General features: G+C 39.4%; 2 protein-coding genes across 2 annotated transcripts in view; one reads left to right on the forward strand and one right to left on the reverse strand.

The window, feature by feature from the left end:
* Nucleotides 1-10,779: 10,779 nt before the first annotated feature.
* On the reverse strand, nt 10,780-57,055 carry C7H10orf67 (chromosome 7 C10orf67 homolog). The gene is given in 15 exon segments (XM_068405616.1): nt 10,780-10,821; nt 13,029-13,109; nt 14,403-14,490; nt 19,253-19,283; nt 19,286-19,311; nt 19,406-19,496; nt 32,345-32,423; nt 37,051-37,109; nt 38,267-38,414; nt 44,018-44,146; nt 44,149-44,205; nt 53,370-53,444; nt 54,185-54,328; nt 56,648-56,743; nt 56,999-57,055. Coding segments are annotated over 15 exon segments (1,203 nt in total).
* A 12,766-nt stretch (nt 57,056-69,821) lies between these two features.
* Nucleotides 69,822-72,089, forward strand: part of OTUD1 (OTU deubiquitinase 1) — a 2,514-nt gene continuing 246 nt past the window's right edge. Inside the window, exon 1 of the mRNA XM_068404913.1 lies at nt 69,822-72,089. This exon is cut by the window's right edge and continues 246 nt beyond it. Coding sequence (XP_068261014.1) covers nt 69,893-71,197 — 1,305 coding nt within the window. The 5' untranslated portion in view covers nt 69,822-69,892 and the 3' untranslated portion in view covers nt 71,198-72,089.

Consider the following 72,089-nt stretch of genomic DNA (forward strand, 5'->3'; position numbering starts at 1 on the left):
TCATTTAAGTCTCTCTCTGAGATCATAAAAAATAGGATGCGATATCCTAAAAAGACTAATGACATTTCACAGGTAATGCAATTTAGAAAGAAACACTTCCATGTTTTCTTTTCCAACAATGTGTATTTTTGTAAACTGCTATAAATTGCAATTCAAAAGCCCTGATCTCGCCATCCCCAATCATTTTTTATACTGATCAAATGAATGCAGATACTCCCATTTGGGAGGGGCGACATGACATTTCACTTGGCAGTTCTAAACAGGTCACGGACCTTTCACAGACCCTAAGGCAGTGGGAGGGAGCTCTTTACGAAACCGTGTAACCAAATCAAACCAATGGTTACCCCTTTTCAATACCATTGGAATGGTTTGCACAATGCTATTCACATAGCAGCAGAGAAACTGAAAGGATGGTCATCCAATGGAAATTTCTTTTATTTTGTTTAAACTTGCAAAGCTCAAAAAAAATACTAGAAAACAATCACTTTTTGTATGACAAAAAGATAAACACTTCTACTTACAGCTGTACGTGTATACCACGGCCCTTGGCGTGCCTAGATGTTTATACACATATAGGCACACATCTGTGTGTGGGGATGTACATTTATTGGAGATGTTGCTTTGTTTGAAACCATAGGCACAAAGACACAACATGGCTGCCCTGGAGATGACCTATTGCTTTCAAGTTGCTTGAACACATCAGAATTTCTATTGTTGAGGTTGATTAATTGAAACTGATAAGTTACCATGAATAAAGATTGTTTTTCTGTTTAATGTGGTGGGCCTGATTTGGTAAATGCTTCATTCATGTAGCCTTGCAGTGCAGCATATGGGCAAGATTCATTCAGTATCACAAACATATACAATTTATTATGCTTGTATGGTCACAACCAAAAGGCCTTTCTATTTTAATGACAAAGTTTGAATGAAAAATTCCATTTAAAGAGTCACTAACATTAAACGCGGGTTTGTAATTTATTCGTGTTGCCGGCTGCCGGGGAATCGAGGGCCTTGCAAAAGCGGAGGCACCGCGGGCAGGAGCCCCGCAGCCACTCCTTGCAGGCCTTGGCCGGTCTACCAGGGGCGAGGACCCTCCGCTCCGCTGCCCCTGCCTGTCCCACGCCGCTGATGATAAGCTTATCACCAACGCGGCTCCTGCTTCCCCCGCTCTGTGCTGGACAGGGTGGACAAGGCTGATGGTGAACACCTGTCCCAGTCTCTAGGGCCTCCTCTCTGGCCATAAATCACCCATGGGCCCGCAAACACCTCTGCCTGTGACATGATGTGTCAAAACCGGCATGTCCTGCCCATGCCGCTGGCAGGGTCGCACCCTGAGGGCTGCGGTGCCTGGCCAGCCGCCCCTGCTGCACCCCGCCTGGGCTTGGGTGGCCAGAGCCATGGCACGGCATGTGTGGGCGGCCGGGGGGGCTCACCAGGGCCCTCCTGCAGCCCTGCAGAGCGCACCCCAGCCCCGGGTGGCGTCAGGGAGGGTGGTGGGAAGGCTCATTGGGTGCCTGCGGGCCCCCAGTGCCTCCCACCAGCTCTGCGGGCGCCGGGGGACAGATGTCCTCTCCTGCCCTGGGTGCCATCATGGGGGCGGTGGCACGTAAAGAGCGTGGGAGAAGCAAAAGGGTTCATCTTCCGTATATAGGCTCACATAGGTGTTTGCATCGATACTCAGGAGGGATGATAAGCACCACTGCGGCTAAGGGGATTCTTGCCTCAACATTTTAAACCCTTCTCCTCTTGGTGGGTAATCATTGTTTTAAAAGTTGTCGATATAGATGACTCTCCAACTTGACCTCACTTCTGCTTAAAAAGCCCATGTCGCTTTTTGCATCCTCCATGCTCAAGTAAAGCGGCTCAAAACAACAGCAAAGCCTCGCCCAGCAGGGAAACAAGATCAAACTTGAAATGAAGATGCGATGAAGACCTGTCAGGAACTGCTGTGTGGGGCAAATCACTACACTTCAGTCCACATGTAGGGGGGTTGATCCTGATCCTACCTATTTGAGAGGGTTCGTAAAACAAAATTTAACAAAATCAGTATCTTTGAAAGGCAAAATAGAGCTTATGCACCATCATAAATAAGTAATTAAGTATGGGGTTGAAATTTATGAAAAATCCCTTGAAAGAGACCTTTCAAGCATTTTTTAAAAATATGACCTCTTAACCTCTTCTTCCTGGATTGACAGAGTAATTTGAAACAGAAGCAATGTAATCTATCGAAATAAGTTGTGTTACTTCTGTGAATCAGATATTTGTGTTTGAGCTTTCTCTTACTGACAAGCTGTAAAGGCTCACTGTTATTGCAAGGTTTTATCTTTGAGATTCTTGTCTTTTGTGCTCATTAAGAGTCTGTTTACAGATTACAAAGTCAATAGATGCAAACACCGGACTGTGAGAAAACTCTCCCTGAGTACATAAAAATCAACAGCAGTGGATGCTATACAATGGAAAGCATAGATGTTTTTAGGTGTTCGTTTTTATCATCTTTAAACAAGGAAGAGAGTAAATACGGTGGCAAAACTTCACCTTCCAGTGCTGCACACTTTCTTTTGCCATTGCTAAAGGTAGATCTCTACGCATCACCGTTCCTGAATGGCAGATTGTAAGTTTAAGTGAAATACAGTTTTATAAGTGTGCTGAGTTTTCTTCACATCATTACAGTGCTAATTATCAGTCCAGCTACCATGTGGCGAACATGGACAGGATGACTTTACAGCTACTTTTATGGATTCTTCTGTAAAGGGATGACTGAACCCAGTGGAGTTTTCACTTCATTAAAAGACCCTGAAGGATCCTGGGCCCTGGACAGGTTCCTTCAGTTGCTGAGAGGTGCCTCTAGTGCAGATTTTCTGTATTTCCTGCCCTAATGCATCCAAATTGTTACATGCATATTTTGTTAATGCTGCAAATTGTACATTCCCAGTATTCCTCTGCACTCGCACATTAAAGAGGGTCCGAATTTAAAACTCAGACAAGACCCTCAGCTCCAACCCAGTCCCCAGGGGAGGGCACTTAGATGTGAGCAGGCTAAACTGCTCAGCTGGACGGATGTTGTGAAGCTTTTAAAAATAGAATATTGATTCGAGTAATACTTTTTAAAAAATATTTGCAAGCAGTATTTCGGACCATCTTTAAAGACTGGCAAAAAGTGAAAATATTTCCAAAACATTCCTGTGGATACCAGCAGATCTATGGTGGGGAACTACTCAAGGAATCTGACGTCTGCAGCAGCACTGCTGCTGTTGGTGCAAGGCCCGGTCATTAATGGCCACAGGGACTGGACATTCTCTCACACGCCCTTAAGGTCATGCACAGTCAAGAAGCTGCAAGCAAGGACCAGGCTTGGAAAAACCATTTAGCCAATCCTGTCTTACAAAATATGCCTGTTTATCAGCTACTTTTAAAAGGAAAAGATAGGTGAAATCATCTCCCACTGTCAAGAACTCAGGTGAGCTTTGCAGGATGCCATTCTGCCCTCAGGCAGAACAACGCCAGAATGGGGCAGAGCCCTCTCTGTGCCATGTCTCTGAGAGGCCAAAATGGCGCCTCCCAGAGCAGCTGCCATGCTGAGGCGGACGGTGGCCAGCTGGAGGGAAAGGACAGCAACACCCGGCCGTGGCTGCCCAGGCTAAACCTGAAGCCACCCTGAGGCCAGCGGCCCACTCGTGGCCAAGGGGATGGTGGGCCCCGGGGGTGCGGAGCGTGTCTGTGGTGCTGAAGGGCAGCGAGGGCAGCGTGAGGGACAGTGGCCATGGGCAGTGGCCTGAAGGAGGGACTGGAAACGGGGCTGAACGCGGGTTGAAGTTCACAGGTGCCTCTCTCCCCTCAAGGAGCTCGTGCTCGTTAACATGTCAGGAGCAATCGTTTTCAGAGAAAATGCCCAGATCACTCCAAACCATGCTTGTAATGATTCGCATAGATACGTTTTATGTTTACACTAACTCATAACTTCCTTATGGCCCAGTATGCATGGTAAAAGAGCAATTAAGCTTCAGACGTTAAGTGGAATTAACACATTCTTGGTTTGCCCCAGCAGCAGGGTAGACCTGGCATCCTCCCTGACGAGCCAGTTCACTTCTGAAGAGGAGGGAGGTAGGTAACTTTAGAACAGTCTGTGTAACTCTCTATGCCTGATGCTTTACAGCTGGTACCTCATTTAAGTCTCCTGAATTATCTCTCCCTGACTATGCTGTGTTTTATTGTCATTCGCTATCCACTCAGGTGCACAGGGCTTTTTCTCTTCATGCACAATACTAAAAAATCACTTCCCTGAAACCTGAAACAGCCTCCTCCTTCACAGAGCTTACATGGGTATGTGTGACCAGCAAGGCTGTACTTACAGCTTATACTTGTAACTGCTTTACAAAAGTAGTGGAGAATTCAAAAAATTTCAAATTCTATTTGAAAAAAGAAAAGGACATAGGTAAGGTGGGAGCAGGTGCATGAACTGGAACCTGTCTTGGATGAAGAAGTTTAATACGTCTCCTAAGCATTTACAAAATATTTTGGTTTGTGGGAGGTTAAACTAGAATATGATTTTCTCTTTTACCTTTAAAAAGGTTTAACATTAGCCATCATAAATTTTAAGTAAATATATCTTTGTATGGAAATAAAGAATCTATATTGAAGCTAATAAAGTGACAATCATTTTTACTATAAATCCTATTGTATTATCAAACTTGTATATGGAGGCAGACAATTAGGGGAAGTGATGCAGCATTTGAATCCCAAATTCAGGAACTTCAACAATAGGTAAAGGAAACAGTTCACTTCCTAAAATTTACTTGATTTAGATTATCATACATTTCTAAGCCCCTGTTTTTTCACATCTTTGCTTAAGTAATTATTTATTTCATTAAATGTCAGCAAACATATTCACAGAAAAAAACTATGCGTTAAAGCATTGTGTCATTTTCTTGTTTTAAGAACAATATCCCAAGCCAAAAAAGTTCCAGACAATGAACTCACCCGAGATTTAATGCAATTAATTCTACCTCAGTATACGCAATTCACTGGATTTATCCACGGGTATGTGGATGCAACCAAGACATGATTTCACTGGTGCTTTGATGTGGAGTGCTGAAACTATTCTCACTTCCATACTGTTTGCCAGTGTAATTGAAATGATGCATTTCACAATTTTAAAAAAGAAATTCACATTCATTCACATTCATTCCTGATTCCTGAGGTCTTCAATATCTTGAAAAGAAATTCTAGTTTGTTATTCTTGACAAAAAGCTGATATTTAAAAAAAATCAGTTACATTTGGATCATATAGACATCCCTTCTTGAACTGGGGTAGCAGTGTTCCAAGTATGTATTTCCTTGGAAAGCTTGAACATATGATTTTCAGTTTGGAACTCACCAGAGTTTTTCTCACTGAACATCTGATCAGATGATTTGAAGCAAATCAAGCAAATTTGTTCTGTTATTGGAAGAGTAAACTCTTGCCCAGTTTTAGACAGACTATCTACTCTGTTTAATACTTTAAAAATCTTATTTCAAGAACCTCTCTTTTCTGACTGGTACTTATTTATTGCTGCTGTTTGTTAAGGTGGGCTGTCCCTCCATTACTGTAGATATACAAACCCACTGTCTTGGTTTGGCCTAAACCAGGCCGATTTTCCTTTCAGTGATTTTTACTTTCAGCTAAGTCTCCTCTAAGTAACTGCACTTTCTGAAACTAACTACATGTTTTGCAGACAGTGTCTGCTTCCAGGACTGATAACGCTCGAAGTTTGTAGTTATCGCTGAGGCACCGGTAGGGATGTTGTGCAGTAAGGCTCTTGCTGTACTTTTTCTTAGAGAAACCAAGGTCACCGCTGAATTCCTCACTGCTTACAAGTGAAAAGCCGAAGGGGGGTCGCAGCTGCAGGGGGGAGCAGACAGGGCAGGTGACCCAAAATTGACCAACGAGGGTATTCCATCCCATACACGTCATTCTCGGTATAAAGCGGGGGGATCACGAGGGTCTCGCTCTTGCTCGCTCTTGCGCTTTCTGCTATGGCCGGTGTCCAAGGAGGACTCCGACTGTTTTCCTGCTGCCCCTGATCCCGATCCGTGCGTTCCTGAATCCAGCTCTCGACCGTCGCTAGGCCCAGCCTGGGCCTTCCCGGAGCCTGCCCTGCAGTGCCGGTGGTGACGTTGCCGACATCGGGGGAGCTCGATCTTGGTTTTGTATATATATTTGTATATATTTGATTATTCCAATATTATTATTATACTCTTTTTCATTATTATAGGTTTATTAAAACTGTTTTAACTTTCCAACCCGTAAGTCTCTCTCCCTTTTCCCTTTCCCTTTCCCTTCGGGTGGGGGGGGAGGGTTAACAGAGAGCGTCTGCTGCAGGTTTAATCGCCAGCCCAGCTTTAAACCGTGACACCCACGAACTCACGACTGGGAATGCAGGGAAGCCCTTTCCTCATCCTTGGCTCACACTTGCCATGAGCTCTGGGAAAGAACATTCTGCTTGGGTTTTTTTGTTTTTTTTTTTTTTTTTGAAAAGTCTTCGGAGGACTGAGAAGGTGAGGTAGGCAGGTAGGTTGGACCATAGAGACCTGCATATGCACATGAAAGTAATTAATCCAAAGACAAACAGTTACTGATACCTTTCTTCTTTTGGTGCATGCTTATATACACATTCATACTGTTTGTGACTCCAAGCAGTGCACATCATAAAATTCCATATACCCAGAGAAAGCTCATGCAATCTATATTGAATAAGGACTCCAGGACTATCTTCCCATATGCAGCGTCATGTATCAACACTTCAGCAATAACATAGGTGGAAATGAGACATTCTGCAAAGAAGCCACTTACACCACCTGAATTCTATCTGTGCACACTATGACAGCTGAATGTTCAAAATCTTCACAGAAAGCCTGTGGCAATAATCCCAGAGAGGAAAGGTAAAGTGTTTTGCAAGTGTGTCTTGCAATTAAAGCTAGGTAGGTCAGTACTTAAAATTGGGAAGAAGTGAGAGACAGGTTTTTTATTCTTTAAAAATTGCTAATTTTCTTAGTACCTTTTGTGTCCTGTTCATTTCACTAGCAGCAGTATCCATGATAAGAGGGAGTGTAGGGGTACAAAACAGAAAATCCGTGTGGCCAAATAGACAGGTAACCATTTAATAATGCACTTTGATATGGAAGCACAGAAAAGGTTGTTTACTGAAGTGTATTCAACACAAAGTTTATCAGTTATCAAGAAGAGATTTCACAGGGCAGAAGAGTTGTTGAAAATATCAAGTATTCCCTCAGAATATCCCATATCCTCTTTGAGGAGAACCTGTTGGGCAGACATCACCCAGTAGTATGGGTCTATAACTGGAATGACAGTATATAGCGCTGGTAATTAGAGCAAATATTTCTGTATAGCTTCAATTATGCATGCAGATGTTACACTCTACAATCTAATCAACTGTTCATGAGAAAGATATTAAGCTCTATGCAGAAAACAAAACATCACTATGTGATGATGGAGAAGTCTTTTATTGGTTCACAGTTTTCAATATAGTCTGCATAGCTGAACTGAAGAACTTATTCGAACTACTTTCCAATAATTTTTAAGTACCAGGGTTAGGATTGGTTTAAATGAAATTAATCAAGAACTTTGTTTATAATCATCTTCTCTAGTTCAGGGAATATTTTCCTTTCAGTAAAATTGATGCTGCAGTGAATATTCTTGTTTGGCTAACTAATGCCTTTTTTTTTCCCTCTCTTAAAAGTGCTGAAAACAAATCACAGTACAACATAAAAAAACCCCCAGGCCTTGGGGTGGCATGTAGAAACTCAAAGTTTCTCAGACATTAGAATTATTTTCCAGTGAAAGAATTGAGGTTACAGGAACATTTCCCACTGCGACTTAGTGAAAAATAGTTTGCTGCTTAAACTAAGAAGTCAGAGCAAGGCATACTAACATGTTATACTCTAGACTGCTCTGATGCCAGAGGTGGGTCCTGTGAACAGTGGGATTCAGTTCATCCTCTACCCTAGTTGGTCACCTTGTGTACTCCAACAAGTTCCAAAAGTAACTTGAACTCTTAGCTTTGAACCTTGGTACGTATGAGGTCTAAAATAGGTTAGAGCAGGCATTTCCAAAGTATTTATATATGCTATAAACAGCTTCATATAATATAAACATTGAGCATCATCAGAACCGAATGAGCAGTCAGGCTGATCTTGTTAAGGAAACAATTGCTGAAGTATTTCGGAAAGGAATATTCTCAATCACATTCTTTTCCTTTGTGCTCCACGTTGCCCCACTGAAGCTAGCAAGAATTCTTTCGAACCACCAACAAAACCTGATAACCTTGTTGCTGAAAGTGTGGTTTCTTTCTACTTCAACAGTCACAATCCAGCTGATCATCTTTCAGTATTTAAAAAAAAAAATCTGTATTTTTTTCTACATTCAGTCAATATTCAGTAAGAGTGACAGGACTGAGGAATTAGAACAAGTCCATATTACTGTTCTGCAAACTGAAACATGCCTCTGGCTTGTTAAAAGGGAATCGAGAAGGTTCTCCATGAGCTCTTGATCACATTGAAATGCAATTGAATTTATGTTTTGCTATGCTTTGTTTGAAACCCCATAGCTTCCCTCTTCCCCTGAGACTTTAGTAAGCGAAAGACTGTGAAGACTGCTAAATAGCATTTGGCACCTAGGTATAGGACGGAGTTGTAGATTGCACTTGGAAAACCAAAGAATCACAGGCTCTGTTATGCCTGGCTTTCCTCTGTTCATCATCTGTGAAAAACTCAGGTGGAAATTACTGTAGTAATGGTGGTAGAAAGAAGGTAATGGCCAGTCAAGAAACTCTCCAGATCAGTCTCAACAGACTAGCAGTTTGCTGTACATATTAGAGGTTGAAGAAAGGAGAAAAGGAAGGAAGACAGCTCAGAAGTCTTTTCACACAAGCTGTAATTTTTTTTTTTTTTAAGAGAAAAAATGATACAACGTTTGGCTCATATTCTCAGAAACATTGGCAATTACCAAGGAATGTTAGTAACAGTGCCTAGTTGGACAAATTCCTGCTTGGTAGGTATCTGAAAGGCTTCTCTTTGTAGAGTAAAGGAAACTAGTGTGAAATCTCCAGTCACTGAAGCAATCAGACTTTTATCTGCATATCAAGAACAGGAACCACCACATTTGCAAATAGAAGAGTCAGAAACACACAAACATCCCAAACATCCCTACTTACCTAGTCAAAATAAAATGTTCTTTTAGAGGCTGCCTCCAAGCCTTCTGATCCTGTGTCTTGAATAACAGAATTGTGTCTCTGAGACAACCATACTTGAAACTTAAAGTTTGGAAACAAAGAACTCTTTTCCCTGCTCCCGAAGAATCCTCCGCTTGAATTCTGTGTCAGATAAAATAGTCACTGTCCTGGTTTTGTGGGATAAAATTATAGAATCACTTTTCTGTTACATTTTGTTTCAGTTTGTGGCCAGCCATGGTGATCAAGGCCATTAGCAGTGAGAGCCAGGGCAGCTGACCCAGGCTGGCCCACAGGTGTGTTCTGTAACATTAACGTCAGGTTCACTATAAATGGGAAAGCTGGTGGGAGTTGGGCTCTTTGCTCTGTTTCTCTTCTCTCTCCTCAATGGTTGTGATCCCTGAAGGAACTTGCCACCACTCTATGGGCTGAGTATAACTTTGTCTTTTGTATAACTTTGTCTTTTGTATTAGCATTGATAATTGGTTTTCTTATTTTATTAAATCTGTTTAAATTTTAACCCATGAGTCCCCCTCCTTTTCCCAATTCCCTTTCTCAGCTGGGGAGGGGTCTTGGGTATTAGAACAACTGGTTATTGTTTAGCCCTGGGTGTGGGCTAAATGGAGACAGTCACTGACAACATAAATGCCACCAAATGTCATAGATCCAAGTCCTTTTGAATGTAAACATCTCTGTTCTCTTTAATACCATTACTTTCTTGGCCTTCTGCATGGGAAAAATTTAGAGACTGACACTGAAATTGTGCTCCAAACCATACTGAGCTAACTTAGCTCTTTGTACATAGCCTCAGCAAACAGCTAACTTGAAGAAGGAAGAAGATGGTTAATGAGAAAGGCATTGACTGTGGCATACAATGTGTTATCTCTTCCTTCATGGTTACCCTTATTGCTATTATTTATCAATCACAGCTAGCTAATGCTAGCTGAAAAACAGCAAAGATGACTAAATGTTTCCAGGATCAAGACTGTCCCAGGGACTGAGTCTGTCAGAACAACCACCATACCCATTCTCTCTCTCTAGCTCATTCAAAAATAAAAGTAGCTGTTACATACAGAATCAGAAAAAGGACTGGAGAAGAGCCAGTGAAACAGAACACAAGGGGCAGAGCAATGCCTAAGGTAAAAGCTTACATTGGTTAAAGCATATAACCAAAGAGAAATGTTTAAATGATATTCATGCATTTAGAGATACAAATGTGGAAAATGTAGCAATTCTCTACATTTATAAAGTCAGTGAGAAATACACATATGAAGAATTACTTACACCAAAACATTTAAGAGTGTATACTTGGTTTTAGCCATAAGAATAGACACTGGACTAAAAGAGTGCTATCCACATGCTTGATATTAAGCAGATGTTTTTAAACTTCTTGCCGGAGAAGGAATCATAAGGCTTGGGTAAAGAAACTGTGATGCTGTATATCAAAACAAAAAACCTGCTAACTAGCATTCTAAGATATGTAGTGAACAGTGTTGTGCTTAATGGTTATTACTCTTCATTTTTTAATAGCAGAGATATTGAAGAGAGATTAGTATTACAGTGTTGATGCATTATCGTTGAAGTATGGAGTTGATACCTACCCCATAACAAACAAAAGTAGGGGTTAAAAAAGTCCTCATAATGTTCTTCAAATACACAGTTTCATGGTGATATTAGAATTCAGTATTGAAATGGAATTAAGTTCACCTGTGATTTCTCATGGAAAGAGATGACAAGACATTAAACCCTTATAAAATCTTACAAGAAAGAGATCTGGAGAAATATGATCATGTTCAACTATATGCTAAGCAGAAATACTGAAATTGCAGAGTAGGTTACTATGCATCGCAAATTTCAGACTCACCATCTTCAAACACTGTCTATTTTTGTTGCATTTGGACAGCTAAGAAATTAATCTTTGTCTTCTTTCTGCTCTTCTGTACACTGGGAATATACTGGGGACTAGAGGAGAAATATTTTCTTATCAGTGTTGATTAGAAGCTGTTGGTTGACTAAACTACTAGAAAGCCAAGTTACAGTTAAGTTCATCTGAAAATCCAGGAAAAAGAAATAAAATTAAAACAGTTCTTAAAACAAAGAAACACTAAACCACTATAAAATACAGAAATGAGACTTATATAAACAATCCCCATGCTTAGCTTAGTAATGAGTTCTTGAAGAACCCCCCCCGAGAGATATTTCAGCTACCAGCATTTAAGCCAAACCTAATATGGCCTTAATTCTTGAGAGACTATTTTAGGGCCTGGCTCAATTTTAATTAAAATAAGCATAAATCTTTCCACTGGGTTTTGAGAACTGGAATTGTTTCACACATGCCCCTTTTTGCAGGATAGAACATAAGGAATTTAATATTTGCATGCATATTTACAGATATGTATATTTATTTATTCAGACAAATATATGCAGACAAGTCTGTATTTCCGTATGTATCTATATCTATATATATTTCTCTAAACAAATCTGGCCGGCAATTTGTTTTGACATGAATAAGGCACTTTTCTATCATCTTGCTGAAGAAACTAGTTATATTCAGTTCAATAATTTAAAGAAAGTCATGTAATCATGGATACAGTGAATTTGACTGCTGTTAGAAACAGATGCACTAGTATACTATGTAGACTATTAATACCCATAATTTTAAACACTTAAGCATCTAATAGTCTTTTTAAATAATGTAACTAAGATTACTTACTTTAAATAATGTAACTTAAGGTTACTTTAATTTTCGTGTTCTTTTCTGAGAGAAGCTTCTGAAAGTCAATTCATCCTTTGCTATTTGCAGAGACTTGTTTAGAGAATTGAAAAGAGATACTTTTCTTTTCACTGAAAATTGTTTTTTATTAACTTTCTGTGAATTGATGGTTAAAATGGACAGCTCATTATTTTTGCAACCTTGGTATCTTTTCTGTAATTACCAATAGCAATCTGAACAATATCTTATTCTTTACTAACCTTTATTTAAATGTAATTTTTTTTCCACTTGAATATCTTCTGGTGCTATGTTGGCCCCAGATCTTGTAATTTTCTGTCATAAATAATTGTATCATATAGGCCTTTATGTTCACAGTATATTAGATATCAGAATTTCAAAAAATAATCCCAGTTGAGTGACATATATTTCTCATAAAAGATTCTACTGTGCTCACAAATTGGTATAAAATTCTCCAGTCCCTGAAGTAATCTGATAATCTACCACCGAGGTTGAGATATTAGGCTTAAAAGGTAAGCAAGACATAACTTTAGAGTCCCACTAATTTCTCATTCAAGTCACTTGGGTCTTCCCATTTATTTTAGTACTGGATGAATCAAGCTTACACTGGCCTTGCTAACCACTGAGACATATTATTTCAGTTTATATGCAGGTGGTTACGACTGTAGCCAAATAATTATTTTTTTTTTAAATATATTGCAGCTAGCTTTAAAACTGAATCTGCATGCTGTTCACAGATACTTTTATTGTATGCATTTGAAAATGAAAACTCAGAAAATTTGAGGATGTTAAACTACTTCAAAAATAAACAATAATATAAAATGCATGTTAAATAATCATAATTCATATTGTAGAGAAATGAGAAATTCCATATAGGTCTGCAGCAAGGTCATTGTCTGACATTAAGAAAACTCCCCCATTGAAACAATCTGCCATTATGCAAATGATAAATGTTGACTCTTGGATATATAAAAGTCTATATCCTGTGCTTCACAAAATTGGTAAAAAATATTATCATTATTAAGTACAGAACATATTTAAACATTTATGTTTTTTGAAAAAAAAAATACTACCAAAGTTAAAGACAAATATAACCCAGCTCTGAATCCTTTCACATCCCTTGTGTCATTTTCAACACAAACAGGACAAGCCACCTGTTAAGTAACATGCTAATCACATCCTAAACACATTTCAAGAAAGTGTAGCTTAAGACGCATAAGTGATAAGTGAGAAATCAACGTTAATAAATGATTTTTAAAAGGATGTAACATTTTGTTGACTCTAATTGAATAAGGAATTTACATCACTGTATAATCATTCTTAAATCAGGGGAATGTTTTTAACTTGACCGTACCCGGAATTGTACATCAAAAAATCAATGGACAGTACTATTTTAATGCAACTTTGTGTTTGAACATTCATTATGCTAGTGATGGTAAACTCAAAATGTTTTCAATTCGACAAACTCCATCCTTGTTTCATTCTCCTGAAGTTCTTACCATGCCATCAGACACACAAAAAGGGGACAAAACAAATACAACCCTGTATGCAGGAAATAAAACAAATTCTTCTGTTTAAGGACCAACTGCCATGAAATAAATGAATTTGAAGCATTTGCACCTCCCAATTCTGTTCTGCCAAAATAATTTTCTTAAATTCCTCCAAGCATGGTGTATTGTATGTCTAATTTGCAAGAACACAACCTGACGTGAGGTTAAAGGACAATATGAAGTTGTACTAACCCAGGTCCATCAAAGGGGGTTTGACTGAAGACCTTTCTGAAATCTAGAGGATTTAAATTAAATCCCAAAGGACTCTGAGTTAGTATGGGGCCCTCCCTTCCTGATCTAGGAGTAAGTAGTTTGTGCTAGTCCTGCACCTGGACTAGAAGATATCTTCCCCTATTTAACTTCCCTGGAAAAAAGAAGGACCAAAATTTCACTCTCGCCTGCTGTGCCCACTTGCATAAGAGGAGGATAGGTGGCTTTTTTAAGGGCGGCTCTCCTTGCTGTGTTAGGACTTACAATGTGAGTAGCCCACAGAGCGAGTAATGTGCCAAACCTCATAGTTCCTGATCAATTTACCTTCTATCAGGTGGATATGAGGGGCAACCTACAGTATGAGTCTGAATTCACAAACTGACTGAAAAAGTTACCGTTATGGTTCATTCATACACGCCAGGTGGATTTTATGTTTGCCTAGTGATGTATGCTAGCGAAGGCACAATTTATGTGTTATTTGTACACACAAATTATGTGCACAAAATGGTACTGCATGCAGCTGAGCATATCCAGCTTTAACAATCTGCCTCTGTTGGACTTGCCATTTCATAATTTTCACTATCATATGGCATGAGCTGGCTTCTATGTCTTGCTGTATCAGAAAGATTTCTTTCAATAGAAATGAAGTGTTAAATAAAATAGACCAATTGCCTTGTCTTTACTTACTGTCTCACTGAGAGATGTACATTTAAGTGCTAGTAACTGGCGTTGCAGGGTTTGTCTAAGAAACATCTCATCCTTAATCACATGCAGACTAATTTAATTTGATTTAACCTACATTAGCCTTGTCGTTCTTTAGAATTACAATACATAATTAAAAACATACTGAAATTGAATTTCCAAAATGTCAAAATAACTGTAATGAAGCAGGCATTTGATTGATATTCACTCAAGAGTTGTAAATATGAGAGAGACTTAAATACAGATGGAGCATATTCGTTCCAGGTAGCCTCAACCTATCTCCTATGATCGTTAATCAGTTGAATTCAGAGCACTTACACCATCAGGGGCTAATCCTAGGAGATGCTTCCATTTAAAATAATATTGAAGACTGGTCAAAACCCACTGCAAATGAATTCCTCTTACTTAAAGAAATCAGTTAGTCTATGAATTACTACCCATTGCTCTGCCCAATTAATATTTGAAGCAATTAAAATTTTGAAAATTAGAAACTTACCTGATTTCATGAGTAATTAATGTGAGGTTTGACTTTTTCTCTCCTCACTAAATTCACTAATCTTTGCCTCTTCTTGGACATATTTTCTACAAACTCCTGTGTATTTCCTGTGTGTATAATTTCTACAGCGTATCAGGTATTAGGAATCTTCAGTTCTGTTCATTCTGCAGTGACTCCTTGTAGAGAGTCCCTTGATAGTTTATATTAAGGATGCAATGATAAAATGCATTTTAACAAACAACATCAAGTATGTTTGTGAATATGGCATCTCTTTTGATGTATGAATATATGTTACATTTTTTAGGAAAAAAAAGATACAGCTTAACAGAGCAAGAATTGACAAATACACTCCAGTTTTAATCTGATTCCATACTACTGAAAAGATTGTGATAAATACAAATAAAAATAGCAGAAAACAAAAATACAAGACCAGATTAAACCAGAAAAATATAAATAGATGTGTTGATAGTTTGTATTTCTTTAACATATATATACAGCTCTATCATAATAATAATTTTTAAAAAGTACCACAAACACCATGATACAGAAGGTTAAGATATAGCAATCAATACTGTCTAGCACAACTTTAAAATAACTGGTTACAAAAAATTTACTTTTTTGTACCCTTTTCAGGCCTCAGGGGAAATAATTAAGCAAACACTACTGATCAGCAAAATCAGAACAAATAACCAATAAGCGTTCAGCAATCCACAGGACACATATACATTAAAATGTCATTAATATATTACATTAAATATATTACCTCGATGTATGAATAAAGTAACAGACCTTATGTAGTGGAAAATCTGTGAGGAGCTGAATTTAAAATACCATCCTTTTTCTGCCTGTAAATTTACTATAACTTTAACTACAGAGTGCTGATTCTCTATCTAATCAATGAAAATTGCTACCTAATTTCTCAAGGTCCAGCTCATGAGAAAATTTGAACAGCTGTAAAATTTTTCCTCTTTCTTTACAAAGAAAGGTACTACACTACAGAAGCAGACCTTTTTAATGAAGCAAAAAACTTCAAAAAGGATGAAAATTATTGTATCAAATGTTAGAATTTTTCTTAAACAAGAATATGTAGGTTTGGATGGTTTGGATTATTTCCCCCTGAATTTGTGAGGAAAGAGTGATAAGTGGCAATGAAATATAGTCTCTTGTGCCCTAAAATCACCACAGAGTCAGCTCCAGTTCACTAATAACTAAAAGACAGCTCTGACTGATAGTCGTGTTTGGTCCTATATGACTCAAATCATTGATATGTATGAAGATCTTAAAGTAAAAAAGACTGTATCATAAAAAAGATCTCTACAAAAACCATTTTACATTAACTAGCACCTTTCATGGCAATTATACCAGAATGACAAAGTTATTAGAAATCTTGGAATTCTGTGCCCTGTTTGTGTCTGGTTACAAACCCAGAACTTCATGGGTATTTTAGCTACAAGCACCAAATTAAGAAAGATGTAACAGAAAACTAAACAGATTTAATGTGAAAAAAATGAAGGAGAACGGGCATTAGAAGTACTAGCTAAATAAATTACGTTCAATATTCTCTAGGTATTTTTCAGGCACTTCATTCACCAGGCCACACAGTCTTTTGATGATTTCATAAGATGCATAGAAGATATTTTGGCCACAAGAGGGCTCACATATTTTATAGGGTTTTTTTTTAAATATTAGTATATAAAATTACAAAAATATACAGGCTAAATTAAAGGTGAATATCTTGCTGCCCAGATAGTCACGCTGTCATGAAAAAAATAATTTGCGTGGTTCTTTAATAAACTATCAGAAAAAAATGAAGCAAAAATAAGGAATGTTCCTATAGTCTGTTTAGATCTCACCATTAATGGGCTTTTCATCAAAATGAATGTGTTTCTATGATGTTACAACGATTAGCTGTGTATGAAATGACAAATTCATCTCTTATTTAAGCAAGTAATTTTTAATGGTCTCTGTTGAAAAAAACCCTCCGGTACCTACCTACTCAGGTAACACAGTGTATACTCATTAAAGTAGACCTGATAAGAATATAGGACTTTATTTTTTCTACAGAGACTCGCATTATTACTAAAAACCCTGATAACACTGTCATTCTGTCATCAATGTAGGTCTATTCTCACCATTTTCAGATGAGAAGATAACTTGGGGCCTATTTCAATGAATATTGAACTTAACGAGAAACTGTCCATTGACCTTAGAGATACTGTATCAAACTAAACAAGCATGAAGTACAATACAGAGAGTTTGCTCTGCAATGGATGTACCTTAATTAGAGTTCACCATTTTGTAGGACAGGAATTACTGCATTTCAACAGCTTTGGTGTTGTGGAGATAAAAAATACAGGAATAGAATGGTCTGAAATAGAGTAGAATGTGCAGCTAGTGGGAAATTTGTTCTTTAAAATTTGGTATCAGTCCAGATGGATTTGAAATAACTTGAAATTCTGGAAAAAAAATCTGGAAAAAAAGAAATATGATGTTTACAAGATAAATAGATTCCGTCAGGACTCCAAAAATTTGAAATTAAAGTTTGTCTGATTCATCCCTACAGCAGCAGCAAAGATACCACCAAGAACATACTAAAGTATATGGCATCTGCTAGGGCTCACCTCTCCTGCCATTCCAGGCAACACTCATGTACAAACTACCTTTGGCTGTAAACCCTACAGTTTCCACATCTTGTCCCAGAACTTTCAGACTCCAGTTCCTAGTAGGGAACTGGTAGTTCATAGTAGGGACTCTGGAAGCTCTGGCAACCCTTGTTAGAATGGAGGCTACCAAGGTTTTTCCACCCTATTTGTGTGCTGTTGAGTTCAGTCTTAGTAAATCCTGTGTGTTTCTTCAGACAGTAACGATGCTGAGTGCACTACACAAGATGGGCACTACTGAAATATTTTTGCTGCAGGGGGAAAATCATCGACCCAATACATGCCGTACAGCTTGTTGTCCACGCTGATCAGTACTAGTGACCTCCAGAGTGGACTGGTTGCATTCATACTAGGTCAGGTTGGGTCCCATGGGGCACATGTGTGGATATTAGGTATTCTTAGTCTGTAGTTTTCTACCTAAAATAGTACTGGACTATGCCATGGCCTATGAGAGAAGTGTTTTTATAGCATGGTGCCAAACACATATGTTGCACATTCTGAGATGTGGCCTCTTATTATGTGGGTGTGTCATCTCATCTGTACTGCCTATAGGGAACAAACCAGCACCAGAACTGCTCTAGGGTTTTGTCTTGAGGAATTGGTTGCTCTATTCCAAAAAAGAATATGAGTGAAGCAATAAAGACACACTGATGCTGATAGAAAACCAAGACCCAAAGACAAATGTGAGTATCTACATCATTAAAAATTATTTGTCAGTATAGATGCAGCCCTAGCACATCTGGCTGCCCAAGTGCTACTTGACCAAGAAACAGTATAAGGCTTTTTCAATGGGAAACATTTATACTAGGACCAGCTTTAGACCAAGGGAATTCGTAACTTTTCCAGTGTTTTCAATCTCAGTCACAGGTCCATGACAAATCAGAAAGCTATGTCATGAGTAGTTGTGCTGGAGCTATGTGACCTAAAAGCATTTCGATTCTCAGCTGGTCTCTATGACTCTGAGCAGAGCTCGATGAGAGCCTCTATGTTCTTTTGGTAGAAGTTCATTACATTTGATCATTAGAGGGAATTTGTGGGTTTTGACAATCAGCATTTTTCAGCCAAAATGTTTCAGAATATAGAGAAGGAAGATGAAGATTCTAGAGAGGATGGATACAGCAGAGGAGAAAAGTGGCTGAGCAAAAAAGTGTGTGTAAAGGAGAACTGTGATCACAGGAAAAACAGCAGAAATCATTGTAATTCTGGGGTAGAGAAGTGTAATGACAGAAAATGGTGAAGTATGAAACAAGGGAGATGAAACAGGATTTTGGGAAAGAGGGGCATTAGGAAAGAAGACAAAGAGAAACAAATAGGCTAAAAAAACCAGTATTAACAGCTTAAAATCTCATACAAGACTGACATAAGAAAGACATTAAAGAAAATGTAGTCTAACAGCACACAAAACAAGTTCTGTTTTTAAGAACTCTCAGTACTATTAATGCAATCATACAGAATTAGCTGTCTGAAGTCTTTATCATTGTTACAAGCAGGTTAACAGTATATTATTCATTCCATTAATATTTAATTCCAATCTTTTAAACCTAGCTATTACATCCTCAAATGTGAATGACTAGGTAACAGAATAATGTATATAACTACTTTAATTTTCACAAATATAATTTGCAAAATCTATAGGCCTGAAGTATTTTATCAATGCAGTCAATGCAATGATACTAAACCTGTTCTGTAGAATCTGGAAATTCTTTTCCTTATTGTATTACTTTGCTCACCTTCCTTTCTAAGAAAAAAAAAAGTGTAAAGAGAAGAAGTTACATCAACACAGAGGCTTCTTAAATGTCTTCAAAGCACATCTTAAAAATTTTGGCCACTACCTTTCCATGGTTTGCCTTTCTTGACCTTTATGTTTCCTCAGTTTCTCAGTTTCAGCAGTCAGGGTTCTTTCAGCAGCTTGCTGCTCAGGTACTACATATGTCATGTGAAAGTCAGTAAAACATCGCCAACTATGCAAAAACAAATACAAAGTTTTGCTCATACACAGTGCTGTTCTTGGGAGAAGTTTTCCTGTTTGGAGCTGTTAGATATTTCCAGTATCCTGTTAAAAACTGCAAGGTTTTGTAACCTAAGCCAGTAGTTTGAAGTTGGCTTATTTTTTTTCTTTGTTTCTAAGGATTGTGACAGGCAACATTTTGGCAACAATAATAAAAACAGCACTGTGGATAATTAAATGCAATCTTTTCCTACGTATATGTGTCTGAACCTTATCTTACTACTATCAATGGTAAAACTGCCATTGCCTTAAATGGACGAGGACTCAAAACCTGTCATTACAAATTCCTCATGGCAAAAACAGTAGTTTGTGGAAAGTATATGGTCAAGTGATTAGAACAAATAATTGAAGCTCTGACTCAGACCTACCCTGATTTCATGATTATGTCTATAGTTGAGGTCCAGGAATGGTTCCTAATCTTTGCTTTTGAGTGGATGCCCTGACTCAAATCAATCCTGTGTCAAGCATAAGAGCTAGGAAAGCCCAGGTATACAGACAAGAGGGGAGCGGTGGCACATTTCCAGTCTAGGTGACTGTGTGGAAGCACCTATGCAGGTGTTCACAGAGCATCCATGCCATACAACTTAGACACAGTCTGTATGGCCTTGGATCTTCACTCTCCTTTCTGGGAAGCTGATTCCTATTTCTCTCAGATAAACATCATGAGAAATTCTGTAAGGTCCTAGGATAAAGCTGCTACATAAATGTCTACTAGTATTATTATTTTAGCAACCAAAAGGTTAAAGACACAGTAGTTCTGTGAGATCCATAGACTTTTAAAAGGTCTGTATATAAATATATACATAAAAATATATATACTTAAATGTATTAGCTTGTTATAATTAAAAGATCACTTTGTCAGTAAATTCTTTCTTTTGTCTTGTAAGATATTTCTGTTTCATAAGATGTTCCTTTTCCAATTCTCTTTTCTCCTCAAGCATTATCATTTCAGTTTCACTTTGCATTGGCAGATTGGTCTTTATAACTCCCTTTTCTTCTACTTGCAGTGCTGAAAACTGACAAATAAAGCCTAATGAGCACACAAACCTGGTTTAGTTTCTGGTAATACTTTTTATCATTCAGGGAAAGAGAGCACCATTGACCAGGCATGCCATATCAGAAACCTGAAACATACTAAGCAACCTCAGATCTTCCATTCTCTCTCAGCAGCGTCTCATATGTACTACTTTTCCAACTGTAAATTATATTCTATATAGCACAGAGTAAATCTGGAAAAAAACAAAGATGAGATGCTTCTTCAGTCTTCTCCTCAGCCATCTCCTGCTTCTTCTTCACACCTCACACAAGTGCATATTCCCTCCCCCAAGAGGCATTTCATCCCTGTTACATTTCCACAGGTCTCCACACAGACACACTGGACACGAACCTGGTAAATCAAATACATTACCCACCCGTCTGTTTGAACAGAACTTCCAAGCTTTTGGTAGTGTTTTCTATTAAACCCTATCCCTATCCAGATCAAGTCGTTGTTTTGTTTTTTTCAGCTGCAGATGCATTCCACTTTCTCTCACATAGACATGCTGGTAGCTATGTGGCCAGTTCAGAGGTGTAAACATCAGTGTTAAAGAACAGATAGTATTGCAGATACATTGCAGTATCACGCCTTTTTAAATAAAGACAAGTCATTTTACCTACATACTATGAAAACTGCAAATTAACTGTAAATATTAATTATTACTAAATGACTGCAAAACCAATCACATGGTAAAATTCTACTTTCACAGATGGATTTTATACTGGTGTAGCACCCTAGGTTTCAATGGCAGTATAGCAGGGTAAATGGAGAGTTTGTAAAAGCAGATGTAGACCTATGGCAGCTACACACAAAATGGGCTAGATCTCAAGCCATGGGATAATGGTGCAAAGCAGCTCTAAACCGGCAAGAATTTATTCCCAACTGATTCTTCTTATGGATCATAGCTGCTTGAAATATAAGCATAATAGGGCTTCCTTCATTGACTGCTGGGACACAGCAGGGTGGAAAGGATCACGTCTAAAGACTTTCCACAGCCTGAAGATCCCTAGCTCTTGGGATGGTTCCCTGATGAAGCAGCAGCACTTCCAAACTCCAGTTCAGTATGGCAGTCAGAAAGAAATGAATGACAACTGCACCTGGGCTTCCTTTAACATTGTCTGTGAAAAGATGGTTAAAAAACCCCCACTTTAATGCTAACATCAGCTACTTTCTAGGCTTCAATCATCAGTTCAGTTTTAAACATCTAAATTCCCTCCATTATATTTTCTCCACTCACTCCTTTTCCTCATTGCAAACCATTACCATGTTTCTCATTAGATCACTTTAATCCCTTCTGTGCTTTGATATTCTTTCTACTTTGTTTTCATTTACTTCTCTGAAAGCTCTGACATCACATGTATCTCTCAAAACTATGCTCTTCCTGGCTGGAAAGAAGAACAAACCTCTTTTCAAATGTGGAAAGCAAGCATAAACTGGATTAAAATTCAGCTTTTGAAGACATGTGAGATTTCTGCTCCTTTTCAAGAGCATCTTCAGTTGATCGAAGCATATTCCTAATACAGAAGGGGTCTTGATCAATCTTGTGACCAGAAAAGTCCTTGCTATTTAAACTGTATTTCATATCCTTCAGCTTTAAAACTTCAGGCAGGCCTAATTAAGGTTTTATTCAGATTTATATATAAAAGTGATAACAAAAACTAATGTAATGATTAGTGCATTTACATTTTTGCTTTTCAAAAGTTGGAAATGTATCTTTCTAGGTATTTATTACTGCAGCTCGCTGCAGAATGATGGGACTAAATTTTATACCCTCTTTAAGCTGACTGAAGTGAATGAAACAAGTTTCTGCCCTCTAATGATCTATCCCATGAAACCCAGGTGAAGGGCTAAGAAACTATTGCTTTCTTCCTTCCATTCACTTTAAGTTCTCATCTATGTTTGTTTTTTTTACATTAGTGCTGTTCAGAGTAGGACACCAGGACTCCCCATAACCATAAGCCTACTGAATATTCTCCACTGTGAGCATCAGCTCTCAACAACCACCCTTGGTACATATGCACGGTCTTCGGACTGCTTCAACACATGACCATCTGTCATGATTGCATGGTGCCTCTCCACAACTGGGTCGGATCCTTGCCTGAGGGCATTAGGTTCCAGACAATGATGGTTTAGATGAACAGTTTGGTTAACACTACAAGGGCCATCTGTTCTACAGGAAATCCTTTCTCTGTGTCATTAATGAAGTGTTCACAGCACATAACTATATATTTGTCTACTTATATAAGCTTTTATGTAATACGAATTATGAGGGCACGTTATTTGCAAGTGAATAGTTCGCAAAAATATCTAATTTCATTACATAAGTTTGCTTGATACACCTCTTAGTACAGATGAAAACTAACCACATATTTGGGAGAAGTAACTGCTTAGCTAGTGTTTCAGCATGGTTACACCACCCCACAGTACCTCAGGCAACATAAAAGAACTGAATCTCAATATAAATCTTGGAAATAAAGTCTATTGACTCCTGGAAATCAAAATATGAATCCTATTGAACAAGATTCCAAAATTTAACTTTGTTAAGGAAGTGGAGCTCCTGTGTAGTGTAAGTTAGGATGTTGCATGTTAGCATGGTGATTATAAGAACTATATTTCAGGGAAGACCTTTCATATATTTCAGATATGTAATCAAATACATAATTAATTTTTAGCAAATTAAGCATGGCCAGAATCTAATACCTAAAGTTTTTCATGTTCACTTAGCGTTTCATCTGCTGTTCAAACACACTTACCTTTCAAACACTGGAACTGTAACTTACTGAGTAGGAAAGAGCATTCTGCAACTAGTCTTTTGGTAACATCTCCCCCTCCTCCCAATCTCATTTTAATCTTAAAAGGTGAAAGTTTGAAATACAACATATCCTACTTATCTCAGTACAAAAAGCCACTTATAGCTATCTTGCTAAAAATTATTAACTATCGCATTTCAAAATATGATTAGATTTCACCCTGGACAAGACTCCTAACTGCCTAAAAGGTTCTAAAATGAAACATTGTTGGCTGAACAGCAATGGAGGCCTGGAGATGGCTAAAGATACAATAGATTTATAGACTTGCTCAGAGGGCTTGATGGATTTTCACTTTACACCTAATGTAGAAGAGTGTTGTAAGTATCAGACACAGTGACCTGACTGAGAATCTTCCATTTTGGGGAATTTCAGGAGCACTCTTTCCTCTTGCATAAGTCCTAAAATTACAATTACTTGAGCCATTTAAAAAAAAAATCTAGAACCTTAAGATTTATGTGCAAACCAAATGTTACTAAATGTTACTGTCCTCTTTTTTTGGAGATATTTATAGCTTCCACTATGTGCAATACAAGTGGCATCAAAATAGATGTATGGTCTGTTAAGATCATATAGAAAATTTACTCCTTTTAGTCTACTTAAGTTCAGAAAGATTTGGCAAACTTGAATGAGCCTCAACAGTATTAATATGACAGATTTAAACCCTAACAAATATTTTTTCTCATTATTATTGTAAGGTTTTACAATAACAAGGAGTAAATCTTGAAGAATATAAATAGTAAGGAAGAAAACCATTCAGTCTGCATTCAATATTAGGAATTAAGGGATGAATTTAGGGACATTAGAAAACAGAATGAAATGGAGAAATGGAACTACAAATAAGAGACATAAGGCTATTAAATAAATTTCAGGGGAACTGTGGCAATCCTATTATCTGTGACACTTTCTGCTCTACTATTATATCCTTCCTATCATTATATTACTTGGATATTAATTATTTGCTCTAAATTAAGAAAATAATGAAAAACATTCAATAATAAAAACTTCCCCATTGACAGGACTAGCTAGAATGATCTATGGTTGGACTCGATGATCTTCAAGGTCTTTTCCAACCTAAATGATTTTATGATTCTAATATACTTTTCCATCTCTGGAATTAGTGTTTATCTGTAATAAACACTAATTCTTATTGCATATATATCCTGTTTCATCAACAGTGCAGTATGCAGCCATCAGCTGAAACAGAGTATAAACAGATATCATTTTCAAAATCTTCAAAATGGATTTTCCAGTGTAAATATAATCCCTATCTAGGTACATAAAAATTTCTAGAGGTGAATGCAGGTGTCCCCTGCTCTATCTACAAAACAAAGTTACACAACCAGATCTGCCACTGTACAAACACCGAGCAAAATATCAGCTAACACTGTATATGTACTTAATAGTAATTGAATAGTAATTGAGAAGTAATTGAACTTCATTGAATGTGCTATTGTGTGTTCTTTCAAACCCACATTCAAATATTAAAAAACTATACAGCAGAACCTTACCAATATCATTTAGTGTTTTACTCATTAACAGCAGGTGATTGTCTCTTGAAAGCCTTCAGGCCATGCCAAAGTTGACATGGTTTCTGAGAGGCACCATCCTCCCAGGACTGTAGAGCTATGGGCAGGATGTCAGGTTAGGCCTGGACATCACCACATCCCCCTTGTGATGGCTGGTGAGGAGTGGTCAGGTCTGGGCATTTATCTGCTTGTTTAAGAGACTGAAGGCAGTAAATGTGCTTTGCTCTTTCTAGAAGGGTGCGTGGAGGAGGAGGATTCATGTACTCTCTTGCAGGATCAATGCAGTATTGGTCAATATCAATACAAAACTATACAGCTCTGACAATAAATGAATTTTGAATTCACCAGGTTAAAATCTTATTCTCTCTGATGTGTTTTAAAGCACAACAGCAATTATGAATGTTGTAGGTACTAGAAACAGCAGTATGAGTACTTGTAAAAACATAACAGTTATGGTTATTATGGGTGGGATATTCTTAGAAATTCAGCTAACAGGAAAAAAGATTGTGAAATAGCAGCAGTAAATTGGTCAAAAAATATTATACAGCCAAGGATGATGACAGATAGAACAGGAGAATCTGGTATTAAAGGAACACAGAAAAATGTCAGCAGCATTTCAAATTCCTCAAAACATTTCTAACAAGAGAAGAACTAGGCCAGGTCATTTTAAAGGTGAACCTATAATCAAGTGCTCCTTTGGTTCCTCAGGTATATGCAGACAGGTACAGACTTGGTCCATGGATAGTGGATTTTTGACATATTTATAACAGGAAAATTCACAAAATACTAAAAGATGCAAGAGGAAAAAAGCATTTGCAACCACGAAAACTATACCTGATAGAATACTGGAAAAACTGAAATTCTTATTTTATCAAATTGTACTAGAATAAAAGATGAGATCTCAAGAATGATTCATGCACAAATGTTAAGTGCTATTTTTTAATGTAAGCTGGAATTTTCTTTTAAATTTTCAGTTGCATATCTTTTCTTCCCTGCAATTGGCCACATTACCTTTAGCCTAAAGCTCTACTCTTTTCAAACAGACCAGCTCCACACTGGGAAGGTTTGCTGGAAAAGCTAATAACCCTTCAGTAAGAGTCTAAGCATGCAGAAACACTTGAATGTAGGCTTTTTGAGTACAGAAATGACATAACTATTGCCTAAAGCTCTTTATCCCCTATATCCATCAACATCACAGCTATATGAGCCAAGTTTCTGGTGAAGACCTAGTTTTCAACCCCTACCTAATCTTTAGAGGGTAGGATGCTCATCTGTGCAAGACCAGGGAAAATTCTGTAGAAAGGTAGTTCTCACAGTGTCTAAGCATCTTTTTTGGCTTTGAACAAAAATCTCTTCCTGCTTGAGGAAGATATTGTCCTTAAAAGGACAGAAAAATGTTCTGGAGGTAGTGTGGAGGCTGATCTTCTGTTGAAATTTTATGTTGTTGCTACTGAGATTGAAATTTGATGTTATTGCTGCTGAGATTTTACTGTATGATTAAAGCATTAGGGCAAGTAGACATCTGGGTATGTGTCAAAGTAGTATTTAAATGATACTGAAACCATTAAACATGAATATAAATTAAATTCTTCAATAAAGGGTATTCCTCTATGTCTATAACACTTTGAGCTGTAAGTCTAAGTAACAAATAGATAATTACCAACAGTATACCAATTTTTTTTTATTACAATCAAATACCACTTTCAAACATCACACATATTTCAACTAACCTAGATGTGCTCCACTTTAGTTTATCTCAGCATATGGTTTGTTCTCACCACATGCCATAGATTTCCAAATCTAACTATGATTAATAGGATATGTCAAATAACTGTTGAAGGAAATCCAGCTTCAAAAAGTGAGGCTGATTAATACATTGATTTAGATATTAACTTCTAAACATTGACTTATTTTTTTCTATTATTTGAAGTTTTAGGAAGATCAGGTATATCAACAACCTTTACTCAAATAAAGGCATTGTGAAATCTAAATTCAATCTGATTTTAAGAATAATAAGACAACAAAAAAATCCTTTGTTCTCATAATGGTTCATTACATTTATTCTGTATTATAAAAATATTCTGCAAAAGTTAGAGTGTCCACAAATATATATACACATTTTCCCAGCACTTATTTTTCTAAAATGTTTAAAATATAATCCATAGCAAAAGAGAAATCCAAACAGTTTAACTTTCCTCACACCTTTGTTAAATGAGAGGATGTAGTAGTAGGTACAGATGATAAATTACATTTTTATTTGATTATGGTCACATTCAGAAACCTCATAGTAGAATGAGTTTTTAAAGAGTTCAAACAACTAACGGAAATTGGTTATAGATTCTTAAATTCTAATCATTCTTACAAAGGAGGAAAGAGCATTTTTTGAAGGAAAACCTTCAAATCCTGTCAAAATGTAAAAGATTTTTCCTTACTAATCTTAAAGGATTCAAAAGTTCGCAAGTGTGCAGAAGGACTTACAAGAGTAAGTCTTTGAAAAGGGAGGATGACTTATGTAAAGCAGATCACACTTTCTGTCTCTCTCTCCATAAATCAGAGTGGTTTTGATCATTCAGCATGAAAAAAGGAAAATATAAATGGAGAGTTACTCCCTAAACATTAAGAAGAACACAAAGACATATAATTTTCTTATAAAACCAGTTAGGCCACTGCCACTGGAATCCCCTCCAGTGACATTTCAAATGAAACTGGAATTTCGTGAAGGACAAATGAATTGCTTAAATGAACTGCTTTGTGCAGTTAGTACATTTACTTGACCATGGGCCTATTTTAAAGTGTTTGGGAGATAAATGACTACGGGCTTTTGAAAATTACACTAAGCATTAAAACCATTTATAAATCTAGTTATGTACATATTTGCAGACTCTTCTATACCCCAATAACGTCTCGTTTTGCAATAATCTTTACTTTCCTCTCAATATAATTCAATGGTTTCTTAATAATCTGAAACAGCCTTTGAATACTGACAGCTACAATGCAGTAAGATCACTTTATATACATTTAGCTGTTTGTCAGATTTCCTTCAGCTGTATATACTTATGATGCATATATTATTGTTCCTTGAAGGCTGGGACAAATTAAGTGCATATGCTTGCAAGAATAAGCAACCATACCTCATATCAGGTATAAAACTGTAGAGGAACTAGAGGACCTCCATGGCAGGTATTGTGGTCATTTCTCAGGAGCCTCCTAGCACCACTTAGGACTCACACAGGATTTTTCTGCTAATTACTAACTCAGCTGCCAGCTTTACCCAAGTGCCCTAGCAGCATTTTAACTTTTGCTTCTGTTTCCACAGTCCCTTCAGGATCACATCCTGCTTAGTTAATCTTGATGAAGTAGAGGAAATGTTTTTCACATGTGGATAAACTTGATTCTCAGCTTAAGCTTCAGAAATAAAAGTTTATCCAATACCTGGACTACCTTTTTTAAAACTTGCTGTATGAAGACACTGTTGTAACACAGTAAACTGTTGGTCTTCTGCAATACTATGACATGCACTTAAGGTAGAATTTGTGTTCCTTTTGGTTTTGAAATATGTAGGTATTATGTCAAACAGCAAGCATCCTGGTTTTCTGTCCCTGTGCTTCATGTCATTGTATTTTTAGGTAAAACATTGCTGCCTGTGGACAAAACTAGGATTTGGGGTCTAGTGTTTAAATGTTTTTCAGTATTTTTAGCTATCCGTAAGGTAAAATGCCAGTAAAGGGATTTCTTCCACCAGGCTCCTACCTCGTAAGTGGAATTGATTTCAGCCGAATGAACCCCGAGCTATACTTACCCAGTAATTACAGCTGTCAAACATCATGCTCCGTGATCTGCCGTGTTCATTCTCTCTAGATTAAAGGGCAAGGAACAGCGAGTACGTGTTTCAGTTTGAAGGGGCAGTGAGTAGAAGATAAGGACTTAGTCTAGTAGTGACGTTACTTAACTCCATTTAGATTAAATTGAAAAAAAAGACTGTTCAAAAGAGTATAGTTGCAATGACAGTCGAGTGTTACTAATGCAGTGTAAGGAAAGTATTTAATTACTCAGTTAAAACACAAATATAGGTTTAAGAGAACCAGTGGAAAAAGAAAAACCAAAGACAAATAAAAAAGAGGTATAACACAATCAGAGCACTTTGCAATATTAGCTAATAAAATCTATCTATATTTTACTTAGAAAATAAAGATAATTGCATACTTTTTTCTGTGCCACAGCCAGGACAATTTGCCCTTTTGTCTCCGTCTCTTCTTCTCCTTCAGTTTCTAAAAGGAACCACCAAGATATAGGAACAAAACTATAGCCACAAACTTTTGGCAAAAGTCTAATAGTAACTCAGAATAATAGTTTATTGAAAAAATTGTATTAAAATGAGAAAATACGAAGTCATCATACGAAGTAAATAGTATATTCCAAAGGCATACAACTTTTTGCCAATTTAAAGCTAATTGTATTAGCATTTTGATCTATGACAGTGAAAAACTGTCTTTCAGTTCACCATCTGGGGACATAATAACTAGAGAGAAAAATACTTACACTTTTTCTTCGAAAACTCTGTTGGATATAAGCTGGGACTGTCAACACCATTAGAAAGTGACAGCAGCTCCTTGGCTTGCACTGGGTTGTAACAAAGCCAGTCGCTTCTGTGTTACTGCTCAGCATTGCTCATAAATTTGTACTACTCAAATGACAGGAAAGCAAAAATATTGTTTACAGACAATGAAATGAAACTGAATAATGATAGAATCATCAAAGATGGCAAAAGGGGAACATTTAATCAACTGACATTTTTCCCTCTAATATTTATTCCAGCATTTTACCATTGATTTAATTTTGAACACTTTGCTACTGATTCTGTTTTGTAATTGTTTATTTTCATCTAACATTGTTACATTTTCCAGGATTTAAACTATCAGGTAATGTCACTCTATATCAATCAGTAACATTTTTATTTATTGTAATAAAGTCAAAAAATGCAGAATTGTATGGTAATACAGAAGATACTATATTTATGTAATAATCTTAATGAAATTGCTTTAAAAACTTGTTAAAACTTATAGAAGATATTTTGAGAGTGTAAATGCTTTATTACTTTCATGTGTTATAGTTTCAGACTCAACCTTACTTACAAATTACTTTTTACATTCGGTGTGTATTCTTCTTTCTCTTGAGCATTATGTACTCTGCAAATGTTTTTACTCTCCTGCTTGTCCATCTTTCATTTCCACATTTGTATGCACTGAGAGTACCAACAAGAAGTCTCAATGTGCATTTAAGTTCTCACTGAGTCTACTCCTTTCTTGCTCTTTCCCAGAAGATAAGCGTTCCACTTCCAATGTTATTTCCCATTCACTGTGCACGTTACTGCTCTGAATTACCTGACTTAATCCCATTATTGCTATATTTTTTTGTGCTTAATACTGATTTTTCTGACAATATGCAATTCAAAGATAAGGCCATAAAAAAGTTGCATGCTAAATAATATTAGGTATTGCAGATTAGCCAAAGTATCTGCATCACATTTCATGATTAATTGCGATGCATACTCTCTGTGTTTTGGGGCACTTAAAGACCTTAGAACCCACCTCACAAATATGTTCTAGACATTTGGCAACTGTGTGCTTGATTTTAGAATCAGGAGGAGAGGGAAGAGTGAGGCCAAATCTCACTCAACAGCCTTTGCAAAGGCTGGACTCCTATGTACTCATTTGTTTTGAACTCAGACTACTACTACATTTGCACAAAGAAAGGTTTGCTCAGTTCATCCAAGAAGATCCCCTTAGATGAAGCATTTCTAGGAAAATATTGGAACTAACTTTGAATAACAATAACAACAACAACAACAACAACAATAATAATAATGTAAACATGTCTAATAATCAATATTTATTTTAAAAATAATTGTATTTTGAAAACTTAACTTTCTCCGAAATTAATAAGATCTTTCTAATCTCTAGATTTTTTTGTATACATTAAGGATATATCAAACCTAACTACTTAACTTTTGATGTTAAAGGCCCCACTGGGATTTCTAGAATTATCACAACTCAATTTGTGACTTAAAATGATGTTTCTATGTGCCTCAGCTACAACTTGAGATCCAGAAGCCTGAGCTGTTTTCATGTAACATATCAGGTCGACTACGAAGTCAAATCAACCTTCAGTTACACCATCTTACAACAATGCCTTCAAATGCTTTAAATATACAAATCAGACCGCATTTTTTAGCATTAGCTAGGATTCTCTGCTGGCACTTTCTTACCCCAAACTATTTTCCTTGAAAGAGCAGAGTCTATACCCTGGTTTAGTGGCCTAATTTAGACAATCAGGTTTTAAAATCTTTCATTTATCATTTCCTAATTCCAACAGAGTCCTGCTTACAACTTAAGGTTAAAGAAATTTTCTTAACATGTGATAAGAATTATAGACTATTTTCATGATGAAGGTGCTTATTAAAATGTATTTAATATGCTATTTATTTTGTAGGGTTTTTTTTACCTTCACAAACTGATTTGACAGACCTACCCTACAACATTATATTTTGTTTTTTTCTCTAATTTTAATTAATGCAGTCCTACAGTACTTACCCAGACTCACTGAAACTGAAAACCAAGTAAGTACTGCAGGATTGGCCCCCTATTAAAAAAGCCCAAGACACATGGTGCTGAGATGAACAAAACAAAGTAAAGCAGCTATGACTTGGCACAAAGTTTGACAAGCTGCAGAAAAGCAAATGTTTAAATAACTGAAGTGCTACTGATTTTCTATTCACAACCTTTTTTCTTCTAAACAGTATCATATTCTTTTCCAGCACATTTAGATTGCAAGTCAAGCTGTGTTTTATTTTTTATTATAATAAACCCAGTCAGTTTACTGTAACAAAGACATACTAGTGGTGATCAGTGTGAAAGCCAATATGAAATCAGGCTAGGGGGAAAAAAAAAGTCAAATGGTAAAATAAAGGACCAGCCGTCTGGAAAGTTCCTGTATCATGTAAAAAGAAAATAAAAGGCAGTGTTATGAGACTAATGCAGAATACAAAAATATTTTAAGAAAAAACTCTGTATCATTGCCTATGACATTTGTAAACAGCAGCAGCAAATCCTTTCAAATAATGTTGCATTTATTAAATATTTTCCAAGTCCTCTTAAAAGAAAATAGTAGCATTTTTTTAGAAAAATGTGTCTAGTAGCATTGTTTACACCTGTTCCTCTCAAAATACAGTAAGACCAAAATAAAACTCTTAAGTATTTTTGCTGTCTTTTTTCACATGCAAAATGACTTCCCTACTTAAAAAACAAGTTTATTCAATCTATGGGATATTAAAAGGGGTTTGAATATTTTATTAGATTTGCAATAAATGATGGTTTACAAAAAATAATTTATACGTAAGTATCTTACCAGCTTTTTAACTAATGGTCTTTCATTTTCAAGTTCTGCCTTCATTTGTTTCTGAATTTCAATCAACTAAACTATAAACATGTGAGAGTCAATGTTGGATTTCATACTACAAACAGGCATAATTCTCTAAAAATCCTAAGTACAGTCTCCCTGATCAAGAGACTACATATGGACATACACATATTTTTGTATTACAACTGGTAACAGACATCTTCACTTATAGATAGATACTTTTATGTGGGGTTTAATAATGAATGTCACAAGAGTCACACATATAAAGTTCTTTTGACATAAGCAGAGTGTGATGTCACAGGAGGTAGGAAGATGATGAAAACATTAGAAACAGATTTCATTAACTTAAACTCTCAGAAAAGTGGGTATTTCTGGAAACCTGTTACAGTCAAACAGCAGTGGCAGTTTGGAACCACAGGGGCAATTCCACTGTTCTGTTGTAAATATGTAGAAATTTCAGCAGACGCCTGTATCGTCTGCAGCGAGTTCTAACGTATCCTCGTGAGACAAACACTGTCAGGCACATTACATATCCAGTCTCACTGAGGACAAGGGATTGTGCCTTAACAGCAATTTAAGCAGGATTCTTCAAGAATTTTTCAGAAGTTCCAGAATCAAACTCCCTTAAACAGCCACATTGCATGGCAAAACTTCCTTGGCTCTGCTGGGTTTGAGCTGTCTGGGACTCCTGTCACTTGGGATTTGCAAGTTAAACATCTATATTTCTCAGTGTCACCAGGAGCAGAGTTTGTTACTTACATATTTGCATTTAGAACATATTTAAAACCAGACAATGATGAGTACAACACTGACACTCATTTTCTTTCATAAAAATGGAGAAATGCTCCCCTTCAGCATAATAACCTAGAAGCTAGAATGCTCAGCCACAAATCAGGGCAGCCGACATTGTATGCCGCTGGGAGTTTTATGGGGCTTGATTACAATATCCCAAGTCATGGAAAAGTAGCCTAACTACTCCTCTATGATGAGAATAAGCCACCAGTTCTGTTCAAGCTGTGCCATTGGGCACAAAGAATATGAAATTCATGAGACTAGATACAGAATACTCATGCACGAGCTTGACAACATACCAAAGCTGTGACTGCATGAGAAAGGGACAACCTTGTGTTTTGACTTGCAAGATCATTTATGCATTTTACATTAGACTATGAATTACAATAAACAAAACACCCCCCACGTAAAACCCAAGCAAAAATCCAAAGAAAGAAAGAAGAAATCTATAGAAAAGTCCCTTCCTCTATGCTGAGTGTCCTAACATGTAACCTAGAGATTATGGCTCTTCTGTGCTTGCTTTCCCTGTATCCAGCTTTAAAGAGACTGTTTTCCCACCAGAACACAGTGTAAACTAGCAGTTCAGTCATTGGTATATGGAGCTACGGGTTCAAAGGTCCTCAAGCTCATCCATGATCAGAACCCTGAGCAAATACCCTAGTCCTTATGAAAAACTCAGTCCTTGCCATCTCTTATGATGCTTTGAGAGAAATTAGAGATGCAATTGCCCACAGCTAGCGCACAGCTTGGCTGCCTGGGCACAGGAGGAAGATCCAGACTCCAAGTCCCATCTACAGGAAATCAATCAGTAATTTCTAGTTAGTCCAGGTGAGAGACAGTGCTTCCAACATGTTTCATCATCACTTATCACTGACTGATGTCTGCTTTGAATCCCATTTTTAAGTGTTAACTTTGCCTTATACAGTGTATATTGGATACTGGTGCCTGCATCAACTTTGAGGCCAGAGAGTGGTGGTCAATGGGACAGAGTCCAGTTGGAGGCCTGTGTCTAGCGGAGTCCCTCAAGGGTCAGTACTGGGACCAGTACTATTCAATATATTCATTAATGACTTGGATGAGGGAATAGAGTGCACTGTCAGCAAGTTCGCTGATGACACAAAACTGGGAGGAGTGGCTGACACACCGGAAGGCTGCGCAGCCATTCAGAGAGACCTAGACAGGCTGGAGAGTTGGGCGGGGAGAAATTTAATGAAATATAACAAGGGCAAGTGTAGAGTCCTGCATCTGGGCAAGAACAACCCCATGTATGAGTACAAGTTGGGGACAGACCTGTTGGAGAGCAGCGTAGGGGAAAGGGACCTGGGGGTCCTAGTGGACAGCAGGACGACCATGAGCCAGCAATGTGCCCTTGTGGCCAAGAAGGCCAATGGCATCCTGGGGTGTATTAGAAGGGGTGTGGTTAGCAGGTCAAGAGAGGTTCTCCTCCCCCTCTACTCTGCCCTGGTGAGGCCGCATCTGGAGTATTGTGTCCAGTTCTGGGCCCCTCAGTTCAAGAAGGACAGGGAACTGCTAGAGAGAGTCCAGCACAGAGCCACGAAGATGATTAAGGGGGTGAAACATCTCCCTTATGACGAGAGGCTGAGGGAGCTGGGTCTCTTTAGCTTGGAGAAGAGGAGACTGAGGGGTGACCTCATTAATGTTTATAAATATGTAAAGGGCAAGTGTCATGAGGATGGAGCCAGGCTCTTCTCGGTGACATCCCTTGACAGGACAAGGGGCAATGGGTGCAAGCTGGAACACAGGAGGTTCCACATAAATATGAGGAAAAACTTCTTTACGGTGAGGGTGACCGAACACTGGAACAGGCTGCCCAGAGAGGTTGTGGAGTCTCCCTCTCTGGAGACATTCAAAACCCGCCTGGACGCGTTCCTGTGTGATATGATCTAGGTAATCCTGCTCCGGCAGGGGGATTGGACTAGATGATCTTTCGAGGTCCCTTCCAATCCCTAACATTCTGTGATTCTGTGATTCTCTGATTCTGTGATTCTGTGAACTCCGTTTCTGGAGTGAAATGTTCAACTGCTGGGCACTACAGCAGTGTGTGCCTTCATGGCCAGCTCCTCTTTTTAAAGCTTTTTAACCAAAGAAGAATTTATGCACATTCTGGCTATCGAGAGAACATCTTTCAATGGGATATGCAAAGGAAGGTGGAAAAAAAAGTTAGAAACCTCTATCAATGTAGTTAATCTTTTAGAATTGTAGTTTTTCTTTCAGGAATGGAAATATAATTAGATTCATTATCAGAATTACAAAGGGAAGAGAAGGACTGCTCCAAAGACTTCTCACAGCACTTCAGTTTTACAATTTAGCTCACCAGACTGCGCAGTGACTGTGAAGGGCTACCTCTACAGGTAGCTGTACTGGAGGCAGTTTGGGAGGAAGGTGTGTGATCCAAATTTACACAAATGTAGCGCTTCCAAATCATGTGAGTGGCATACAGAAAAGAGTTCCTATGCTGCTGCTCAAATCCACAGACTGAGGTCGTACCTATGGGAAGACACTAGATGTAAGAAAACGTTCTCCATTGTACGGAGATGAAGGGAAGGAAAACATAGAGTAAGTTTCAGGAAAAATTTCCTATGAGTGAAAGGATGAAAAAAATATACTATTAAAAATATTATTTGGACTTCGCAACTGAACTAAGAATTAAAATTCAGTATAGGAACTGATGACTGGCACTTTCTTTCCAGCACAGTGAGACTTCAAACCTAAGTGGGATTCCTGAATGCTGTCACACATGAAAAAAGAGAAAAACTAAAACAGAAGAAGTAATCCTTCTTTGATAGACTAGTGCATTAGGCAGGCTAATTAGTTTTCCACTTCTGATTTTGGATTTCATGTACAGAATCCTAATGAACTTACCCTTTCAATGCTCCTGTAAAGATAAGTAGGTATCATTATTTTCAGAGTGGGAAACTTGGTCATAGAAGATTCATTTCAGGTCACAAGGAAAGGCAATGAAAGGGATGATTTTAGAAATCTAGTGCCTCAGTCTCCCCCCAGATTATTTTTTTTTTTTTTAAAATATGAATTTGTGTGAGAATTTAGTAATCCTGGAATAAGCACATAAAAGTATCACTATTTCCCTTATATTTCACCACAAGGAAGTGAGTTATCTACAAACCATTTTGGAAATATGTCACAGAAGGAATGTTTGTTATAGGAAGAAGTTCTGTGTCTATTTCTTCATTTTCAGAATGAGAACTATACACCATAGAAAAAAGTCATTTGAGAACTATCACAAGATATGAAGCCCACTGGAAAGATATCTAGATGTTATACTGGGAAAACACTGAGAGCTGTCAATCTTTGAGTGAGGTCACTTATTAGTTAATAAACAATGGTGTTGGAAAGTTTTTTAAAAAATTGGCTTTTGTACCTTGTTTGTCTATTGTTTTGCTCAGATAGCACATAAATAGTAACTCACATATACTAACAGCTCTGTCCAACTCTCTGGAATATTTAACAAGTGACAGCTTACAAAAAATAAGCATTTTCTTATTTGAAGTTATTAGCTATTTGTATATACATATTTTATTTCCTCGCCTTCAAAAGCTTACTGAATGTGTTTCTTTTTTTATTAAAGTATTCAATCACTTCACTGTAGTTCACTGAGGTTCAGAATTTTCACTATGTTTTAACAACATTATGAAATATGACAGGATGAGAAAATCAGAATCACAATAGTCATTAAAAGAATACCAATTCATTTTTAGTCTACAGTGAGTTATACTGCCATAAACCAAAATGTAACATAATTCAAGTTAAAGTCAGCTTTCTAGCATTATTTGGACTATACACAACCAACAGTCCCAGCTCGTTACTGTTCTCCGAAGAATGTAGCTTACACAAGTAAGAATTACAGTACCTTTTGAATGGTTTGCTCATCTGTTTCCATTTTTCATCGCATTCTTTGAACTTGCTTATCTGAAAACAAGAGGAGAAAGAGAAAACCCATGAAATTACATGCGTACATTAACGTATTCAAAATGTTTGCTTCAGGTCAGTCGCTAAACCCAGTGGAATGCACCGGGGATGCAAGTCCTGGCAGAACTGTGACCTTCACCACCGCCCTTGACATTCACAGCCTTCTTCCTGCTGTTCAGCCGGCTGGTCAGAGAGAGATGAAGAAGTAAGTTCAAGAGCCAAGTGTGACTGAGCGCCCACAGCTTTTCATTAATACTAATTCTGGACATCCTTGCTGTTAGTCACAGCCAATACAAAGTGTTTTAGCAGGTGGTTCTTTATGGCTCATACAAAACTACCAAAAGATAAGAAGTACCATTGAATCAGATGGTAAACAGGAATCAGGAATATCGTCTGTGTCAAACTCATCTTGCCACTATTAAAGGTGATACTGGGACTAATCTACACAGACATAACAAAGATAAACAGCCAAATTCTACTCGATTGCTGTAGTTTCTAGTCCCCCATTAAATATTTCACTCTGGCAATATATGAGAAGTAACCTGCAGGTAAAGACTGTACATTGTATTTATCAGGAAAAACCCCTCCTTGTAAGAACTGTAATAAAGCACAGGTACCAAAAGCAGTGACGGCTTATTTGAGAGAAAATAATTCTGTTAGAAACTTCCACAGAAACACAAAACTAATTACATGAAGAAACGTACATTCAAATATTTTGCAGAAGCTCAAAAACTACTCGAGAGAGAGCGAGTAGGTTTTAGTACAGTTCCCTTAAGATAAAATAGTAAACCTTCATTTAAAAACATAACAATCCACATACAACACTTTTCTATTTCAGTAACTTTACAGCATGTATCTGTCACAAAATATGAACTCTAGCCACATTGCTAGGCAATATTAGTCTCAAAAGCCACAGCAAATATTCCTTTGTCATAAATTAAAATATGTAAATATATGCATTAAATTAGAATAAATATGTATGAATTTCTCTACAAATGCATACAGAATTAGCATTCAATACCAGAAAAAGACAACAGTCCAGAAACAAGTTGACATCCTTCTGAAGCATGTTAACAATTAATTCCAACTTCAGTAACGTTTCTTACATGCTGCTTTTAAACAAATCATCTTGATCTAACATCAGTTTAAAGTGTTACCTAATAAATACTTTTTTTTTTCAGAGTGTTTCAGAGAATTTTTGAGATGAGAAATCTCATTGCACAGTTTAAAAACCTCTTCTTTGAAATCCTCATTCTCTTTTGCAAATGGTTTTTCTTTTTCATGGTTATCATCTTCAAAGACAACCTGAAAGATTGCGACGCCTTGAATTCATAAGTAAGGAATCAGAGATTTAAATATGCTGCACTGGTGGAATATTATACAACACACTATCATATAATTTCTGAATTCTATTACGGAGTCATAATATGAATAGAAAAAAGTTGAGCCTCTAAATAGGTCCCCGCGAGAAGAAAGGCTGCAGTACATTATATACAAAGACCATAACACATGGGGACATTTTATTGACAGGAATAATGCATATCATACTGTTTGTGTGCCCTCATCATTCAGGTCAATTTATTATGGAGGCTGTGTCCAGGAAGGCAGCTGGGGCCTCTCCACCCACACTTCCCCCCGTGTTTCTGAAGCGCTGTCCGTAACTAGGCAGGCAGGAGCGACCGTGGACAGGCAACACCAGGGGGTTGCAAAGTGCATGGCGAAGGCGGGGGGCTTGTTGCCTTTGTGCCATCGCTCAGTGACAGTGCTGCCAGTGTCATGAGGAGCACATCACATGTCAAAGTGGTGAAGTTTTCAGGCTGGGAGCCGCATGGAGTCCATCAGGCCTTCTGATATCAACACAGTTGGTTTTCTACTTGGTGTCGGAGCCACCCAGAGGCAATTCATATTCTGAACATTAACATGGCTTTGCATGCCTGTCACACATAGACCGTGCAGGGGTTTAATGCTATTGAAGACTACGGTTTAAATCTCTATGCAAACAGTGATTACCTTGTAAGAAGGTTCCAGGATAACATGCAACAAAGGACTTTAAAGTTATAGTTTTAGTAAAGCAAACTCATTTACATTTTTATTATGTGTGCCCTTTGTTTAAATCTTGCCACATCCATTATGGAAAAGACTTCTTATGCAACTGAAGCTTATTGGGACAGCTACTCTTTTTTTTTCTTTTTGGTTTCAAAGCTATTGAAAACATTTGAATATATTGTCTTATGGCTGTCTAGATTTTACTGCCACATATTTCTTTTAAAATTATAGAAAAGCGTTCAGAGCTGGCACAGATCTTTATAGTAATACCAGAATATTAACTAACTCTTGAAACCATTTAAAATATTAACACAAAAGAGAAGACTCAGACAGCAGTTTCTTTGCTTACTGAAGAAAATTTGGGATATTATTTGCTTCACTTTGAACTCTTTTTAAAAAAATTACTTCAAAATAAAAATGTTAAAGACCTTCAAAAATAAAATTCCAAGGTTTTCAAATGGCATATAAACTTAAATTGTAATGCAATGATGGGTAAAATTTAGACCATAACTATTCATTTTTCCTCAAAAAAGACATTTTTAATTTCCAATTTACTGGAACAAATTATCAATGTACATAAAGTTTTGGCCACTGAGTTTTCACTGATTTTATAAGCACTCATGTAAATAAAATGCCAAGTGCTTTGAAAAGTAATTCATGTTAGTTTGTGCTTCCCCTTTCTTCACTAAAGAAACAGTAGCAGTTTACATAAGACCAAGTATGATTAACAAAAATGTTACTTTTAATAATGTAATTTTAAAATAAATTCTAACGAAATAATTCAACAGTATTTCATTTTGAACAGTCTTTATGCAGTAACAGATTTAAAATTAATCCTCTGAGATAATTATTAGAGTGCATGTTTTCATCGAAAACTTTTACCAAACCCTGCAGACAGACGAGCACGCTCCAGGGAAACCAGCAGCGTTAAGCAAACAGCACATGCAATATTTAAGTAATTAGCTAACACTCTGCTCTGGCAGTGGTCAACTCTAAACCACTGCAAAACAAACTTTGAATTTCAAAAGACCTTTTAAGTAACAGTTACAGCTCTTAATAGGCTTAAGTATTTGTTCCTTTCCTCTGGCTGTATTTGAGCATCAACAGCTGATGCTCAAAGAAGAACCTTTACATAAAATAAACAAAAAGATTTTAATTAATAACTAAGTTTTAAATGGTATCTGAAATATAAATGTAATCATAATCTTTTACGGTTTTAAGGAAAGGCTATAAAATCCACACAAGACATTTTCTTCACAAACGTTACTCAGATAACCTTTAGCTCTAGCTCCACCATCTGCTAAAACCGAGAACTGCAAGTAATTAACTATTCAGTCTCCTGCTGCAATGAGGACACTCATTAGCAAAATGAACAAAGGGACAATTTTCTGTAGCTACAGTCATCTGTTACACTTTGAGTGGCAGGTTTTGTAGCAATGTGCTCTCTGCCATCTGCCCACAGCGGCAGCGTTTGGCTTGCTTAAAGTAGGGAATTTTCAAGTTGTAAGAAAAAAGGGCTAGGGGTTGGAAGGCGATTATAACACGCCTTATATAGGAGGCTTCAATATTTCTCACCTTTTCTGTTTCATTGTCTTCATTCCAACAGTTTTATTACTTTAAGTAAAAACTAAGCATAGTTTAGCTTTAGTGAATTCTACTATATATTTGCTAAGTTCATGTATTGTAGACTCTTATGATTACTTTTCCAATAATACTAGGCAGATGTGCATACATAACTTTGGAATAACAAACTTAAACTAGATTCATCCACCTATACTTGTAGTATACCAGCCAAATAGGTAAAGGTGAGAGAATATAGCTATTTATTATGCAGTTGAGAAATATGCATTTCCGTTTGGTATTTAATTACACTCAAATTAATCAATTAGCCTTTTGAATAACAGCTATGATTCTGTTATTCAAAAAGCCAATAACAGCTATGATTTTTGCACTCTTGTTGCAAAGAAATAGGATGCAAATTACTGATGCTCTCCTATGACACCGAAGAAGAAAATATTTGAGCAGATTCTAGTTAAAATTATAAACCGAAGTTGTTGCTGTCGTTGATTTACTGGGAATTTGCCTTGAAAACAAATCCATTCTCAGAAATCTGTGATCCAAATTATTAGGTACCTTTCCATTTCTAAGCTCTACTTTAGATGTTTCAAGTTCACATTACATACACCACAAGAGGGTGCAGTTGTACAAGCTCTCATGAAAAACATTTACAAATACACCAGGGTTGAGTTGCAAGGGAAATGATAATTTCGAGATTTATTTATATTTATTGTTATTATCCATAATATGTTACGTTCGTATGTTTATAATTTTAATTCTTTTGCAGTTTATATCCATACATTTCAAAGAAACGCAGTTGAAGGTTGAACACGGGAAGCTCTAGTATGGCCACTGGCTGAATACAAGCCTTTACTTTTCAGTCACCCTGTTATTACACCTGTATCTTCAATTCAGCTAATGCCTATAAGGGCTTCTGGTCTTGAAAATTTCAGGAGATCACGATGGCATCATTCCTTTGACAGTATGCTCTAATCAGCAACCATTCTCATAGCGGTTTCAGCTTGTAGCCGCTGTACTTGATTTTGTCTTCTGTGGAGGTCTTTTAAATGTAACAAAATGTAGACATCAGCCAGGAAGGGACTAACAGGTTGCTAGTGGCCCAAGTACCTCCATTGACCTTTTCAAGGCTTGTCAGAGCTAAAAAAAGGATTGAAGACAGCATAGCTTTGGAGGGAAAATAGGCATTTCATTGCAAACTCTTTGACAGAAGAAAACAGCGCATGTTTCTTGTTTCTACTTTGTATAAATGCAGAACTCTCCGAGAAGAAGCTGGTGATGACAAGCTTTACTGTATGGATCAGCTAAAAATTGCATAGATACTGAAGTAGTCCTTGAAGTGCAGCCTAAGGATGAAGAGTTATCTAGCCAATTTGACACTAATTGTTTATTCCAGCCAGGCTTCTCTACTTACCCCTTTTTCATCCATTCAGAAACATGTCTGGGACAAAGATCAGTTAGAGAATTTTTGTGAACTGTTTTTAGAATAGTTCTTGTCACTGGAGAGAGAGACTTAAGTTTTTGGGCACAGTACCTCTTAAGAGAATGCTGTATAGATCCCAAACCCTAGGCAAATATCCCTAAGTCCTCTCCTTGGCAAGGTATTCAGATTCTTTAATCAAGTAACCTCAAACTATTTGATAAACAGATTTAAGATGAGTTTTTCAACTTAGGGCATTTTCTCCAGCCCTCAAAAAGGTTTTGACTTTTTCTTGTTCACTTCCCTAGTGAGGACGTGATTCTGTACTCCTGGAATTGCACAGCCTGCTGTGATAATGACAGCCCTTGCTCACATCCAGCCTCCTCCTCTTTTGGAGAAGAAATTTGAACCGTAAAGAATGCAATGACAGCCTCTTAGTATCTTCACATGGGAGCCTGGATCGCAGCCCCCATTACAGAGAACATTTAAATATACATATTTTCATAAAGTAAAACAGCCTCACCGGGGCTTACCCAAATGAAGCGAAAGATAAATAAGCCATATCACTGTTGATTGTTGTAGCTAACAGTCTGTTGCAAGAAGAAATTACTGTCACTTCTGTACACAGGAATGAGTGACCTGGCTTAACGATCCAGTTCTAGGACAGGATGCACAGCTATGAATTCCAACTGGGGAGAGATACCTAGTTTCCTCAGACCATACATCATAGACCCCATATTTCTCCTTTACAGGCCATACTATCTACCTTAGGTGGCTGCCAGCACAGTTAGATGGCATTTCAGATCTCATTAGTACTACACATCTCAGTGATGCATAGAGAGCAGAGATGAAAAAGCAATCCAGTGTCAGGCTTAGCTAGAACCTCTTTAGAGCCTGAGACTGCCTTTTATCAGCCTAAGGCATATGTGAAGGTTTGAAAAAGTGTTATAGATTTCTCATGCTTCAGTGAACTGCAGATGAGTATAGTTAATTTGGGTAGGAGAAGGACATGTTTATGTTACAGAAGGGATACAAAGATGATGCAGGGACATATGAGACTGAATTTGTTTTCCATTTGAAGACTACAGACTGCAAAAGTAGGACAGGTCTTAGCCATTAGAACTAGTCATTTATGTCTGCATTTGGGTGGGGAAAAAGATTCATAATTGAAAAGGGCTTCTCATGTCTATTAATGGCTGTATCCAAGTAGCTGTCATACTCCATGAACTTCTGTTGCAGAAGTTAAGAAAAATCAAACAAGAGGGATTTTGTATTTAATTTTTATATTTTAAATGAAGATATATCTTCATTGCATACTCAAAATGGTGATTTACATGATTAACAACACAATTCTGAAGAAAAAAAGAAAATATTTATTTTAGAAGTTATTTAGAGAACAAAGAGAAACATAAGAAGATGCAAAGTAAGTACTTCCGTAAGTAGCAGTAGAACAGATGTGGACTTTTATGCAACTGATGTTTGGGCATGGAGTAAGAATAGCAATATTTTATGAGAGCAATATTTTATAAATGTTTTATAAACGTTTTTGAGTTGTTTTTTTGGATGTTTTTGTTAAGTTTTTACAAAAATATTTTATAAAATATTTAAATTTTATTTTAGTAAAAAAACAGATCAAAAAAGGTAGTACAACTACCAACTCTTGGTCAGACTATCACTGATTTAAATTTGTGTGACATTAATAGACTACTATAAATTATTTTAGTCAAAATATGTAAAATAGCACAGGATAATCCCAAACAGCATTCTAGTACCTTTCCAACTTAATGTTTCCTATAAAAATAATGGCACTAGAAATAGACTTTGCTGAATATGTTTAAAGATTTCCATATTTGGATAATGAGTTCACGATCTTTTACAAAAACATACCATTTTAGTCCCTTTTTTTTTTTTTTTGGTATTCCTGCAATTTTCTCTCCAGATCTTCAATTATGGACTCTTCCTCATGTAGCTTGTTATGTAAAAGCTTCAAAAGTTTTCTTGGTGAAGTTTTCCTGGTGAACATGCTGTGTCTTCTCCATTTCTGTTGTAATACTTCTATTAGAAGAAAAGATTCTTCAGTGATACTCTTACATAACCCTTTTTGAAAGCTACAGAATATTTTTTGTAATTTGAACACATCATAATGCATATTTTACATTCAAGAGTATTCTATTATCAAAAATAAAATGTTACTGTGTCTGACATTTCAAATGCTTAAACAGAAAGTGTGTTATATCTAATACATAATCTATAAAAGTAGAGAATTCAAATGCATGGCAAAGAAAAAGGAAATTTGGAAAAAATTTGCATATCCTATACATTTTAAAACTTTCAAAGAAAGAATTTAAAACATGTAAGAAATAAAATAAGGAGAAAATACAGCATAAGTACAGAATAAACAAAATAAACTGCTAAAATGTTAACTTTGCATTGCTGGCATTTATTTGTGCATCTTGTTGATTGCAGAAGCAAAATGTTTAAATTGCACTAAAAGATAAAAAAAGAGCACCTAAAATGGATGATTTACTTCTGATGTCATTAAAAAATAAAAATAAGACTTTCAAAGAAAACCAGCCTGTGCAGCCTCCCATTATAGAGAAACGCCTCTCCAAGGTGGCGTACTGTCAACAGCTGGCCATCAGGAAACACTGAGCTCAAAAGTGTGTTTGAGCTCTGTAGAGGGGTTTTTGGAGCAGAATGGTCATGTAATGAGCCAGAAGTATGAGAATATGGAGTGAGGGCCTAGCTGCGTGACAAGATTCATGTAGCTAGTGTCAACAAGCCGACCTTGGAGAGATGAGGAAAAACAGTAGCTGAGCAAACAAGAATCGAGGGAGTAGCCGGTGGGAGCCGAACACGGAGGAGAAGAAACAAGAACCGATGGAGCCAATTAAGAAAAGACCAGTGGCAGAGCAGTGACCAATCAACACATCAAAGAAGAGTATGTTTAGTAATATTAACCAGTAGCAATGCACATGCTTACAGCCAGGGAAGTACAAAAATGTATAAAAGGGGCAGCTTATGCTTAATAAAGCGTCTTCACTTTGATTCACATTGGAATTGTGTGGAGGCGTGTTCCTTCTCTTCAGATGGTGACCCCGAGGAGACCCTGATCGACGGCAAGTTTGGGGAATAGCCCAGAAGGAGTGTACACCGGCTGGAGTACGGCTCAGCGGGACTGAAGACCTGGGGCGAGCCGCAGGACGACTCGCAAGAAAAAAAAATAGTACGTTGCAACGGGATACTTAGTGAGGTGAGCAGCCGGGGAAAAAGGAGATGGGCCAAAATATTTGTAAAGAAGAAAGTGCGATAGTAAGGCTTCTCCTACATATCCTCCTCTCTAAGAGAGGGTAAAATAACGATGAGCTTTTGCTCCGGAGACTATTGATGTAAATAATTGGTGTAAATATTGTAAATTATGGTGTAAAAAGAACAATTTGCCAGCTACGGCGCAGACCTGCTTTCGAAGTTAGTACGTGGCAAAGTGCTGGAACTTCTCTGTTTGAGCTGCCTCAAGGAGGGACAAGATCGCCACTGTGTCGTTTGACGACGTGGAGATTAGTTATAGACCTCACTGTAGCAATTGAAGGAGGATAGAGAGGCAAAGGCGGCGGCTGAGGTGGGCTTACAAGCTCCTTCACAGTGACTTCGCCCTCGCGCGCCGCCAGACTTCCCCCCCTCCCTGCCCTCCGCGCCGCCAGAGCTCCCCGCCTCACCGCGCCGCCAGAGCTCCCCCCACCACCGCCCTCGCGCGTCGCCAGAGCCCCCCCTCCCTTCACCCCTCTGCGCCGCCAGAGCTCCCCCCCACCGCCCAGGGAACAGCAGCAGAACATTGATCCTTCTACCGTCCCGTTACCCGAATCTGAGACTGAGCCACCCTTAATAGACCTTTCTGAGAGGTGGAAGCGGGACATAATTGCTGCAGAGCCCGAGGGTCCGTGAAAGTCAGGCGGTAGCGTGGAGGAGTTATTCACGCTTGCAGCCAGTCCCAGGTTACTGTGTCTGGCCTGGACCCGGCCAGGTTCTGGAGAAAATTAAGAGAAGCATGCACTTGCGGACGGTGATTTCGGGGCCGCGGCTGCTATGGGTGGCGGGCTATTGGCTTGCTCGGTATATCGAGGGGGACTGGAAGTGGCCCACGCTGAATGGGAGCCATTCAACTGGGGAGTGATTTGCCTTAGACAAACAAATACAAAACGGGGGCTGCTAAAGAAGCATTGTTGTTACAGTTAGCGAAGGACAACGCAAAGGAGGACTGCAGGAAAGTTATTGCAGGATGGCAAATCGTAACCCCACCTTAACCGAGCTAATGGATGCTTGCGGGAAAGTAGGAACCACCACATTTCAGATGGAGCATTTAGCAAAAACATTTGCGGCAGCAGTTAAGGTAGTTCATCGTTGTTATACATGCAGGCAAGAAGGTCACTTTAAGAAAAACTGCCTTAAGAAGTCGAAGCTGAGTGAGAGAGATAACTTTGTTTTGATGTGTCATTGCTGTGGGAAGCTGGGGCATCTTGTGAAGCAGTGCAGGTTTAATAATAACCAGCTGCAGAGTGAAGGGAAACTGGAGAAAGAACGCGGGGAGGAACCGTGTGCTGACACAAATGAATCTTCCCAACCAGTTCCAGGCCTATGCAGTCAACTCGCAGCCCGAACCACAGGGAGCGCCGGACGGGATGTTACCACAGCAATCGCAATCACAACAGAGAATAACAGAGTGCCTAAGGTACCAACGAATGCCGTGGGACCCACTGGAAATGGGCTAAGTGCACTATTACGCAGACGTCCTAGTGTAACCTTGAAAGGTCTATTTGTTTTACCAGAAGTTATTGATGCAGACTATACGTTTTGGTTATTGATCTGAAAGACAGTGAAAAAACAATCCCTTTACATGAAATTGACAAATGCTACTTTGCTTTTTCAATACCTAGTAGTAATAACCTGGTGCCTTGTCAGCGATATCAGTGGACGGTATTACCGCAAAGCATGAAAAACAATCCCACAATATGTCAATGGTATGCAACAGAAAAAGGTACATCGTGTGGATTTAGAGACACCAGTAAGTTTATATGTAGCCATTGCCAAGCTGTCATCCATGGGATTACTGGGCCAGTGGAAGGAGTGCTGGCAGGATCCGCTACACGTTCTAGAGTGGCTGTTTTTATCCGTTCAATCACAAAAAAAAAAAAAAAGAAGCGCGCTGGGTAATGAATGCAATTATATACTACTGTAAGACAAGGACCCAAGGAGCTCTTTTATCCTTTTGTTGAGAGGCTACAAGAAGCAGTTGAAAAAGCAAGGTTCTTGATGTTGGTTTACGAGATACTCTAGTTTATGCAATTAGCTAGGAATAATGCTAATGCTGATTGGTCAAAAGTTCATTGAAGCTTTACCTGGAAAACCAGATTTGAATGCTATGATAAAGGCACGTGCAAAAGTGGGTACTGTGGAACATAAGGCTCAAGTTATGGCTGCGGCCGTACTTGGGGCTTACGTGGTCACAATTGCAGTCTCTATTCCAATTGTTAGCAGGGGACACAAATTTAACAGCACCACGACAGACTACTGCAGAGGTACAGCAACTGATTACAGAAATAGAAAGCAGGCTACATTCCAAATTTGTACATCGTATTGATTTGAATCAGGAAATACAAATTATCACTTTGTTTGATAGGCAAATTCCGTATGCAATAATTGGTCAATGGAACTCAGAATAATCAGATTTGTTACATGTATTGGAATTAGTTGTTTCTACCTTTAAGAACAAAGAAAACTGTCCCCATGATTGCAGAGCTATTGGCACAGATTATCACCAAAGGACGGATGCGATGTCGGGAGCTTGTGGCCAGAGATCCTGCATCACTAACCGTTCCTATTGCAGCTCAATATTTTGAGTGGTGTATGGCTAATAGCTTTGCTTTGCAAACAGCCATGGAGAATTTCTTGGGACAGGTTGTTTACCACTTGCCCTCCCATCCTGTTATAAAATGAGTGCAGAACTTCCATTGCCACAGGAGTGTTGTGCGCAGACATTCCTGTGGATGGAATTACCATTTTTACGGATGGATCTGGGAACACAGGCAAGGCGGCCTTGTCTGGTATTCTGACTATGCAAGTGGGAATCTATGGCAGTACAACAAAAGGGTTCACCTCAGGTGGCAGAATACCGAGCTCTATTAGGAGTATTTCAAGAATTTTCCCAATTCCCTTTAATTTGGTTACTGATTCAGCATATGTGGCTGGCATTGTAAAGCAATTGGATAGATCTGTTATAGAGCATACACGTAATCTGTGTGTTTTTGAATTGCTGCGAGCTCTGTGGCAAGAAATTCAAATCCGAACTGCATTGTATTTATGTTTTTATATGTAAGAAATCATACTAATTTGCCTGGGTTTACTGGCAGAAGGCAATGCTCGAGTGGACTCTTGGTTTCTTGACCCCAAAATTCTACTACAATGACTGTACAGGTGCCGGACATTAAACAGCAGGCACGTATATCACATGAGTTTTTTTCATCAAGGACATTGGGCACTGCGACGACGATTTCATTTGTCACACAGTGATGCTCGGAATATCGTGGCTATGTGTCCTGGTTGTCAGCAACTGCCGCAACCTACGCAGCTACAAGGAACCAATCCCCGAGGACTGCAGGCCTTGGACATTTGGCAAACAGATGTAACTCACATTGCTGAATTTGGCAGGTTAAAATATGTTCATGTAACGATTGACACTTTTTTCATCTTTGATTATAGCTACAGCGCAAACAGGCGAATCCAGCAAACATGTTCAATGACACAGGCGTTCTGCTATTGTGGCCCTGGGCATTCCACAGACGATTAAAACGCACAATGGCCCAGGCTATGTGGCACGCGCCACACAGGACTTTTTCCAACTGTGGGGTATAACACATGTAACAGGCGTCCCACATTCACCAACGGGACAAGCTATTGTGGAGCGCATGAATCAAACTCTGAAACACCTTTTACAAAAACAAAAAGGGGGAGAGCCAGGGCTATCTCCTCCTGACAGGTTGTGTGAAGCGCTTTATGTACTAAACTTTTTACGCTTGCCACAGGACTACTCTGTACCTCCAGCAGTAAAACATGGTGCAGGGTTAAAGGGAGGTATGGAGGATTTTCAGAAAGAACAGGAACAAGCCAAAGTGATGGTAAAAAATGGGGTGACTGGTGTGTGGGAAGGTCCAATGAAATTAATAACGTTGGGTCGAGGGTATACATGTGTCGTTACAGATACAGGAGCCAAATGGGTACCAGCTAAGTGGGTGAAGCCGTGGCTACAAAAACAACCCGAACCACATGAGCCAACTCAGGATCTGCCTCGGAACACTGACCTCTTGAGAGATCCAGTGCCCTGACTGCGGGAAGTGTGAAAAAAGGTTTGCATGGGAGGTATAGAAAAGGGAGCAAAAGGCGCAGTCATGATGAAGCAAGGGTTGTTTTTTCTGTGTTAAGCCTGCTTTGGATCCTGGACCTGACAAAAGGTCATCAACCCGATAGTCCTTCCGCCGACACCGTGGAAGGGGAGTCACAACGTTTGGGTGACTCTGATGCGGAGCTTGAACCAGACGCAGTTTTTTGTGCCTCCTTAGCTCAGCCTGAACAACCCTTTCATACATGTCTAGTGGGGGTCCCCTTAAACAGATCTGAAAGCAAAAATTACCAAAGGCTTTATTCCTAATTTGTGGCAATAGGGCTGGCCCAAAGTTGCCCAGTAAGAAACTGGGAGGTCCGTGTACCATAGGTAAATTAAGTCTACTAATGCCTACATGAAAAGTCATACTAACCATACTAACCTACATAAGGCCAGGTAAAAAAGAAGTGTCACTAACATAGGGATAGAAGGTAACGATGCTGCACAAGGACTAACACAATTGCGAAATTTAGCTTGCTGGGTTGCAAAAAGAGCTGATCAAACTTCTAGAATTTTAGGAACATTAGCTAATGATGTAGATAGTATCCGACACGCTACTTTACAAAATAGAGCTGCTATAGACTTTTTATTATCAGTGCATGGTCATGGATGTCAGGATTTTGATGGGATGTGTTGCATGGATCTGAATGATCACTCCAAGTCAATTCATAAGCAGATCAAAGAGCTCATGGATACCACGCAGAAAATACAGGAACAGCATGGGTTCCTGGATGGCTGGTCGGATTGATTAAAATGCTATTGATGGGATTGTTCGTGATTTGTATTATCATGCTTGTATTACCGTTGTTTATTCTCCTGCTTTGCAAAGGGCCCTGCAGCGGATGATAAACACGGCCTTTCTGGCTCAAGAAAAGAAAGGGGGAATTGTAGAGGGGTTTTTGGAGCAGAATGGTCATGTAATGAGCCAGAAGTATGAGAGTATGGAGTGAGGGCCTAGCTGCATGACAAGATTCATGTAGCTAGTGTCAACAAGCCGACCTTGGAGAGATGAGGAAAAACAGTAGCTGAGCAAACAAGAATTGAGGGAGTAGCCAGTGGGAGCCGAACATGGAGGAGAAGAAACAAGAACTGATGGAGCCAATTAAGAAAAGACCAGTGGCAGAGCAGTGACCAATCAACACATTAAAGAAGAGTATGTTTAGTAATATTAACCAATACCAATGCACATGCTTACAGCCAGGGAAAGTACAAAATGTATAAAAGGGGCAGCTTATGCTTAATAAAGCGTCTTCACTTTGATTCACATTGGATTGTGTGGAGGCGTGTTCCTTCTCCTCAGAGCTCTTCCTTCAGGAGTACCTAGATACCTAGTTTAAGTTATTTCCCAAGGTTAGGTGATTAAATATTGGTCAACTTCTTTAAAATAATAACATTAGCAGAAATTACTACCTCTTGTGTAATACATTAACATTTGTAGCACTCACTGAGGAAGTGAAAGAAGTAGGGTACAATTATTTCCTCAGCCACAGTGGAGTCAAACTCAGTTCTCCTTTCTCAGAGCACCCTACCGACAAAGCTACCCACATGCCTGGGATGGGGTGAATCTCTAAGTGGTTGCTGAAGCTGGACCAGGAGAATCCAAGAGTAATGCAAGATCTTCCAAAGAGAAAGTAAAGCCAAGGGAACCTGACCCTGCAGTCCTCTGGTGAGAACACCGCTACCATACACTCCATGGAATTCAGATGCATTCTTTTACCATGGAGTGATTACATAAGCTGGATTTGGGAAAGAAAACTTTTCACACACAAAATGAAGTTTGCATTATTCTAGATGGTCTGTCCAGCACTACCAAGATCTACTTGATCGCATGTAGACACTCACATTTTAGCTAGTCACACTTTACTTTTTTAATAGTCTGTGGAGATTTAGTTTGAAGTCAGATGAGTCCAGGGGACAACTCAATTCACCCTGAAGTAGGTATCTAAAATTGATCAGATGAACTGTGTCCTAAAAAAATACCTATTTCTCTGTCTTGACTATCAAGAACGCAAGGTCAGCACAGCTGCATCATAAACGTGTCTACATTATTGATGAAGTGTTACAGGAGACAAATGCCACTCTCAGAAGTGACTATTTCCCAAAAGAAGTGTTTCACTATCTGATTTTAAAAGGGAATATAGTTTTTCTTCAAATAGTCTATACAGTCTACAGTGCTCTTTTAAACCAACTCTGCTTAAAATGTTAAAGTAATTGCTAGGAAGATTCCACAATTCTCCTGAAAAAAATCTGGTTTACGCTTGGTTTTGAAGCAGAATTTCTTTCTTCACGTGATGGTGCTACATATCATCATTCAGAAATTAAGAAGAACAAAAGTAAAAAATTAACATCTTTACTGTCTGTGAAGTCGTAATAAATCTTGTAGTTTCTTTCTTTACAGAAGCTACCCTTTCCTTCACTGCTAAAGCCTTGCTTTTGCCTTTTAATCACCCACTTTAAGCTATGCAACATTCTTGAAATGCATATCGTCTTCTGCCACTTGCTCAGTGTTTTCAGCATTCTGATTTCCTCTCACATCTTTTTAAAACTCCCCAGTCTCACAGTTCCTCATATCTTTTCTGTGAACTGTTCTCCTTTGCTTCACATTTCTCTATCCTATTCTCTGAAACATCCATATAATTAATGCTGGTTTGAACTCATTCACAAGTGCACCTGTTCTCCTGTCCCTTCACGCGTCTAGGAGATCATTCATTCCATAAAAACACATTATTTTCTCCTTCCAGGATTCTCTATGATTTTCTATATACTGTGTTATACAGCAGATACTGCTAATACACTGTACACACTTCCCACTGTATACCTCCACTTGGCTGTGCTGTGTATAGGCAACAGTAAAGTAATTATAGCTAAATATTTTTACCCACTACCCTTGCCAAGTAAAGTAGTTTATTTTCTTTCTCTTTCTTTCTTTCTTTCTTTCTTTCTTTCTTTCTTTTCTTTCTTTCTTTTTTAAATAATTACTTTGTTTTTTCAAGAAGTGCAAACTTGCATGGTTAAATTGCATGTGGGGGAAGAAAAAAGAAATTTAAGTTCCATACTTTCTAGTTTGAATTATTTTTACTGTTCCAGCTGCATCCTGAAATCTGTTAATAAGAAAGTTTGTGGCACAGTCTCTAGAGGGCAGCAGAAAGCCACCTGGAGTGCCCACAATGGGTCACCATTGTCTTCAATTACTATATTTATCAAGATATTGCCATTTTTTATTGAACCAAACAACATTTTATGCGATTACTGTGTTCCTGCCTCCTAACAGACCCAATCACAGACTGTCAATTAAAGCAAGTTCCCTTCATTTGCTGTGAATTAAAGCATGCTCATCCCTTAATTTGATTTGACTATCCTCAATATAATGGAAAAGTAAGCACTGACTGTATATTTGGGTCTAATCTTACACTGCTTGAGTATTTTGTGGTCATTTGTTTTTCACTAGCCAAGAAATTAAAAACACTGCAATTTTTGCTTTCTTCCACTGGTATCTACTAACATACCTCATTCATGTTGTAGTAACTATGATGTTACTCATTAAAACTATACTTGAGTATGCTAAACTGCATAAGGGGGGAAAAATAATACCTGTAAAAACAATTAAATTTTTGTGGTTAATTATTTTTGTTTCTATTCAATATAGTTTAAATGCTTAGTCTTCCATGAAAAATTCAAATATACCCTTCTCCAGGTTTTGAAGTGCAAGGCCATTCTCTGTAATAAGTTTATGACATATTAATACTTAGACCAGCAGTCTGCTACCACATTATTGATTAAAACTCACTTCAATATTTGGTCTGAGAACAGCTAGTGCATCACATAACTCTTGTTGGTAGCTTTCTCGAATTTGGACCTCTTTCTGCAATTCGATTTGTAACAAATTACCGAGAACTTTGATGTGCAATAAAAGGACACAAGCAATTACAAAACCAAACAACTTTTATATATTCTTTTTTTTTCATTTGAGAAAATTAAATGCTATCCAGGCTCTTGAACTTAAAAAAAATAGTAAGCTTATGTTCCTTTTCTATCACTTTTTTTCCTGCATTGATTTATGAAATATTTGGGGTTTTATGTTCATATCATAAGCTTGAAACTGAGGGTTTATGCATATTTCTGCCTTGTGGTGAGTGCTCACTAGTTGCAACATGATTGCCTAGGAGTGTTAATGCTGGCATGGGCTGTGATTTACTACCTAAAGATCATTGACTATGTATTTTGAAAGAAATACATGGGAAAAGAACTGTAAATAACTTATACACACAGGAAGTGTGCTGCATTTCTTGCCTATTAAAATACTGTTATAAAATATTTTACTAGAAATAATCACATTACAATTTAAGAAGTTTTTCTAGACATAGTTTTTAATATGCCAAGTACAATGTAATCCATGTTCTGTTCATTGCAATTTTGCAAAAGACACCTTAGACAGGCACTTTTAAATCTATGTTAGCACTTTATTTCCTTATTTTCAATACTTCTGTGGATTACCTTTCATTAAGTAAAATATTGTATCAATCTGCACAAAGGCAGTATATGAATGAGAACTGTCATCTAGTGAAGATTAACATGTAAGTGAAGAAGAATTTTTCTCTTCACCCGTTTATGTAAAAACTCAATGTCTGTCAGTCAATCATCTACGTATTTACAAAGATTTGAAGGCTGCTCTTCAAATTTTTCTTCATATTGTGCTTGAATGATGCTTTTGTAGATGGACAAATCTTGCTGGAGGGAGTGAACGAGCTAAAAATCAAAATCTAGTATTATTTGTTTTCATATGCAAAGCAAGCTAGTCCAAAGAAAAGTATGACTATTTCATTACCCTGTTCAAGATGCTGATGGCTAGATTCATTCACCTAAACACAAGCATCTAATGCATTTCTATGCCCTAGGGTATCCTCTTTGGTCTGCAACAGTCACTTGGGCATGGGTCTCTACACCTGTCAGAGCTCACAGCTTCACATCCATGCTTTGGACATCTTAGGCTGTCAGCAGGAGCTTCCATCTGCAGAGTAAAACACCTAAATTTAGGTGTCTACGTAAGAACTAGGTGAGTAAGTTTCTGTTAGCGGCAATGAAGTCAATAGAATTTGACTCAGTTGCTCATGCACACATGGTTTCGTGTCAGAAGAAATGAGGTATGAGAGACATCTCATGCAGGGCTGGCAGACATGACACGGGGCTAAGGGAAACCTGTCCCTTTCTGAAACCAGAGACAGCAGCCAAGTAGTGTAGCTTTAGATATCTCCATCGACTACAAAGACAGATCTGCACTGATTATACAGGAAGTTTAGATGCCCTGCTCAGGCAAAGATATCCCCATGAGATGCCTAAATGTAGGTTTCTTAACCTGTGAGCCAATTCTCATCCCAAATAACAAATTTGACTGTTAAATAAAGTCTTGGGGAGCCTTCTATAATGAAAATAAGAAATATTGCACTGTAATGTTCTATAATGAAATTAAAAAGTAGTAATATGAAGAAAACTGTAATCACTTCTGCAGAACAAAACATAAATTATAAAAATGTGCCAAAATGGAACATATATTGCCATGTCAGAAGCATCAATGACATCTTTGTAATGTTTGTTGTAAGCGCCACTCCATTGTATCAGTCCTGTGGATAACAAAAATTTAAAACTACCAATAAGAAAACTGTAACTCATGAAAGGGAAGATATGAATATACAATATTAAGCATATATTTCAGTAGTCCCAGGCAAGGAAAGCATAATGAGAACTGGCCCTCAATATAAATATACTTTGTATCCAGACGTACAGAGTGTTCTCTGTTAAACTAAAAATTCCCCCCCCCTTCAAACCTTCAGTACTGCATATTTTAAAGATATTTGGATTCAATATCAGACAGGCAGAGAATATTTACGTGGGGAAGATATTTAGCTTTCTCAAAAAATAACTAATGTAGGAACACTCAAGTATCTGCCAGACGGTACCTAGTCAGATTCTGCAAAGGAGACCCACACATATGTGTCAATACAGATAACAAAATGTAAGCCCAGAAAGTGGTCAAAACTTGTTTAGAAATCAACACAATTGTGTTGAATTAACACTGCAAAGCATTTTATATAAAAGGAATAAAAATATCTGCATTTTAACAAGAAGTGACAGAAGAAGAGTTCAAGGAAATGCATTCTGCTTGCCACTGGCTCAGATGAGTAAAATACTCTGAAGTCTTTCAGGGATATGAGGTATTGCTTCTAAAAATAGTATCAAAAGCATTTAATTTTAGTTCTTATCTCTAGATATACCATCTAAGAACTAAAAAGAAACGTTTTTTTTTTCTAGGAAATTAACCTTTTTTCGCACATAATTATTTTATATCCTGAAGCACCTTCCTTTGTAATTTCTTACACAGTAAAGGGACAGACAGAAACACCTCACTTTGATGGAACTGATCTCCCTCTGCAGGTCTCTAGAGGCACCCGTCTGCCATCACAAATTGCTAAAGCATTTATGCTAAGCAGACTGCACTGTGCCTCCTTATGGACTGCACCCTCCCTACCGAGTCTAAGCATTAAGTTTCAGGGAGACCCTGCTTAAGATACACATATAATTGTGCAAGAGTAGATAATAACGATGCAGATCATCTTTCTAATTTGCTTTGGTATGTGGTTTGCAGAAGCACTGCACTATTTTATTTAATCTCCTTTATCAGAGGTGTGGGGTCTCCTTAGCCACACTTGTAACTGGTATCAGGCAAGTATCACTGGAACCGACAGGCCCACATTTACTTCCAGACTCTTAGCCACTATTAGATAGGTTTAAACCTTCAGAATTTTCACTTACACTTGCCTTTTGTACATTAAACAATGTTAATCCCTACATAATTTTCTCTGATTCAGATAGACAAATAATACAGTCTCTAATTCATCTCTCAATACTTGTATATTATTCTATTTTGAAAATGGAAATTTATATAATTTAGCTGAAATAGGTATATGAAGACAGAAGAAAAGCCCAAACAGATTCCTTAAGAATTACACAAAGCAGAGATGACACATTCTATAGCACGAGGAAGACTGTTATGATACTTTCCTAATTTACCTTGATTAAAGCTTGCGTAGCAATAGCTAGCTCCTTTAATTCCAGTATTTCTTGACTATCTGTTTGCGTAGCGCGATCTGTGCTGTAATTGATCTTCTGTTAATAATGGAAATTCAGAGGCAAAGTGTCTGTATTTTTTTAATCATTTCAGTTGTCTGACTTTTTTAAGATGGGGAAATTTAAGAGTTGTCTTTTAAAATAACATTAATAAAGACCTGTTAGGTAGAGCTGGGCAAGAATTTTCTGACACCATCCATTTCTAACAGAAAGGAATTTTGACACACTCAAAATACTATGTTTTCAATAACCTGATGTTCCCACAGGTCGAGGGAGGTGATTCTGCCCCTTTACTCTGCTCTCCTGAGACACCACCTGCAGTACTGCATCCGGCTCTGGGGCCCCCAACATGGAGGAAGGACATGGACATATTGGAGGGGGTCCAGAGGAGGGCCAGGAAGATGATCAGAGGGCTGGAGCACCTCTCCTATGAATACAGGCTGAGAGAGTTGGGCTTGTTCAGTGGAGAAGAGCAGGCTCTGAGGACACCTTATTGCAGCCTTCCAGTACCTGAAGGGAGCTTCTAAGAAAGATGGGGACAGACTTTTTAACAAGGCCTGTTGCAATAGGACAAGGGGTAATGGTTTTAAACTAAAAGAGGATAGAGTCAGACTAGATATAAGGAAGAAATTTTTTACAGTGAGGGTGGTGAGACGCTGGAACAGGTTGCCCAGAGAGGTGGTAGATGCCCCATCCCTGAAAACATTCAAGGTCAGGCTGGATGGGGCTCTGAGCAACCTGATCTAGTGGAAGATGTCCCTGGTTATTGCAGGGGGGTTGGACTAGATGTCCTTTAAATGTCCCTTCCAACCCAAACCATTCTATGATTCTATGTGAAACTCCTCACTGAAGCAGTTGCGATCCCAGCTGTATGGGTGCCCTGTAAGATGCACAGCGCAGCCAAAAAGTCAGAATTACCATGGGCTAAGTTAACTTTAATTTAGTGCACAAATAGATCACTTTCAATCCAAAGCACAAGTACATTCTCCCAGAAGAGAAGACAGAAGTGTATAAAAGATACAGTCGTATCCTTGTCAGTCCCTGGAACAGCAGCAAAATACAGGGAACGTTGTTAAATAGGTAAGACAGGTATTCAGTGAAAGCTCAGCGTATAACCGCCCCAGGAACATTACCAAGAGCAAAATTTAGGGCGTGTCCGGTTCCATGGTCGGAGGCACCGTGACACGGAGTCCCATTAACAACGTCTGGTGCCACTCGAGACCGATCGGGAACCGCCCTCGGGACCTGCAGTTGTGAAAACAGGCAGGATCTCCACAGACAGCGATCGTGCCCGTGAAGCCAGGGCTCACACAGCGACCCGCCCTCGCCGAGGCCTGCGTGCGGCGCAGCGGGAGGCCAAGCCAGGCCCCGGGCCCTGCCGCGCCTCAGCGCCCCACCACCGCCCCTCGCCGGTGCCCTGGCTCCGGCTCCTCCGGGCAGCACGGCAGCGCCAGCAGCTCCAGCGTCCGCGGGGCCAAGCGGAGGGCTCAGGGCCGCGGGCCGGCAGCCCCCGCCGGCGGGCGCTCACGGCCGGCCGGGCCCGCCCTCCGCCACGGGAAGCCGCCCGCGGAACCCCGGCAACCGGGCGGCACTTCCGCCGGCGGCCGGCAGGAAGCGACGCGCGGCGCCGGGCTCGGTGCCGGGGGGCGGAGCGGGGGCCCGGGCCGGCGGCGGCTCCGCTGTCTCTCCGGTCGCGGCGTCCCCCGGCTGCTCCCGCTTCTCCCACCAGCCCCTGCCCGCCGGCGCGCTCCCCTCTGGACGGAAGCCCCGCCAGCCCTCTCCGCCCCGCCACGGCCCCCATCGGCGGCAGTGCGGTAGCAGACCGCCCGCCCGCCCCGGGAGCACGCCCCGAGGGCTGGTTCAGCCTGGACACCTACCCTCGGGGAGCCGGTTCGTCCGACTCGAGCCTCCCATCTCCCGAGAGGCAGAACGCTCTTCCCGTGTTTCTCCTGTTCGCTACTGGTCAACTTCTATTCCACAAATAATCTCCCTCCCTTCTAGATGTTATTCAGCACGCATTAATCTACTTCAGTAATCTCTTCCCCACCTTCAGACAACCTCCTTACTGTTACAAGCATCTGGCTAACTCAAGACTTCCTATTTAAGCTAAAAGTGCTGTTAAGTTGAAAATATAAATGGATAGATCCTCACTGGAGAGTAATTAATTATGTGAGGAGAGTTCATGCACTCCAAGTAAATTATTGTCAGGTCAAGAAACATTTTCCCCACGTCATGGCATTTTTTGGAGAATATTACATATAACGTAGCACCCAAATGCAATGATTCCCACCGTGCATTGACCATCCTGAACTTCATCTGCGTCTCTCTCTTCCAGTCTCTTTGAAAACAGAGGTGAGAAGTTCAGATGGGCTTTTTAAGCTACATAAGAATTAGAAGAAAATGTAGAGGAAATATGGAATAGCGCCTTAGGTGCTGGAGGTGGAAGAAGGAGAAAAATTCTCAGGCAGTTTATGACTGCGGGCTAGAAGGCGGCGATGTCAAATACGAGTATAAGCCATTATGAGTGGCCTGTTGGCTTTCATAGTAATAACAAACTTATGCTTTGACATTCTAGTTTTCACATGGTTGAGAGATAATAGTGTGATGACCAGAAGCTGTGCATAATTTTCTCCTAACTCTCCTGGGATAGAAGTCCTAGCTAGGGCTAGCTGGAAAAACTATGAAGTTATTAATCTGTATTTGAATACACTGTTTGATCTGTAGTGCTCTTTGACCTCAATAGGTACTAGCATTTACACTAAAAATTGCTTCATCTTTGCTTGAACTTAAGTTACACCTGGAGAGATGGCAAGCAGTTAATATCAAACATCACGTCAACACGGCACAACTCTATAAATATAGAAGCAAAATAATGACTTACCTAATAGAAACTGTAAGGATTTTTAAACAGGATGATTGCTTCTAATGGAGTTGAGTTTTGCTAGGATTAACACCTATGTCTGTTCAATGTGATACATAATTTTTACGGACCAGTTTACACACTCAGTTTCCTTTATCTGGACGAATAAATCACCATTTGCAATGTTTGAGTGATTAGCATGGATAAAACTATTTCAACTTCTGTGAATCCACAAAAGTGTGAGGGATTCATATGGCTTCTAGAAAAAATGTGCCTTTATTTTCAAGAATGAAGATAATTTTATTAACTGGACCTCTTCTGCAAGCTCTGGGCACTATCTCATTTCATTCACAGAAGAAATATGGAAAGCAATACAAACTGCCAAGACAAAATGCTGCATTTGTTCTCTTCCTTGAGCTCAAGCTGAAAAAGGGATAAACCAGCAATCTCTTTATATTAGTGAAATGTAATTGGTAAGAAATTCAAGAAGTTAGATATACTACAGGAGATAATTCATCAATACATTCACAAATGTTACTTAAATGAATACAAAAAGGGAGATTTCATTATTAAGTCACGTGCTGAGTAATAGTTTGATACTTGTAACTCAGATATTCTTAGATGTTTTCTTGCAGTTAGAAAAATGATAAGGGTAATTGAGTGAAAGGCAGACATTGTGACTTGGCTTAAAAAGGCCATTTGTAAAACCTGTCTTACTTTTGGGTCACCTTCCTACATCAATAATGTAGAGAAGAGTGCATTTTGGTTTGGAAAAAAAGTCTATTTGCCATTAGAAACAGAGAAAGAGTTTATTAACATAGGCTGTAGCATGACGTGGCAAAAACTGCCAAAAAATTGTATCAACGTTTTTATTACGTGTAGGAATCAGATTACAGGTTAAGAAAACTCATTTTCTTAATCCCGTATATTGCTTCGATACATATGAAAGGAGCAAGTTGTATCCATTAGAGGATCTGATCACAAGATTCACATTTATTTATGAACACTGAAAAACACTGAAAAAATCAACACTTTATGATATATTTTATCTTGTGTTGGTTGTTTTCTTATTTTTGATTACAGTCTGGTCTTAACTATTCTAACTACTATCCTTATGTTAAGTACCTGGATGCTTCACACTCTAATTACCTCTGCAGTCATAATAATCTTGTTTATTTATAAATGTATTTGCAGTATAGCCTGGGCAAGGTCAGCTATTGATTCTTTTGAGATAATAATCAAAAGTTATTTGTTGATAGTCTTCATTCACCAAATTCCTTGAAATGGTTTTATGATATTTAATCCAGTTAGGAGCTGCTGAAAATGGATTTGGAACGGTACTGGTGCCAAATCTTAAAGAACAGTATTTATGGCATAATATAATACTGGTTTTAACTTTGCAAAATGAGTTTAGTCGTAGTCTTTGAGAACAAGATCCTGCTTGCCTCTGATTTGTGTCCCATCTCTCCAGGAGGGTTGCTGTTTCACTGGCTGGGTCTTCTGCTTTCTGTGCAGGGAACACAGTGGCACCACAAGCGAGGGACTGGGCTTCTGCATCAGCACTACTCTTTCTCACCATGGTTGCCCACTCAGCTTAGATGAACTTGACCTCTAAGGAACTGATGTTTACAGTTGCACATAACATCATCTTAAAACAAGATACTCTTTTATTGCTTAACTGAACCACAGTATTTAGGGTCCATTATGTTAGAATGGAACAACAAAGCTTCTGTGGCTGTTCATGATATGTCTGTTTGTCTCTTTGACCTGGAAATCTTCCAATTCAGTGACAAGATGGAACTGGCAATGCACAATAAAGCTCCTCTCCCAGCTACCTCAGGTTTTTGATTCAGATTTTAATTGTGATTGTTTTACACATTCAGTCTCCTTTGATTGAAGTAATCAAGAGCTAATGTTGGCTCATTAATTTCTGACCGAGTCTCCAAGGTAACCAGGTTCATGTGCTAACATTTCTTGATATTTTTTCTTACAACACAAAATCTCTTAGTCCTGTATTTCAGAGAAACAAATAATTTTCTAAGTTAGAGTGGGTCACCATACAAGTATAACAATTAAAACCATACACATTTCCTATTTTTCCTCATTATCTGAGCCATGTTTGTTGACTTAAGAGAAATACAATATATCTATTTTATTCTCACTGGCTTTGTTGGAGAAAGTGAACAGATCTTCAGGCATATAGATTCTTCTGCAAGTCTGATAAAGCCGCAGCAAACTTCATACAAGAAAGTTGCTCTTTGTTTAAACTAATTACACTAATTCCTTGGACAATTTGGAAGAAAAAAGTGTAGCAGCATTTTCAGAAGAGAGCTGTATTTGCAGGGGGAGAGAATGACAGATCATCAACCCCCAGGAAACAGGAACAAAGAAGTGGGATAAGATTTGATTGCACATTAAGATCAAACTCTTTACCAAGCTATTGCCCTACTGTTACCATTAAACCATAATGGCCCTCACATTCATAACCCATCCTGATTTCACCATGCTGCTGCTAGTATTTTGTTACCAGGGTCCTTTCATAAAATTGTTTGCAGTTATGTCATATCTGAAAGCCAAGGCTATGAGTCAAGACTAAATTTATTCAATGCCAGTTTGTATCCATTTCGTTTTGGCAAACACTGTCCTTTAACTCAACAAACTCTTCCCATTCCCTAGTATTTAATCCATGATGTATTTATAGAGATCCCTTCTCAACCTTCATTAGATAAAGCAAGCCAAGAACAGTTAGTCTCCTCTTGTTAGACAGTCACCAGTGCCCTGATCATTTTAATTGCCCTTTGCTCACGCTCCAGTCAAAATTCAACATCCTTGAGCAACGTTGACCAGAAATGCGTACGGTATTCCAGATGAAGTCTCATAAGTCCTTTCTACAAGAAATACTTATTTTGGATACGTTCTCACCTGCTGTGTTCTAGGATCCTATTTGTCCTTTTGAAAGATACATCATGTCAGAAACTAGTGATTCTGCAGTTGAATAGCATGTGTGGGTCTTTCTCCTGTCCTGATGGTTTCCTCCAGATGAGACTCTAATAACAGGTACACTGACCTGCCACCAGGTGGATTATCTTTCATTTTGCACTGTTGAATTTCATCTAGTCGCATAAGCGATTCCATCTCTAGTCTTCAAAAGTTTCCTGTATGATGTTTCAAAAATCTGCTTTATTGTAAAAATGCTGCTCAGCTCTGAGTCATTAGTGAAAGTCAGTAGCATACCAAGTGCCAGTGTAATTAATGAAAATATTAAAGTCAGTCCCAAGACGGCTCTTTGAAGATCTCCACTAGCAAGTTTCTTTCAATGTAACAATTCCTTTAAATTATCTTCAGTTGTCTCTCCCCTAGCCAGGCCCATTGCCACCTTTTATTTATTGTTCTAGTCCCTGTCTTCGTTGGTGTGGTAATGCCTTGTACTATGCAGTATCAGAAACTTTATTTAGATACAAGACTAGATAGATACACTAAATTTCCTATAACAACTTGTATCAAATTCAGATAGACATACACAAAAACCTCTGTTCAGTTGAAGGGCCCAGGTCTGATGTAGTAACCTGATTATATTTGGGATACTTACTCTGAATTACTCATTGGTTAATGCTTAATTTTCATAAAATTACAACTAGAGCTTCTTTATAACAGTTTTAGTGTTTCAATTACACTTAAGTACTGAAACTCTCAAATTGCTAAAATATTATTTTAAAATTTCTATGCTCACTCAAAGCATCAGGAACACTACTTTGTATTTCAGGCTAACTAAATTGAGTTAAGATTCTGTTTTGATTGGAGATACCAGCATAAATCCACTAACTGGAGTGTAGCTGTTCCTGACTTCTTCCAGTGAAAGTTACTTCAGATTTGGGCTCATTGTTACAAATGCTGTTTTAATTTATCTCTTGCTATATTAGAACTTTGAAAATGTCAAATCAGAAAAGTAATTCCATATTGTACACTTAGATACAGAAAAATAGGTTAGGAAGGGTTTAATTATTTACACAGAGTAGGGCATCAGTCATGAACTGATGTCATCCCTCCTCTCTAATGGCTCTACCTGCGTTATTTTTTCTCGTTAGACAGTGGAGTTAAATAGCTGTGATCTGACCTTGCCGTAACAGTTAGCTCTGTGCAACGCAGATGGAAACAGAGCAGGTTTTTAATTGTGATGAGGTAAGTTCTCTCCCTACATTTCATCAGGGCTAGGAGATGACTTGCTGAGCTGGTTATGTAGCACGTAACCACAGCCTTTCCCACAGGAAGGACTTGGCAGTGGATCAACAAAGATAGTTAATGGCATTATGTTCCATGTTCCATGACTCCCAAAACACGAATGATGAAATGTGGTTTTCTGTGAGACTCACCTCTCTCTGTGAAGTGATGATTCCTCCTTTTGCTGCTTACTGATGGCAGAAAGACGGGGAAAGGTGTGCGTTGCAAGGCTGGGGAGGATAGAGGTGACGCTTCCCGTTGAATCAGTCTGTTTCCGAAGCCTTTCCATTGTGAGGCCACATGTGGAAGTGCTGGCTACTTGCTACCTCACCGGAGTATTTTTTCACTTCAAGAGTAGGCAGTATTGCACCTTCTTTTCTACCACAGTTATTTTATGCTTACAGTTTTTATCAAGATTAATCTATTCATAATATTTCCTGTAATTGTGAGTAGTGATTTCCTGCTTCTGGTATTTCTGTATTGCCCACTTCCCTGACCTCCTTGACAGTCAGTCCTCATCAGAACTCTGTTCTGCTCTTGGTATTAGCCAAAATACCTACTTTCCTCAACCCTAAATTTGCCATTAACCAACATGAAAGGGAGAGAATGTGACTATTTAATTTCCTATAATGGATAACAAAATATAGACATTGCAAACACTTGTGTAACATTTATTAAAATAGAGAAGATAACCCTTTCTAAATGTCATACACATTATAAAGCTTGTTTACATCACATTATTACCACTAGTTTTTTTTTTCAGAGGAAACAGCATTGTAGATCCCTTTTTTTCTGGTCTTAAGGCTCTATGCACAATGAGCACCACAAATGCCATCTACACTTCTGAGTAGAAATGAGAGACTTGACTTGCATCATCGCTCACATTTAGAGACTCACTTATCAAGTGGGATACCACCCCAGACCTTGAGATATGAGCAAATGTCTGTATTTATCACCAACAGCCCTTTTCCCACAAACTCTTGCCACATGATGTCATAGCGTGGGTTACATCTCTAATGACTACTGCACCCATACAGAGAATAAGATTGTAGTAAGATTTTAACGTGACAGTATAGCAGAAGCTGAACAGCAAATTGTGAGGCAAAGCGCTCTGAGACACAGCCCTGGTTTTATGCAGCATATTCACACCTCGGAAGTGTGGATACACTTTCTCTCCTTTTTGTGTTAGTGGTACATTTAAGCTTGAATGAAGTACGTAGTCTAGTTAATACCAACACTTAAGCCATCACAAAGCAGCTGGCATCAGGAGAAGGAAAAAGAAACTGAGAGTGGGAAAGAGCAGAACTGGTTCTTTTGGCAGTGCTGTTGGCTCGTGACTTCTTTACAGGTTCATTAACTATACCCTGAGTAAGTTACCTGTAACTTGGTAATGTTATGAAAGGAATGATATGATATGGTATGATCACCTGCAGGCAACAGAGGATAAAACTGATGATTCAGGAAGTTCCTTCTAGTTCCAGCTCGTATGTATTTCTTCCCTATATTGGAAGATCCTTGATACATATTTCTATTTTCTATTAATTTTTAAATTTTGTCCTTGATATACCACTTCAAATTATTAATAAAAATTAAACATTTCATTTTCCAATTACGTACAAAGAGCTATTAATTCATTAAATACTTCAGCCAGAAATATCTTTGGCTGTTACGTTGGCATAAAAAAAAAGCAGTGGAAACTCTTATTGTCATTCAATCCATCCTTTAAGCTAACTTCTCCCTTCTTCACTAACAAATGTTCCTGGTGATGTAATTAATTTGTTCCTTCTATGTCAATCATGTATCTACTAGAAATTAAAGTTAAAAGTAGTTCCACTCTTAGGCATCTAGTTTTACGTCAGTGAATACCACTGTTGTTCCACAGCTGTTTTTGTGATCGTGGTTTGCCTTCTAAACAATCTAAACAATTCCTGGAATGTGCAGCATAACCAGCGATAACAGTCACGTCAGGAGAAACTTTAACCACAGGAGATGTTTACGGTTTATTACTACAGAGATCGTTTCAAGATTATTCTGTATTAGCAAAGGACTGTACATTACCCTATAATGAGTGAACCAGAAGCCCGGGAATGCTAATCTATGGAAGAGGGTGAAAGGCATCTCCATACTGTGTTCTCCTCACTTTCCAAACCCCTCTAGTGCCTGTGAGGCCACAACATGCAGGCAAAAGTGACAGAAGTGGCAAATGCAGGAATATTCTGGAAGCAATCAATCTCTGTGTCGTGTTTTACCCAGGCCAGACTAAAGCAAAGTTTAGTTTTCCCCCGGAATCAACAGCAGCTCTATATGCAGCTCAGAGAAACAGCAAAAACCCATCTTCTGGTAGTGAAAGGCATGAAAGGCACAGCCATGTGCCCCTGGCTTTTATAGGTGCCCTTGCATTGAAGATATTCAAATTCTTCCTTGGAATTTCTTTTTCACAAGAACTGTATTCATAGCACTTGGTCGCTCTTTTCTGGAGCAAACCACAGTTCAGGATGTTGTTGTTTAAAACCAGATGTCAGACATATAAGAAAATGACCTTTGAGGTAAGGGCTGATTTCTGGCAACTCCTAGTATGAAAGGTGAAAACTAGCCATGAGATGCTTGTGCTGCAACGGTTCAATGGGATTTTTGTCACTGATCATGCAGAGAGACTGGATTCCCCCCACGCCAAGTACATGTGACTAACTTTGGGTGCTCAGTTATGGAAAATGTTAGTTACATTACATTGTTGGTATTTAATAACAAAACAGGTAAAACACACCAAGGTGAGCTTCTCTTTCCATTTACTTCACATGGGAGATAATAAATATGTTGAGTAGTATACTATTAACACTAAGACAGTAGTATATATGTTTGTTGTGTCTCTCAGTTACCTAGTAACAGATTTTGATTGTATTTAAACCTTATTAGCAAGCTTACTATGTGCATTTTAACTGAAAATATAGGAAAGACATTGTATCTGTTCATAAATGAAAAGAGAATAAAAGAACAATCTTATCTGCTACCTTTACCAAAAACTGCTGGCATATTTAGCATGTATTTCAAGATACTCCTTGGATTTTTGTTCAGAGATAAACAAGTTTTTTTTTGTCCAGAATATGCTATAGCAAAGCGTCCGAATACTAACACAATGGTAATTTGGGCATACATAATAAATGTTTCCTTCCTCAAATGAAGCACCACAAGCGTTGTACCTCATTGTAACCAACAATCAGAACTAAACAGCTGCCCATCCGTTAATGTACCACTGTTCCAAATAACCCAGGGTTTTGGAGAGGCAGAACAGTCATTATTGTGAGTTTCTGTAATATCCTAGAAGAAAGAAAATTGCAGTACTGAGTACTCAAAATGCAGCACTCATGACAGAAGTGCCCTTATTCCGCTGGATCCATTTACTGTTCTCTAACAGAAAGAGCTGCCTCTCTCTGTCCTTCTCTCTCCGTTACCAGACTATTTAAGACTTTAAACCCACCATCCTGTAGTCAGCTCTGGCATTTACTGTCGGACAGAGCAATTCACTACGCAAAACCACAGAGGTACCTTTTTTTAAACTAAAAAAGTAGGCAGAAGGGCTGGTGAGCAAGAAGTAATGTACATCTTTATTATCGTAACAATGAACAAACCCACAATGAACAGCTACTGGCACATTTAAAAGGCCCTAGGAGGGGGCAACTTCCAGTGATTTTACATCAAATAACCTATGAACACACTAAAACACATTTTAACTTGGAAATACACCTTGTAAAGCTTTGAGTAAGAAATAAAACTAAACAGGAATTCTTCCTTTGCTCCAAGCCTTCAAGGAGGAAAGATTTCAATTTACCACCATTTGATCAACATATATTCCTCTCTAAGCAATGATTAGTTCAGAAATAGAGACTTGCTGACTGATCTCACAAGCTATATTTAAACCAAAGTTCTGAACATTCTGAAATACAAGAGTCACTCTGTAATTTCAGAGCAGTTGTAATATCTTATCCCCCAGTAACAGACTGCCAGAAATCCTCCTGGCTAATGCCCATCACCATTTTTTCTAAAGATATCAACTTTCTGGCTGTAGCAGGTAAGTCGGGACATTTAGGCTTTGATTCATACCTGATACACCTCTTACATTTCAACTTTGAAGCAATCATTTTGGAAATATATTGACTGTAAATTTTTATTAAGAGGTTCCCAATAATGCGTGGAGTGAGCTGCCGTGTTTTATCCAGAATGAAAAAAGTAAGGCGGATGTGAAAACTGTTCCCATAAATATCCAGTTTTTGGCATGAAGGATTTCAGCATTTTTCCTTCAACATGCAAGTGAGCCGAGGGGATCAGAACATATTTTCTGTGTAAAGAGAATGAAATTCCACGTTGTGTTGCTGGTAGCCCTGGAATCAGCTGCAGAGATTGAAGATAGAAAACAGATCCCTGGACATGGACCCAAAAGACAACCAAGGCTCCAAAGAAACAATTATTTTCGACATTGCAGTCCGTTGCCAGTGATCCCCTTAGTTGTGCCTTTTTAATTAGCATAAATGGAAGAAGGAAAATAAATTTTTCAGAATATCCAAATAGAGGGTTTTTTTTTTTTTTGGTTGGTTCTGTAATCTGCTTGGATTACTAAGACTTTTCCAAAGATATTTGAGACTATGGGATGGAATCCAGAAAATGTTTTAAATATCACTTTGAAATTACATACATCAATACAATTTTTTCCATTTTGGTAGGAATAAACAAATGTGTTAATATTTGATCATAGTGTAAACTGGTGTTTCTTGGTCAGCGTGCCTGTCAGAACATCATCAAATCCAGTGTGCACAGATAACGTCATCGTTCACGGACAAAGGGTTAGGTATGACTTTATTTATACCACAGCTAAGGCTAAAAGACACGGCTTAATTTTAAGACACTACAGACACTAATAAACCAATTATCAATGATCTTTGAGACCTGTATTTTAAATCCGGTCTCTCCTGTTATTATGTGATTATTTATATCATACTTTTTATGTATGCATGCATTACATTTTCCGAAGTAGGATTACAGGTGGACAAATAGCAGCTTGTGCCAGTGACTGTCAGAAGACTAATGAATATTATTCCTACCGCAGCTGCAAATTATGAATCATGACACTGATTATACATAGGCAGACGCATCATTCCTTTTCACCAATAACATGGATACAACATAGCACCAGTCAACTGTAGGTAGAACACACCTAATAATTTATACTTGGTGGTCAAGTCTAAATATCAAACTTGACAAATTGCCTCATGAGAAATGGCTTTCGCGACCTGCTGTGGCACTTCCCAGCTCGGCCCCCGAGAACACCCAGGGCAGCGTTCCCCTCTTTGAAGCTTCCGCCACGCTTCCCGTTACCAAACGCTTTCACATCAGCACCCGGCCCAGCGCAGCAGCAGTTACGCGCCACAGCCCCACACGGCAGCGCAAGCCTTCCTCCGCGAAACACTCCTCACACCGAGGCACCCGTTTCCATCAGCCTTCCTGCGCCTCCCGCCGCGCACCACCTCGCACACAGCCTCGGCTACAGATCGCGGCTTCCCCGGCACCGACTCCCAGGCGGCGGGGCTGAAACGGGCCAGGGAAGCCGGCCCCGCTCACGAGAACCCGCCCAGGCCAGGCCAGACCCACCCCACACCGCTCGCCCAGGCCCCGACCCCCCCTTCAGGCCCGGCCCGCGCTCGGTGAGTTGAGTTGAGTTGGCTCGGCTCGGCTCGGCTCGGCTCTGCCCCCCCGCGCATTCCAACGTGCCTTGGCCCTGAGGTAAACACGGGCGCGGACCCGCCCCCCGGGCCCGGCCTCCAGCAGCTTCCAGAAGGGCCTGAGCGCGGCGCCCGCGCGTGCCCGCGGGGGGGCCGGGCCGGGCGGTGGCGGGGCCGCGCGGCGCTGGTGGCGCAGTCGGAATGGCCGCCGCCGCGGGGCCCGGGCGGCCGCGGGGCGCGCAGGGGCGGGGCGGCGGCGGGGGGGGGGCGATGCCCTTGTTTATTTTTACCCGGGCGGCTCATCCTCCTCGGCAGCCCCAGCGCGGCCCCCCCCGCCGCCGCTCCCCGCCCCGGCTCCGACGGCGCCGCCTATAAAGCGCCGCCCGCGGGGAGCTGAGGATGCAGCTCTACAGCTCCGTGATCACCCACTACCCGGCGGGCGGGACGGCCGCCGCGCCTTCGCCGAGCACCTCCGGTGTCTTCGAGGTCTCCCTGTCGCCGGGACCCTCCGCCGAAGCAGCGAGTGCCGCCGACGCCGCGGGCCCGAGCCCGTCCGCCGAGAGCTCCGCCAAGGACGGCTTCATTCCCGGGGGGGGAAGCAGCAGCAGCGCCGCCGCCATGCCTGCCTTCTCCTCCTGCCTGGAGGTGATGCCGAGCGGCCCCGCGGCGGGCCCCAGCAGCCGGCCGACGGGCGGGCCGCAGTACAGCTCCTGCGCGCAGGTCACCGTCAGCCGCCGCCGGCCGCTTGAGCGGATCGTGCCCATCCGTGTCGTGCAGCGAGCCGAGGCCCCCGGCGAGCTGGTACCGGCCTCGCCGCGCAGCCGCGCCTGGCTGGAGGGCATTCTGGAGAGCATGCGGCAGGCTGGGGGGGACAGCCAGGCAGCCGCCCTGCCGCCGCCCGCCGCGGAGCCTAGCAACCGCAGCCTGCGCCTCAGCGAGCACTGCCAGGCGCTGCAGGCGGCGGCCGCCGGCGCCCAGCCCGCGCTGGTCCCCGGCTGTCGCCCCGCGGAAAGGAGCGGCAGCCAGGCGCAGCCCGCCGCCGGGCCCGGGCCCGGGGAGGAGGAGGACGGAGGGGGCCTGAATGTGCGCAGGGGGCCGGGCGGCAGGCTGGAGCGCAGCGAGAAGCTCGCGCTGTACCTGGCCGAGGTGGAGAAGCAGGACAAGTACCTGCGGCAGAAGGGCCGGTTCCGCTTCCACATCATCCCCGACGGGAACTGCCTGTACCGTGCCGTCTGCAAGGCGGTGTACGGAGACCAGCGGCTGCACGGCGAGCTCCGCGAGCAGACCGTGCATTACATCGCTGACCACCTGGACCACTTCAACCCCATCATCGAGGGCGACGTGGGAGAGTTCCTCATCGGCGCTGCCCAGGACGGGGCCTGGGCTGGCTACCCGGAGCTGCTGGCCATGGGGCAGATGCTGAACGTTAACATCCACCTCACCACGGGCGGCCGGCCTGAGAGCCCCACCGTTTCCACCATGGTTCACTACCTGGGGCCTGAGGACCCCACACGGGCCAGTATCTGGCTGAGCTGGCTTAGCAATGGGCACTATGATGCTGTGCTGGACCGCGTGTGCCCCAACCCGGAGTACGAGGCATGGTGCAGACAGACTCAGGTACAGCGCAGACGGGATGAGGAGCTGGCCAAGTCCATGGCAGTGTCCTTGTCCAAGATGTACATTGAGCAGAACACCTGCTCTTGAGACCACCCGGGCCGTGGGCTGGGAGCTTTGCTGCAGGGACAGAGGTGTGCTGGCTGTGATGGTGATGCCTTAATCCTTAATGATGCAGCAGCACCCCAGACTGAGGAGGACTGTAGATTGTGGGGGATAAATACAAATGTGTTTGTAATATTCTGTTGTAAAAACTTAGCCTTGGGTTATTTGCAAGCAGATTCTCTGTACGTTTGTGTCTTCCCTCCCCACTGTCTCTCTATTTTCTATAAGAATGTATTTTTTGCACAATATTTTTAAACTGTTACCTCCATCTTCTACATCTTACATTAGTATCTGGCTTTCAACTGTACAGCCAAAAACGTTTGTAATCAGTTCTTGTAAATAAGGCTTATGATGTAGCAGCTATTTTTTGCTGTGTTTTTTACCCATAAACCTTATATTTTTACCAAATGAAGCTGATGTCAAACTGACCCTCCCTAATTGATAAAAGCATCGTGGGTACCTTTTTGCAAAGCTTAAACAATGTTTTTTGTAGAAGTGCAGCAAAGTATGAACAGACTGCTTTTCAAAACAGTTGCTTTCTCTGCCTGGAGCGCAGAACAGGTCTTTTGAGCCAGTTGGAATGCGGCTACACATGAAAAGTACAGGGAGCAATTGACTCTTCTGTATTTAATTACTGTTTTGAGTAAACTGGCCTCTTGTTGCCTGGTTGGCTCACCCTCTGCTCCATTTATATTATTTATCTGTAATAACAGAACATTAACTTGCAATAGAATGTTGTGACTAGATAATAGTCTCCTGCTTTGGCAATAATTGCCTTGGCTGCACCTCAGTGTTTGTGTTCTTGGTTCTGGGGTTATGGTGTCTTTTGTATAAGCCCTGCTTCTTTTTTAGCACTGGTATTGCACCAACAAATCAT

This window comes from Nyctibius grandis, chromosome 7 (genome assembly GCF_013368605.1).
Source record: "Nyctibius grandis isolate bNycGra1 chromosome 7, bNycGra1.pri, whole genome shotgun sequence".
Lineage (NCBI taxonomy): Eukaryota > Metazoa > Chordata > Aves > Nyctibiiformes > Nyctibiidae > Nyctibius > Nyctibius grandis.